Raw genomic sequence first — 72,089 nt, 5'->3', positions numbered from 1 at the left:
TCCAAAGCTGGGAAAAAGAGCAAAATTTGAGTTTTATTTTCTCTCTTTCAATGATGACTGTCCAGTCTATAAGGTAATTGCTAAGAAATGAAATTAATAAAAGGCAAGAAGTATGCCAGATTTTGCATAACTCACTATACTGGATTCTCATATGAATTTGCTCAAGATATAAAGTAAACCATACCAAAATCTGAACTGGTCAGATTAACTCTGTACTATAGTGTCTATGTACTTTTTCTAGTGGGATGTGAAGTTCTAGACCTATGGTTGATTATGGGGGGGAGTTCCCACCCCCCAGATTCAGATCAGCAGTTCCTTTTCTATAATTCATCTTGGAGAGTTACCTGGGTCACTTAGAAATGAAGCAACTTACCTAGGGTTTCATGGTTAATGTTTTTCAGAGGCAAGATTGGATTTCATGTCTTCTTAGCACCAAAATTCTTCTAATGCTCTCTTCTGCTTTTCAGCCATATATGCATAAGAATGTGAAGTATCTCATTCTTGACATGGGAAAAGTGGGAATAAGGAAATAATTTTTCTTTTGCTGAAAGATGACACAATGTAGTTGAAAGCATATGACAGTTTCCTTCAGATCACCTGCATTCAGTTTTCTTCCTAGTTGCATGATCATAAACAAGTCATTTCAGTTATGAGAGCTTCAGTTTCTTCATCTCTAAAATAGGGATGATAAAAATTGCATGGACTCACTAATGGAGATGTGAGGAAAGCTGTTTGCTATAATAATTTTGTCATCAAGGAAAAAGGTATCTAAATGTGAATTATTATTATTTTTTTAAGCAATCGGGGTTAAGTAACTTGCTCAAGGTTACAAGGCCAGTTATTTCTGGGTGTGGTGCTGAGTGTCTGAGCCCAGGATTCGATCTCCAGGTCTATCTCAACACTGGAGCGGGTGCTCTTACTCACTGAGCCACCTGGCCACCCCTAAGCAATTGGCGTTAAGTAACTTGCTCAAGGTTACACGGCCAGGTGTTTCTGGGTGGGTGCTAAGTGTCTGAGCCCGGGATTCGATTTCCGGGTCTTCTCAACACTGGAGCCGGTGCTCTTACTCGCTGTGCTACCTGGCCGCCCCAGTGTGAATTATTATTAAGAGTGAACTTTGAAAGGAGGATAAAGAACTTTAAAAGTCACTAAATTATCTCTCTGATCTTCATTGACAACCTTTGAGATTCCTGATAAATATTTTTGTGAATAAGTATTTAAAAGGCCAATATAGACTTCTAATATGTTTTCTTCTACTTGTAAACTGAAAAATGGAAGTGACAACTCATATTCCAGTAATTCCTCCTGAATATGGCTGTATGCAGAGTATGGGGTTCTGGAATAGTGCAAAAAAGTGGCCTCTTTCAATGGGTCATTTATCAGAGCAAATCAAGATAGTATATCTTTGGACTCTGCTACTTCAACTCTTTTAGTAGGTTCTGGGCTTCAATAATAAGAAAATCTCTGGGCTTATTATTTCTGAAAGCATACTGTACTTTCTGAGTGGTATTCTTTGATAATAGAAATAAGGCTCAAGTCTATATAATTCAGTTAAAATATTTATAGATGGCAACATATAATAATGCAGACCATGCTTTTGAGAAACTAAAATTCTACTGGGGAATCTAGCATTAACACAGATAAGTCAATACAAAATCCTGAAGTCATAGCCTCAAGATAAAAAACTAATTCAAGGATTCAGTTATTGTTAAGGACCACTGCCTCACCCAATCTGCTCAGACCAAAGACCTGTGTCTGGCTATCTACAGGTAGAAAAAACAAGGGAAGCCCCAGAGCATCCCAGAAGCATGAGAATATGAAACATCCCTGGTGCTAATGCTAAAGCCTCTGACCAAGTTATATAAAGGGCAAATTCAGAAAAAGAATGAATGAGAAAGCATTGATTATGTGCCTACTATGTAGCAGCCACTTTGTCATACGACAGGTATAGAAATACAAAAGTACTGGATGTCAGAGTGGCAACTGGGTGGTACAGAGGGTGGAGTGCTGGACCTGGAGTCAGGAAGACCTCAGTGAGTACAAATACTGCCTTAGGAAAACACTTTACTGAAGTGTTTTGACTGAATAAGTCACTTAACTGCTGTTTGTCTCAATTTCTTCATTCGCAAAACAGGGATAATAGTAATAGCATCTGACAGTTAGTGAAAGGATTGACTGAGATTAGTAAAACATTTTGAAAACCTTAAAGCACTCTATAAATGTTAACTTATTGTTATTATTGTCATCATCATCATCATCATCATCATCATCATCATCATCATCATCACCAACAAAACTCAAGGAGAGTGATACCTGGGATGGGAGCTTTGGTCTGGGAAGTTAGGTAGAATGAGTAGAATGATAGGGCAATCGATTGACATGACTTTTACGAAAACAATGATAGTGTTGATTTGATCATGTGTCCCAGAGCAATGAGAGACAGTGCAGTATAATCATTCCAGAGCTCCCTTTGAAGCCAGGCAGTCTTAGGTTCAAATCCCACCCCTGATGAATATTTGCTGAACAACTCTGGATACGTCATTTAATCTCTCAATGTTCTAGGCATCTTACTAATACTTTAAGTGTAAAGATCTCTAATTTATTTTACTTGTTGCCTGTAATTTTGCATTTATCTGGTATAGATATCGAACACTATTATTCTCATTGTTGACTTCTTGGATTTTGTCATCTGTGAATTTTTAGTGCACCTATTGCTATTATTCTCCTTATATTGCCATGATTCTCTATGTATCTGACTGTATACATAGTCATTTATCTGACTTTCCCAACCTTTTTAGTTCTCTTTAGTTTCAAACCTTTTTGAACAGATTTGCAAGAATCCAAGAAAATACAGTCTTTATGGTCCATAGTAGGTGCATGTCATACCAAGCCAATAGCCCGTCACTGATATTTTAAAGTTATGGTCCAGAGGGGCAGCTAAGTGGTACAGTGAATAAAGAATTGGGCCTGGAGTCAGGAAAACTTATCTTTGTGAATTCATATCTGACCTCAGATACTTATTAAATGTGTGACCCTAAGCAAGTCACTTTAGCCCTGTTTGCTTCAGTTTCCTCATCTGTAAAAATTACTATTCCCTTGTCCTTGCCCATCTTAGAATTTATGATAGAGGAAAAAATCTGTAGGCATAATTTGATACAAGTTGGATTTTGGAAAAGAAGATTTTAAAGGTTTCAAAAGTTAGGTAGAACCTAAGGCACTAATATTTGGCAAGTGAAGTCAGTCTAGTAAAAAATGAGGAGTTCTCAAGAGTAAAATTCTGGAGAGAACAAGAGAAACTATTCATAATAGGAGGGAAAAGGAGGATTTTTCAAAGAGATCAACATATATGCATAGAAAATCCTCTTATATAAGCATAAATACAGTTAATATACATGCATATATGCATGTGCATATAACACATGATACATACAGAGATAGATAGGTAGATAGATAGTACAGTCAGGTAATGGAGCATGAATATGTAAACTTATGACACAAGTTCAGCAAAAACAGTATAAGGAGTGTTAAATAATTAGAATTAGCTGAAGTTGGGGAGGAAATCTAAGGATAACAAAACATGTTACATTAGAGGAAAGAAAAGGATGATAGACGAGACTGAATTGTTTCTTAGAGTGGAAGGACAATGAAACCTGATGACTGAAAGAAGAGAAAGCTAATCAACTCTTATTGGACTTTTTTTTTTCTTTGCCAAGGGGGATGATCTTTTATTAGAAAGGACAGGATAGAAATGACTAATAGTGAAAACCCAATATAAGTAAGGAGTCATTTAGTTGCTGTGGTTGGTTATAATCACTTGACCCAGATGACTTACATCTAAGGGTGCTATGAAAACAGACACATGTTCAGCTATTGTCAATGGAAAGACTTGAACTGGAAAGGTACTTCAGGATTGGAATAGGGTTGATTTGTCTTGATATTCAAAACAGGGAAGAGAATTGAGTCTAAAAAAATACAGGGCAAAATGTAAATTATTTACTTTTCTTTTTTATTAGAATGTTAGAAAATATCATTAAAGGAATGATTAATTAACATCTAGAAAAAGAAGCAGTGATTACAAAGAGCCACTTTGGCTATATCAGAAATAGTCAAGGCTAGATTAAAAAAATACATACACATATACTTGTTGAGCATGTCATCTATGCATTTATCCAAGTCATTGACAAAACGTGTTTAATAGCACAGTACACACACACACACACACACACACACACACACACACACACTTTTTATATGGTTACTAGACAGGCAGATCAGGGGAATGTTATTTACCTATTTACCTAAATTTTATCACATAGTTTGACAAAATCTATCATTCTTATGAAAAAGTTGGAGAGATACATGCTAAAATTAGGTAGATTTGGAACTTTTTGAATGACCAGACCCAAAGAATAGTCATTAATGGTTTGATGTCATATTGGAGGGACTTATTATAGGCAACAATTTCAATGTGATTCCTAAAAGGAAAATGATTGATAGTCTCTCATTTCTGATAATTTTCAAACATACTATTTAATTTGGAAGTATTTTATTGTCTTTATACCCTTGATATCAAAGCCACACTTATAAATATGACCAGACTTCTTGTGTAAATTGGCAGGGCACATATCTCTGAGAATTCCTATAGGAATACATCACAGTCAGTTACTGTTGCTTGACTAATGCTGTACTTTCTCTAAAGGATTTGATATCATCTTGGAAAGAGGACCCCATTAGAGTGCTCCAGGGAAACATGCTTGGTTCTGTGGTATTGAACAATTTTATCAATGACTTTGATAAATGGATAGAAGACATGTTCATCAAATTTGTAAATGATACAAAGCTAAGAGAGATGGCTCATATATTGGAGAACAGATTCAAAATCACAAAAGTTCCCAATAGATGAAAGAATTGGGAAAATTGTAATAAAATTTCATGTGAAAAAAAGCAAATTTTGCCTGTGTGTTTATATCAAAATCAATGTTACATGTATGAGATATGGGAGCTGTGGCTAAGTAACAATTTTGAAAAAAAAACAACTAGGTAATTTAGTTTATTGTAGGTTCAAGATCAGCCAAGAGTATTTGATGGCATTCATTAAATGCTACTGTAATCTTATGCTATATCAAGTGAGGAATAGTGTCTGACTAGGAAGTGATAGGGTTCTTTGTTGTTCTGGTCAGATTACATTTGGAGTACTGTATTCAAATCTTAGTGCCATGTTAGGCATTGATAATCTAGACAGCATCCAGAGGAGAGTGACCAAAATGGTGAATGGACTTGAGATATGGCCTTATGAAGAACAGTTGTAGTACTTGGGGACATAAGCCTGGAAAATAGAGCTCTTAGTGGGGACAAGATAGGTAGAAGTTGCAATGAAGTAAATTTAAGGTTTTGATGGAGGTTAAATAAGTTTCCCTGTGTGTCTATTGGTGCAACTTTTACTAGACATCATTAGGCAATGGCAGAATGACTATTGTGGTATATTGTAGGTGTTGTTCAGTTGTGCCTGACTCTTTGAAACCCCATTTAAGGTTTCCTTGGCAAAGATACTAGAGTGATTTGCCATTTCCTTCTCCAGTTCATCTGACAGATGAGGAAACAGAGGCAAACAGGGTTAAGAGTTAAGTGACATAGCTAGTAAGTGTCTGAGGCCAGATTTGAGCTCAGGTCTTCCTTAGTCCAGGTCCAGCACTCTCTTCATTGTTCCACCTAGCTGTCCTTTTATGTTGTAGAGGGAAGTCTTATTTCTATATAGGTTGGGACAGATGGCCACTGAGGTCTTTTCTACTTAGAGATTCTCTGATTCTTTCTCTACTGGTGTGCATTGGTCACGTATTTTTGGTGACTTAAAGTATGTTTTCAGCAACAAAAAAGTCTGACAGGGCAGTAATTGACGAAGCAAGAGACCTTCATGAAAGGTAGCACAAGCAGCTAGGTTGTTTCTGTTGAGAATATAACCAAAGTAGTCACTAGAACTTCAAGTGTAGCAGATTTGAAATTACAGCAGGAAGAGGGATGAGGGGTGGCTACAATACTTCGGAGGGACTATTCTCAGACTTAGCACAGTCATGTTTCCCCAACCCTCTGAATTTCTTCCTCACTGATATGTGAGGGACTTGAATACTTTATCTCCTACACTCAAGGGAAGTTTACTGAGACTTTGAGAATTTTTAGGTTTCATAGCTGGGTGGGTAGGGGGAAGGTTCTTCTTCAGACATGTCTGATTGGTTTTTCGTCTCCAATGTCAAAAGAATGGAGATTCTAAAGATTCACTGACAATTCAAACAGGGAAAACAAGCCTATGAAGTGGACGTTTCAAGGAAGGACAAGAAGAGGGAATCGTGGAAAGGAGGAAGGGGCCAGTCCAGAGCAGAGGCAAGCTGCTAACAGTGAGGTCTAGGTTATGAGTATAATAGAGGCCATGAAAACCAGAGACCTCTCCAGAGTCCATGGTCTTAGATAAAGCATTCTAGTTTTATAATCAGTCACACAGACTTTCTAATTCTGAAAATAATCTTTCCAACAAACTGATGACAAAAGATGGCAGGGGTGGTGGTTCTGACAGAAATCAGATCACCAGCACCAGAACTGTTCCTTTTCCTGGTAAATAACTCTATTTCAATTGCTTCTAGGCAGGATGGTTGCTGATAAGAATGAATTCCTATCTCTCACCTCCACAGATATCTATTCCTTCCCTCCCCCTTGGCCACTCAAATATGCCACAGGGCCCCCTTTGACCATTGTTGATTCATGGGTGTTACTCTAATGAAACAATTGCAGGTCTGTTTATATCCACCTGCACCTGCACTTTTGAAATTTAGGGTGTCTGCAAGGAAATCTCCTTTTGTTCAGTGTACAACCCTGAACTATTGACAGTTTTTCTATTTCTTTCTTTGTTGGACCATGAGAGGGATTACCTACTGTTCTTGGTGATTGTATAAATAGGTAGCTAGAAAGTCACTAATGAAAGAATTTCCTGAGTTATCATGTACCTTGCCTGTATGTTTATGTACTAAAGCAAATTGTAGGGCTAAAATTCAAGCTTCTCTCAAATATAGAGAATATAGAAAGGCTAGTCTGGACCTCATTATTTGCTCTGAACATGTTTCATAAGTTGGGGGAACTTCATACACCTCTTTGGTTATTCCATTAGGAAAAGTAATCTCATTTAACTGGCATTTTTACATCTACATTCATGCTTTTAAAACACTGAAGTGAGCGTTCTACAGCTATGTAAAGAAACACATTATCAAAGCATTAAGATATGATTAAACTGACATTTTCTTAAGAAAACGAAAGGAGCAGGAAAAAGCCATTCTAAAAGGACTGAGTGCTACATACTCCAGATATTATCTTCAGTGCTTACTCAGGGATCTTTAAAGAAGCTTATTACCAAGTACCCTAAGAAGACAAGTGTGGATGTGTACAGATCAGAGGGATGCGAGTTAATGCACCTGCCAGATTTGACTATCGTACAGAGCATGTCAATCAGCACTGAGACCTTGCATTTAAAAATGTGTTCTTGCAGACTTTTTTCAATACTGTGTCGTAAATAACCAGATTCTCCTATTCGGTAGCCATACCATGTTTCTAATGTCACAAATACAGTATATTTTTGTGTTTGGGAGTATATGGACACACATACCTCTATATATTGAAATAAAGGTTGAATTTCAGATTATATAATAGGAAAAATCCCAACTTTTATTAACAGTAACAAAAGTAATGGTTCCAGATGTGTATGGCAAATTATTTTTTCTGCTCTGGTCTACTCAGAAGTAGTGTATAAGAAGTGAAACAGGTGTTAGGAGATGTGTTGCTTAGAATGTTGCCACCCCCAACACAGAGACTTAGAATACTGAACAACAAAAACATTTTTGAGGTAGGATGCAAATTATGCTCCCTAAATAATTCTGACATGATGTTAACTCATAATTAGTGAATATATAAAATTAATCCAAGTGGAAGATGTGGCCTACGGCATAGTGGAAAGAATGGAAGAAGCATATAGGACAGTGGATTTGTAATCATAGGACCTGAGTTCAAATCCTGGATCTATCACTTACTTCACTTTTGACTTTGAGCAAGTTACTTAACCTATCTAAGCCTCAATTTTCATGTATAGAAAATAGAAGAATTAAGCTCAATGATCTTCAAAGTTACTTCCAACTCCAAATCTATGATCTGATGAATACTAGATTTTGAGGTAGGTAGAACTAGGTTTGAGACCTAACTAGAACTTACTCTATGAACTAGGATAAATCTCTTTTCCTCTCTGGGCCTCACTTTCCTGTATAAAATTATGTGGTTGAATGAAAAGATATCTAAGTCTCCTTCCAGCTCTAAATTTGTAGTCCTAGGAACTTACTCTTTGAGCATCAGCTTGCTTATCTTTAAAATGGAGACAATAATAATTTTACGACTTCACTAGGGTGTTGTAAGAAAAGAAATCTTTAGACACTAAAGAAATGGAGAAGTGAGCTCTTATTAATATTACAGAGTTTTATTAATACAGATTATTATTATTGTTATTGACCTGTGATTTCATTGGTTCTTAGCAGGGATTCTTAATCTTTTTTGGTGTCAAAGACTCCTCAGGTGGTCTGGTAAAGCACATAGACCCCTGCTTACTTTCTAAATAATTGAATGAAAAGCAAATTTTCAATAAAACGTTAAGAAAAAGTGATGTATTTTTTTTTCCTTTCAAGTTCATGGAGTGCCAGAAATTTATCCGTGGACCCTGTCAGGGTGGTGGTCCATGGATTCCAGGTTAAGAATGTCTGTGTAAGGAATTCTTGGTGAAGAAATTGTTTCCGTGAATTTAGATACATACTTGATTTTCAACTTAGTCTTAATGAGCTGCCTGGGGCATTGAGAGATTAACTTGCTGAGGGGCACACAGCCAGTACACACTAGAGGCAGGCCTTGAACTTAGGTTTTCTTGGCTCAGAGACCAGTTCTCTATACATGATCTGAATTGCTTCACGTTATTGTTATTATTATTAATTATATGGCATTTTTAATAGGTACTGACCTTTATGGGAGGTACTGTAAATGGTGAGTATGGCCCACAAAGTAATAATGTAAAGGGCATACAGACAACAGAACTGTGTTCCAGAGGTCCTTGTCTTTTGCCCTGCACACTTAAAACTCTAATGGAGAACAAAGCAAAGTACTTGTCTTCCAGGATGCAGTGGAAAAGGTAATTAGGCATGTTAGGTTTTGGATAGGTCTTATTAAGTGCCTCTTTAAGAATATGAGGGGAATCCATTTCCTCCTTGGCAAGCTCTTAAGACCTTGGGGAGGAAGTTATTACACATTTCCTCACTCTTATCCAAAGGACCAGTCTAGGGCAACGAGGCAGAGCCATGCTTCAGAGTGGAAATAGCACTGGTCTGGGAATCATGAATCTAGACTTGGACAGTAATAAGCTGTGAGGTCTTGGACAAATCTTTCTTATATGTAAAATATGAGTGTTATACAAGATTATTCTTAAGGTCCTTTATAACTTTTCAGTCTAAGATAAAGTAGAACAAATCCATCCTTCCTCCAAGGTTTCTCCTTATAGAAGGTGCCCTGAGAGCAGTACTTTTGAGTTACATTCTTGGTCTCTTGAACACTTAAATTTTAGGAATAAAAAACAAACAAACAAATGAACTAAAACTGTAAAGGATATGATGCTCTGTTTGGAGTTTGAATACACTTGTAAGAGTAAACTTTAAAGGAATGGTGGGTTAGTAATAGTAGATAAATTATATTTGAGGTGTATTAAATTTGAAATGTTGATGTGGGGATGTCCAGAAGGAAGTTGAAAATATGGGCCTGAAGTTCAGGAGAGATTGGGTTAGATCAGGGGTGCTATCTTCTGACTAAGTCCAAGTTTTACAGAACAAATCCTTTTACTAAGGGGATTTGGTTAAGCAATGAGTCTATAAAAAGAAGTAAAAGACAGCCCCTACCCTCAAGGAGTTCATAATCCAAGGAGGGTGAAGGGGTGTATTACCAATGCAATATTCACAGCTCCTACAACCATTATAAATATACCTGAATGGTGCTCAATTACAAAATATAACAGACTCTCCATATGGAAGACAGAAGCAAAACATTTATTCAGACACCAGAAAACTGAATCCCCAAACCAGTAAGCTGAATTCAATCATAGTAGCAAAGAAGTTAATAAGCCATAACAGCACAGAGAACGACAGTATCCTTTAGCCTTCCCACAAACCAACAGAAGACCACTATTTACTCATAAGCCTGTCTCTCTTCTGCAGAAGCGTCATCTCCTCTCAACCATCTAGCTTGCTCTGACTCCCAGCTTCCTGTGGGCTCTGCTGCACCCTTCATCAAACTCCTCCCACCACAGGCTCCATGATCACATTCAGCCTATGAGGGGGCAGAGTTTATTTTCAAAGCAAAGAAGGTCTTCAAATTCCCATTACCATTACAGGGGGCAACAAGAAACAAACTTACATGAAGTAAGATATTTACAGGATAAATAGGAAATAATTAAGAAAGGAAAAACACTAGAGTTAAGAAGTTCATGCCATACTATAGATGAATCAATAACAAGTCTTCTAACAGGCAGGTCACTATGAAGGTCTTTATCTTCTTCTCCTCCTCCTTTTTCTTCTTCTTCTCCTTCTCCTTCCACTTCCCCTCTCCTTCCCCCTTCCACACCCTATCCTCCTCCTCCTCCCTCCTTCCTTCTTTCTTCTTAGGTAGGAAGGCAAGACAATTGGGGTTAAGTGACTTGCCCAAGGTCACACAGCTTGTTAAGTGTCAAGTGTCTGAGGCCAGATTTAAACTCAGGTCCTCCTGACTCCAGGGCTGGTGCTTTATTCACTGTACCACCTAGTTGCTCCCAGGTCTTTGTTTTCTGAGGATTAATCAGGCAGTTCCACAGTATTTATCAGTTTGTTTTTAATTTCCAATTGCACTTTCCATTATGCTTCAGTGAGTCTCATCTTGCTTCATTGCAGGCTTGATTGATCATTGAAATACTTGATTTCACCAATAGACACCAAAATATCTCTATCAGTCATGGAAGTATGCTCTTTAAGAACACTTAAAGAGTGATTTTTTTCTTTTTAATAGTAGTTCATTGGAATTACTTGAAAGCACAACAAAAAGAGTATTAATTCACATCTATGTGGCCAAAAAAAATCTAGCTCTCAAGTGACAGAGAACTAACTAAAAGAAGGGAAATATGCTCAATCCTATTTTATCTGGTCACGATAAGATATTCTAAATCAGTGTTGTTTTAGTAGAAATACACACTCATGACCATCATTGTAAGAAAATAAACCTATGAAAGATTACTTGTCTCAAGTAAGAAATACATCATTGTATATATGCTCTCCTTCCTCTAGCTCATAGAGCTTGACATCCCATTTCCTGCCCTCTTTCTTTCAGCAGTCTGAATCTAGGGTCTAGAACAGGAGTAGGGAACCTGCAGCCTTGAGGTCACATGTGTTCTTCTAGGTCCTTGGGCGCAGCCTTTTGAGTGAGTTCAAGTGTTACAGAACAAATCATTTCATTAAGGGGATTTGTCCTGTAAAGTCTGGATTCAGTCAAAGGGCCACATTTGAGGACCTAGAGGGCCACATGTGGCCTCAAGGCTGCAAGTTCCCTACCCCTTGTCTAGAATGTTCTTTCTCTTAATCATTGTGTTTTAGAGTCCTTAGGTATCATGTCATATAGGGAGCCTTTATTTAATTAATAACTCTAGTTATTACTGATCCCTCCCTCCAGAAATTATATCAGTTTGGTTTATCAGTTTACTGTACTTCAGTAGAATGTAGGCTCCTTGAAGGCAGGGACTGCTTCTTCATTTTGTCCTTGTATCCCCAGCACTTACCACAGTACCTTGTATATGGCAGGTACTTCATGAATATGAATATTTGTTAAATTAATACATGCTTATTGCATAGATTTCCTAAGGAACTGTATATATTAAGTCCCATACATCACCACATTTATCCTATGCTATTGTGACATACAAGCCCAAATAAGTTATATTTGCTGGAAATTGTATCATATAGGAGGCTGTCTATGAATAGCATAATGGAGTGTTGTCAGATTCATATAGAAAAAGATTCCGATGAGCATAATATTGACTTAGAAAACTATAAATGAACATTTTTTTATGTTTTATTGTGGTGGGAGTGAGGTAGTACAGTGAATAGAGTTATGTGCTTAAAGTCAGGAAGACCTGAATTCAAATCCAGCCTCAGAAACTTACTAGCTATGTGATCCTGGGCAAGTCACTTAACCCTGTTTACCTCAGTTTACTCATTTGCAAAGTTAGCTACAGGAAGAAAGGACCAACCATTCTAGTATCTTTGCCAAGAAAACCCCAAATGGGGTCATAAAGAGCCTGAAATGACAGAACAATAAATGTTTTATTGTATTTTTACTTATGTTATTAAACATTTCCCAATTACCTTTTATTTTGTTTCCAGCTACAGAAAAGATTGGAACATGCTGCCTAAGAGAGGCTAGCTTGACACCTCTGGTACAGTGGATAGAATGTTGGATTTGGAGGAGGAAGGTCTGGGTTTACATTTCACCTTAGAAACTTACTGAGAAAATTGCTAAACTTCTCAGTGCTTTAATCTTCTCACCTATAAAATGAGGGGCTTGAACTCAATGACCTCTAAGGTCCTTCTAGCTCTAAATTTATGAACATTTCTGTGACTCAACTTGTTCATATGTATAATGGCAACTAGATGAAGTCTAAGCTCCCTTGCAACTTCAAAGAACTATGAACTTTATCTTCACATATAGGTAGGGCCTGTCCTGGATTAGGACACCTCAATGGTCTGTACTTTCAAAGCCAGGAATTCAAACTTTGGCAGAAAATAAATTGCTATTTTTTTAAAGGGTAGTTTGTGGGGGAGGTGATAGCTTAAGTTAAAGCTCATGCAGTTAATCATTCCTTGTTTGGATTTGTTATTTTTTTCCTTCCTTTTTATGTAATTAGCCATTAGGTTCACTAAAGTACATTTTTCATGTCAAGGAAACAATGGTTTTAAAGGAGAGAGAGGGTGGGGCTGACAGGGATCAAGAAAGGAAGGGCAAAGTAATGCACATAGCAGCTAAAGCTTTAGGAAAATATCAACTTTTTGTGTGTGTAGTGATTCACTAGAAATACTCCTGAATACACAATCACCTTTACTAAAAAAGAGCAAATGGAAATTGAAAGACTGCATGTTGTTTTGGATAGAGTGGAGTCAGTTAGATCATGATTCAAATTCTGTCTCAGGTACTTATTATCAGTGAGACCTTGGTCAAGACCTTGCTCTTTCAGAGTATCACATGGTTCATAAAGAATGAGTGGGATGCACCAACATACCTTGGGACAAGCATTACCATGGTCTTTTCTCCTTCATGTTGTGGGGAGCAGGCATGCTCTGTGAACCCCATACTGAGTCTCAAAATCTTTACATAAAATGGCAGTGATAGAAATAACACCTTCCTCACTGGTTAGTATATAATTTATGTATGTCACTTTGCTAATCTTTTTTTTTTAAAGCAATCGGGGTTAAGTAACTTGCTCAAGGTTACACGGCCAGTTATCTCTGAGTGTGGTGCTGAGTATCTGAGCCCGGAATTCGATCCACGTCATCCCGACACTCGAGCTGGTGCTCTTACTCGCTGAGCCACCTGGCTGCCCCTACTTTGCTAATCTTTAAGTAATATGTAAATATTAGCTTTTAAAAAATCTTGCAACGAAGGGATGTAGTATTTGGAATATGAGTAGGAATCCATTCTATCGTATTGCTTGGACTTCTCCTTTGAATTAGTCAATCAAATGCAATAATATTTGTAAAAATCTTAGTGCAATAAAGACAGTTAATAAATTCTTGTTCCCTCTCCTCCTCAATCAAAAATATAAAATAGAAGCAAACAATTAAAAAATACTTCTATTGACTCAGACAATAAATCAAAGGCATAAACTAGGGGCAGAAAATACTTAAACTATTTGGAAAGAAAGAAATGCTTTGAGCCATGGGATGAAATGAGATGATGGTTCATAGTAAGTACATTGGGCAGTGGTGAATGAGATTCAGTCACGTCTTGTGAAGGTTGGAAAAAATAGCAAGTCAACTCAGAATCTGATATTACAATAGTCGATAAGGCTTCTTGCTGCTGTTTAGTTGTTTCAATTGTCTCTTACTCTTCATGTTCCCATCTGTGATTTTCTTGACAAAAATACTGGAGTGGTTTGCCATTTACTTCTCCAGATGAAGATAGTGGTGGCAGAGTTCCAGCCAAACCCTTGAGAGACAGTTGCTTGAAAGTGGGGGAAGAGAGTCTCTATATCCTCCTTAGCTACTTAAGCAGAGGATAATCTTATGAAATTCATTTAGAAGAATTGAATTTCCCATTGACAACAGGCAATGTTTCCAGAAGACAAGTAATTGTCAGCAGCATCTGCATCAGGAGAAAAAGATCAACTAAATGCACAGAGAAAATGAGCCCAGCAAAAATCCAAGGGGGAAATTTCATGAGGATTCCATAAAGGACATCCACAAATCCGGAAGTGTGTTTCCCATTTTTCCTCATGAACTCTCAACTTCTGTTATTATTGTTGTTCAGTCATTCAGTCATGTCTGACTCTTCATAATCTCAACGACCACAGCACACCAGGCCCTTCTATCTCCCACTATCTCCTGAAGCCTTTCCAAGCTCATGTTCATTGCTTCCATGACACTGTCTATCCATCTCATCTTTTGCTATCCCCTTTTCCTTTTGCCTTCAATCTTTCCCAATATCAAAGTCTTTTCCAATGATTACTGTCTTTTCATATGGCCAAAATATTTAAACTTCAGCTTCAGTATCTGACATTCTAGGGAACAGTCTGAATTAATTTCTTTAAGTATTGATTGATTTGATCTTCTTCCTGTCTAAGGAACTCTCAAAAGTCTTCTCTAGCTCCACAAATAAGAAGTGTCCATTTTGTGGTACTCAAGCTTTCACTATAGTTCAACTCTCACAGTCATATATTACTACTGGAAAAAAACATAGGTGTGACTATATATATATATATATAGGTGTTTGTTAGCAAGGTGATGTCTTTATTTTTTAGTATGCTATCCAGATTTGCCATAGCTTTACTTCCAAGGAGCAAGTGTCTTTTAATTTCATGGCTACAGTCACCATGTTCCATGATCTTTGAGCCCAAGAAAAGAAAATCTGGCATTACTTTCATTTCTTCTCCCTCTATTTGCTAGGAAGTGATGGGGCCACTTGCCATGATCTTAGCTCTAATTCTGAGCTTACTCTAATCTTGGACTCTGTGAGTTCTTGTGAAAGGAATTATACCCTTGGTTAGGGAGATATTTTGTATAAACTCTTCCTATTATGAGTTTTCTTCTCAATGAAAACTGAGTCTAGCCAACTGGTAATCAATGGAGACCACATTGGTGGGGACTCATGAACAATATATTAGGTAACCCCCACCCCACCCAACCCTCTAATCACAGTCTGTTGCACTCTTGGAACTCAACCTATTACTGTGAGTGGGAAGGGAGAGTCCAGAACCTGCTCTATCTTTGGTCAAGCATTACTATCTTTGTTTGCTTTATTATTTCAATATAAAAGGCTGAGGTAAAGGCTAAAGGCATATTGGACTTTGTTGAATTTACAAACAAATAAGAATTCCACTTCTATACTTCTATGAACATATGCCCTTGTTGATCTAGGTATTGCCTCATCCTAAGACACTCCTGTCCATGTCCTTCTATAAAGTCACCACTGGGGTCTACCTGACCTGCTGGGGTCTTCCTCAAGATCAGTCATTACCAGACTTTTTGTTCTTAAGATCCTTTACCCTCTTAAAAATTATTGAGGTCCCCTGCTCAAAGAGCTTTTGCTTTAACCCTATATGTGGGTTATATCTATTGATATTTACTGTATCATAAATGAAAAATCTTAGCATTATCATGAAAATAATTTGACCTCACTCCTCAAAAACAGTTTTGGAGACCCACAGGGTAAGAACTAGTGGGAACCTTTGCTCCAGATCTTTTTATTAGATATAATGGAGAAAACACTTATTCTTGCTATGTGAACATTCCCTGTTTTTGTTCCAGGCATATATCTCCTTATTTCTTCTTTTCAGTTCTTATTTATTAATGTGTTGTAGCCTACTACTATCCTTAATGTACCTCCCTATTGTCCTTTGGATGACTCTCAATTTAATTCTTCAGAGATGGTGGTATTCCATGATTGCCGATATTGCATCACTGTAACCATACTGATGCTAAAATTTCAAGCGTTTGTTTCAGGGAGAAGCTTAGGATCCTTAAAACCATCATCTAATTTCCTCAAGGCATCTCATAAAAATCTGCAGCTCAATTTTCATCCAGCTTTTATTCCCTTTGTTGTGACTGTATCTTAGATTCTATCTATGTATCTATGCATCTATCTATGTATCTATGTATGTATCTGTCTGTCTGTCTCTGTCTCTCTCTCTATCTAGTATATATGTCGTATAGTTTATAGCACGTACATGTAGGTATATTTGTATATGTCTGATCTATAGTTGTACATACATACTCATATACTAACTGAAAATAGTTCCAGAAAAGGTTTCTACAATGCATATATCAAAATGATACAAGATTCCTTAAAAGAGGTAGTAACAGACAGCTTTGTTTGATGATCCTTCAATTATTCATGAGGCACAAAATAGAAGAATATATTCTTGCTGAAGGTTTTTGCTACTTTTGTGAACAATGTCAACTGTAAATTCTACATGGAAGATGCTGAGGTCCTCCAGAAACTTCTCTTTATGGAGAGCATTGTGTCATTACATCATGTATCAGGGAATATTTCAGGCCTCTTAAGTGATATCTATAATCACTCAAAAAATTTTCAGTCTAGCTACTCATAATGGGAAAGAAAACAACTAGAGGAAGAATGGTTATTCGTCACCTAGAGTGATCTAGTCTAGTCTAGGGAATGTTGTATCTCCTCCAAATAATTCTCAAATCTTAGTGTTGGAGGATACCTCAGTGGTCAGGGAAACTGGATTTTGAAATTCCAGCTTTCTTACTTGTTGTCTAGAGTGTGCAGAAGCTAGGATTGTTACAGGCTTCAAAACCCCATTGTTAAAATTTATTGTGAACATTTATATCTTAGAAATTGGCAAATATCACAAATTAGGGCTTGATTTATTGTTTTGTTGCTTATCTCGACTTAAAAGAATGATGGAGAAAGTTTAATAATGCAGATTAAACTTCTAAAACGTTTTTAAAATGGAGTACAAACATTAGCACAAAGCTGCCTAAGACTTTAGTAGTCACTTCACCATTCTAGAATTCTAGAAGTTTCCTTATCCATAAAATGAAAGTGATGAACTAGGGGATCTCTAGCTTACCTCATAAGTGAGAGGTCATACATACTACATTTAAATACCTCCATCGATGGGAAAATCATTAGCCATTTTTTGCATAACCCTCTGACCTCCCCAAAGGCAGTCCATTCCTATGAATTGTTCTCTATATGTTAAGATAGTTCTTATTTTGTTTAGCTTTGAAATGGCTGTTTTCAATATTCTAAAATTTCAAATTTATGTTAAATAATAAGGACCCCTGAATTGGGGTAAGGGTCCATTTAGTAACTCTAGGAGTTAGGTATTCTCTTGGTCATACTGTGATACTTCTGGGACTCCTTCCTAGTCAAAAGTCACAGAGACCACTCTTGTTCTGGGGGATCTTTCCTCTGCTGGAATTGAACAAGGGAGTGGTGATAGTCCTTCCCAGTTTAGCATACAGTGTATGTCACACTGATCAGAACACATCTGAAGTATCGTATTCGGTTCAGGCAGCACATTTTAGGAGAACATTTGAAAGTTGACTTGTTCATAGTAGAGTGACCAGGATGGTGAAAGGACTCAAGATCAAGCCATCTGAGCATCAGGTGAAAGAGCTGAAGTGCTTAGCCTAGAGGAGAGAAGACTTGGGCTGGAGAGAGGAATGATCAGTTCTTTCAAGTATTTGAAGGACTGACATGTATAAGTGGGTTTAGATTTGTTCTGTTTAGTCCACGAGGGCAGAAGTAGTGGCAAGGAGTTCAAGCTGCAAAGAAGCAAGCTCAGGAATAATAAAAGGAAAAATTTCCTCTTAATTAGAGCAATAACAAAGTAGAAATGGGATGCCTTGGGCAGGTTCCACTGGACAGCTCCAAGTGAAGACTGAATGACCCGATCACTTGTTGGATAGAGTGTAAGAACAGTGCATGTTTAACTGGGTATTACAGTGGGTGCAGTGCTGGACTTGGAGTTAGAAAGATATGAGTTTGAATTCTGCCTCATATACTGATTGACTGTGCAACCCCAGGCAAGTCACTGAAGCTCTCTCAGTCTTAGTTTTCTCATCTGTAAAACAGGGATATAATACAACCTACTTTTAAGTGTTTCTCTAAGGATCAGATGAGGTTACATAGTTAAAACACTTTGCAAACCTTAAAGCAGACCATTGTTGTTTTCAGATTCTCTGTGACCCCATTTGGGGTTTTCTGGGCAAACATACTGGTTTGCCATTTCTTTTGCCAGTTCATTTCATAGATGAGGAAGCTGAGGCAAACAGGGTTACATGACTTGCCCAGGGTCACACAGTTAGTAACTGTCTGAGGCCAGATTTGAACTCCGGAAGATGAGTCTTTCTGATTCCAGGCCCAGCATTCTATACACTGTATCACCTAGCTGCCCTTAAAAAACTATATGCATGATAGCTACATTTGGCTATTTAGTTATGGGTCAGACTAGACATAAAGAGTCAGTGTGGTTCAATGGAAAGAAAGCTGGCTCTGCAGAGAACCTGGTTTCAAATCTCACCTCTGATCTGTGTGACCTTGGGTGAGTCACTTTTCCTTCTCAGGCCCCATTTTCTTCATGTGTAAAAAGAGGGAGCTGGACTAGATGGTTCCTGAGGTTCCTTCCAGTTCTAGATTGATGATCCTATACATCTCCTCTGCCTCTGAGATTCTGTAATCATGCTTATTCTGAAATATTAGGGAGCTCATTCTCCAGCTAGAAGAGATTGGGCAGGATTTGTTTGAAATGCAGTGAGAACTCTGGTATGGCATGTCTTATTATCAGATTTGAATTAGTATGGGTCAATTAATACTACCTAACCCCCCTACAGGAGGCCCTTAGTATCCTTGGATTCAGGGCTATGGCTTGGGACATCCACTGAGCATTTAGAAACCCATCATGGGTTCAAATGCCCCTTGATGCCCATCAACCTCTGTTCTCTGTCCTGCTGCAGTTGCCTAGAGACAGCCTTGAACTGAATTGGATGACAAGCCCACCTGGTTAAAAGAGGAGTTAGCACAGTTTAAACAGAGGTGTTAAAGGCAGATTAGCATCTAATTGAGGCTTTCTTCCTCATGGCATCAGGAGAATTGAAAGACTATTGGAAAGAGAGGGAGGGGGAGAGGTCTGAAGAGAAAGGTAGATAGAAGCATTTTGTGCCAGGAACAAATACTTCTAGATTTCTCTCTTCTACCACCTGTCCCTAGGAAAGGGGATGGTGCTCCATTTTCACAATAAGAGCTGGTGAAAATCCTTTCCATGTGCCTTCCACTCTAATTTAAATAGCGCAGAATAAATTCAGACTTGGTCCCAGATACACCGAGCTTGAACTTTTATAAAATTCCTTCTTTCCAGCATCCCTGTGAGGTAGGTCATATTTTTCAGATTTAGAACTAGAAAGGATCTTTGATGTTACCTACTTCCACCCCATCACTCTTATTTTGTTTTTTGTTTTTTGCTTTTTGGAGGGGGGAGGCTAAGGAAATTGGGGTTAAGTGACTTGCCCAAGGTCACACGGCTAGTTTTTGTGTTAAGTGTCTGAGGCCGGATTTGAAGTTAGGTCCTCCTGACTCCAGGGCTGGTGCTCTATTCACTGTGCCACCTAGCTGTACCCCCTCACTTTTATAGATGAGAAAACTGAGGCCTATAGAGATTAAGTGACTTGCCTGCCCAAGGTCTCACAAATAATATCAAGTGGCAGAGCTGGGATTCGAATCTGTGCCCTCTGACTCTACATCCAGGGCTCTCTAAACAGTAAGGTGCTGCACTTAAGTGTGGTTATCCCTACTTTTTGTTGTTGTTGAGTGGTTCAGTCCTGTTCAACTCTGCATTACCTCATTTGGAGTTTTCTTAGCAAATATAATGAATGGTTTGCCATTTCCTTTTCTAGCTCATTTTACAGATGAGGAAACCGAGGCAAACAGGGTTGTGACTTGCTCAGAGCCACACAATTAGTAAGTGTCTGAGGTCACATTTGAACTCATATAGATGAGTCTTCCAACCTAAGGCCCAGCTTTCTATCCACAAGGCCTCAATGTCTCCATTTTAAAGGTAAGAAAACTGAGGTTTAAAGAGATAAGTTACTTGTCCTTGCTTACTCAGCAAGCTTAAGTTGGAATTGGTATTTGAACCTGTATCTCCTGACCTCAGGGCCTCCCTTTACTGTCTTTCATTGAAATGCTAGTGGTGCTGTCATTTACACTAAGCCCTGTTTTCAGCACTTGAATTTCTATTCTTTTTGAATAAAGATTTGAAATTCCAGGGGTGACCTTCACCCTGTCATGAGGCCTTTTAGTCTAAAAGTCAGAGTTTAGTAGAGACCAGGGTTTTTTTTTTTGGGTGGGGAGGGAGAGTAGACAGGTGAGGGATGAGGAAGAGAGGTCAGTGTCCCATTCAGATGCTTAGACCTGAAGCAGAGAAAATGCTGCAGATGTCACTGGGTGAGAGGTTCCTATAACCAGTTCTCATAAAACACATGTCCATTATGCAGTGTGGTTTCTAATCCCCAAATAAAGTGCAGATCCTACCAGGATCATCAGCATGGTCTAATGTCCGACAGGCAGATATTTTATTCAAATAATCTCATGCAGCTCTGTGGGAAATACCATTTTCATTATGTTTGCAAACATGTTAGCATTCATTAAAATGTGCACTGCCTGAAAGAAAGATTCATGTCGAGCTCTTTCTTTAAAAGGACATATTTGAGAACAGCTTTCCCAAGACAGAAGTCTAGGGCACTGATGTTCTGAAGTGTGAATTATTCTGTGGTGTGACTCATTAGAAAGCAATAGCATGCAGGTGTCCACTGCCATTTTTATCCCTTTAGCCATCTGACACTGTCTGGGCCTGAATATTCTTTGAAGTTTGTCAGTTTATATATTTCAATAGGTCAGTTGGCAATACTGTGCCTATCAACTTGTCAAAAAAGAAACAAGGATGATAGATGGGAGCCAAGGCAGGTAGAATCCAGAAAGGAGATTTTTCCTTTTCTAGATAAACACTAGGAAAATGTTGTATTAACATATTTTCCCCTTGGAAAATGTGTCCTGGGTTAAGATTCTTTATTAGACAAGCCTATCTTTATTGTATTTATTCATTCATTCATCTATCTATTTATTTATTCATTCATTTATCCATCCATCTATCTATCTATCTATCTATCTATCTATCTATCTATCTATCTATCTATCTGTCTATCTATTTATCTATCTATCTATTTATTTATTTTTGCTTTTTAGAGGGCAATTGGGGTTAAATGACTTGCCCAAGGTCACCAGCTAGTTTTTGTGTTATGTGTCTGAGGCCGGATTTGAACTCAGGTCCTCCTGACTCCAGGGCTGGTGCTCTATTCACTGCATCACCTAGCTGCCCCTCAAGCCTATCTTTAAATCAGAGACTCAGTATTGACACAGATTACAAACTTACAGATTGTCTCTTTTTTTCTGTCTCTCCAACTTAAGTTTTTTTTTCCTCTTCTGTAGCTCCACTCAGTTTCTTCAAAGCTTTCTAGGTCTGTTTGAAAACCACTTCTTGTTATACTTTAACGTTTTGGTCATCTTTCTATGTTTTTCCCCATTTTTATTTAGTTATTCTCTGTTATCTTATTGACTATTTTCTCTTTGTGCTATTCCCCTCAATTTCTTATTCTCTCTATTAAAAAAAAATTAGAGGGGGGAAGGCAAAGCAGTTTGGGTTAAGTGACTTGTCCAAGGTCACTCAGCTAGTTAAATGGCAAGTGTCTGAGGCTAGAGTTTAACTCAGGTCCTCCTGACTCCAGGGCTAGTGCTCTATCCACTACACCACCTAATTGCCCCTTTCTCTATTCTTTTAAACCACCATTTAAACAGAGGTGTCGCAAATCACTCCAGTATCTTTCCCAAGAAAATCATATAGACAGTATTGACCTACCATGGTCCATGGGGTCATGAAGAATTGGGCAAAACTAAGCAACAACATAGCCATTCCTATTGTAATGGCCAAAAGCAGTGTAGACAATTCAACAAAGGCCACAACTTATACTTAAGAGCAATGACTTTGACTTGTCCCTATGGCATGGACTTGGGATCTGGTTCTCTTTCTTTTACAATCCTATAATTGGCAGAGACCTATGACTATTCCCTCATGGCTAGCTCAGTCTCATGGAACAGACCCATAGTAAGGACAAGGCTGACATAGAGACAAACTCTGTTTGCCCTGATCACTAACATGCCTCCTCTGTCCCTATTCCACACCTGATCTTGAACCCTGGAATTCAAGTTTCCAGGTAAAAGAAGTGCATCATATTTCTTCTCGCTCATATTAGCAACCAAACTTAGTTGCTATCTCCTCTTCCCCCTCCCCAATGATTGCAGGAAGTGTGGCATGAGATAGTTTCATGCATCTTATATTTACTTAGAATGTAAGTTTCTTTAGCACAAGGGCTGTTGGAATTATTCTGTGAGTGTCTCCAGAGCCTAGCACGTGCTTGGCATATAGTAGGTGCTCAATAAATGCTTACAAAATTGAATTGACTAAACTGAATTTCTTGCTTGGCCATGTCTATACATTTCATACAAACATTTTGTGACCTTACCTATCTTATCCTGTGTAAGGGCAAACTCCCTGTACTTTTAATTCAGTAATCCCATTCCATTCTTATTTATTCAGCTCTATTCTAATCTCATGTCTAACAGAACTATAATTGAATTTGATAATATAATCAGGGATCATGCTGTCCCTTTATATATAATATATTTATATTTTACAAGGTCTTTTGGAGATAAGAAAGTTATGCTCCAAGAATAAAACATGCAAGCAGAATAGTGCAAAATAATCTAACAACTATTCCATCACTGATAAGTACTCTAAGAAGGGGACATCTAATTGGTTACAGGTATTATCAACCCCATTTCCCAGATGAAAAAATGGAAACTATATCACCTTCTGGTGTGTTTCAGCTACTTCAGGGAGTAACTTGATTTGGCTCACTAACATACCACTCAATTTTTTGGTCACTTCTCAATCTTCTTATTGGGAATTCACTCATTTCTACCTAACACAAACATATGATCATAAATTTCCTCTTTTTTTTTTTTACCAAGTTTCATGTTTTTCTTTCTTTTGCACAATAATCAAAGTAATTAATGATTTAGAAACAGAGAACACTAGTATGTGATGAGGGTTGGTTGACTTGTATAAATTACAGTGGGAAAATATCTACAATGCCAGGTCACTTCAATCAGCTAGAAGGATCAGGAAATCCTCATGTAGAAGATGGCATTTGAGCTGAGGCCTGAAGGAAAGCAGAGATTCTAAGAGGCAGAAATGAAGAGGGAGTATATTCTGGTCATAAGAGATAAGGATATGTAGATAGGAGATAAGTATGAGAACAGTTAAGTAGGTCAGTTTGGCCAGACTGAAATATATATGAAAAGTTTGGGGCTGGGTTATAAAAGGCTTTAAATGCCAAACAGGAGTTTATATTTGATTCTTCAAGTAATAGGGAGCCACTGGAATTTATTGAGTAGAGGAGTGACAGGTTCAGATATATACTTTAGGAAAAGCACTTCTGAAATGATATGGAGAATAGACTGGAGTAGGGATGTATTTGAGGCAGAGAAATCAGTTGGTAGGCTATTGCAACAGTCCAGGCAAGAAGTGATGAGGTCTTGAGCTAGGGTGGTTGCTATATGAGCAGAGAGAAGGGGGTGGATGCAAGAGATATTGTGTAGGTAGGAAGGGCAAGATTTAGCTACTGATTATGTATGTGGCATGAGTTGGAGGGAGGGGTCAAGCATGATGATGAGGTTGAAAAACTGGATGATTGAAAGGATAGATGGAGATAGGAAAATTTGGAATAGGGATGGATTTGGGGAGAAGAGAGAATGAGTTTTATTTTAGACATGTTAAGTTAGAGATTCCTGTGTGACATCAAGTTGAAAATATATAATAAGTATTTGGTGATATGGAATGGAAACACAGAAGAATGACTAAATCTGGGATTCATTCAGAGCAGAGATAAAAACACGACTCCTTGGAGCTCATGAGGTCAAGAGACAGGTTACAGAGAAAAAAGGGAGGTGGGGAGAGCATCCAGGACAGAGAATTAGGGTAATTCCACAGTAAGAGATTGGAAGATAAAGCAGTGTCATGAGGAAACTGAGGCATAGAGAGGTAAAGTGACTTGCCCAGGGTCACACAGCTAAAAACAATGCAGAGAGAAGAGAATATTCAAAAGACATGTCAATAAAGTTCTTTAGGGCATAAAGTCCCTTGATTTCTTCTTAAATTCATAGCATGAAATTGACATTACTGTGAATCATTGCTGTGATTAATAGTAATCTAATGTTCTTTGAAAGATCTAAAATTAAAATTACATTGTAAAAATTCATAAGGATTATAAACTCAGAGTTAGGGGACACCTAAAAGACGATTTAGCAGATCCCTATAATTTTACAGATAAGGAAAATGAAGCCCAGACATGTAAAATGATTTACCCGATGTCATCTGAACATTAAATGACAGTCAGAGTTTGAACCCATGCCCACTAACTATAAGATGCTATCCACTGAGCCACAGTGCTTAGCATAATGGATGGTGTATTAAAATGTCTCCCCCCCAATGGTGCCTCATCTCTTTTTGTTCTTGCTCTTTGGGGATTAGTTTAACTGGACACAATTTTGAGAAGTGATAGCAATCTGGCTATCTGGGGATAGCAGGATTATCAGTGATTCCAAACAGCTTTCCAAACCCTAGATATGTAGCCAGAAGAAGGGGAAAATCCTGGTGGCAATTAGGGTGGAGAGGTGAGGTTATAGGTCATCTTTTCTGTCTATCACCCCTCTGGGAGAGCCTGCACCTTGGGCTAAAAGGGGAGAATAGAGCTGACTTTGAAACATTAGAACTGACTCAGGACCACCAAAATTCCTATATTCTGGTCCTGAAGGTATTATGGAAATTGAGTCACATTTCAAAGGGAATAAGACTTCTTTTTATGAAGGACTGACATTCCAGTTAGCAAAACAGGCCATTTTACTATGTCTCCAGGCTCCTCATTTAAACATTCCAGAGAGTTTAAAGAGTCCACTCTTTCCAAAATTTTAGAGAACGTTTTCCTCATGTGTCCTTATGGCCTTGACACAGTATGCTCAAAGTCTATTGACAGATCTGGTTGGAGGCGCAGGAGATTACTGGAGATTATTCAGTTCCTTCTACTTTAATAACCACTCAGATTTCTCATGCCCTGGTTTTTTGTTTTTGTTTTTTCTGTTTTTGTTCTCTGAGTACTGACTGTTTTGCTCTTTTAATCTAACACTATCTACAACAGCTGCAACTTTGTCATCTCCATGGTTTGTTACCATTCTGGTTTCATGACATTAACATTTCCTGAGCAGCATAGATTGAAAACAAGGTTTTAAAGAAAATTTAGCAGAAATACTGGGATGAAAAAAATGCTAATATTGCCTAAAAACTGGTGGAAAGGGTATAATGGAATAGCAATCCTACTAATATTCAGAGGGTATTAATGGGTCTATGTGAGGGACATACTCCCATTCTCAATATAATACAGCAACATAAAGAAAAATCCATAGCAATGTACATAGAGTATTTTTCTAGTTTTTCCCTCTTGCTGGAGGGGGACGTATTAAAATTCTGAAGACAATGGTCAATACTGAGTTGGAGATTCCAACTCTTATATAATAAGTATTTGGTGATGTGGAACTGAAACTCAGATCTTTTACATATAATCCCCACTATACTTTAATCAGGAAGATCATATTTCTGAACCTAAGTATAGAACTGTCTGTTCATTTATTCATTTTATTTCAGTAACATTCCTGAACACAGCTACTAAGTGTCTGAGGCCAGATTTGAACTCAGAAGATGAATCTTCCTGACTCCAGGTCTGGCACTCTTATCTACTCTACCACCCAGCTGCATTTTAATATAATTAGTTTCCTTTGTGTTGCTGCATATTTTTCTTTATTCATTTATATTTCTGAGAAAGGGTCCATAGGCTTTACTAGCCTGCCAAAAGGGTCCATGAAACAAAAAAAGGAACCTCTACTTAAGATCACACTAATCCATTAGTCCAGACTTGTTGGGTCCAATTATTTAGTTTGTCAGAGGATGACACATTTTTCAGGTGTGATGAATGGATTAAATTTGTGATTTGGGTAGGAGTTAATGTAGATGATCTTTTGAGTCCCCTTCATAGTCTTAAGATTCTGTGATTCTATAATCACCCATCCCTCATCTTTCTTCTTGTCCATGATGATATTGGGCCATACTTTGTCAAATGCATTATAGGGTCACTAAAATTTTATCTCCTTCTGACAGTATAAATTCTAGAGGACTAGAAATGGAACTTCTCATTGGATTATTGAACTAGATCTCCTATTTGGTCTTTCTAGTTAAATAGAGTGATTTCCTAAAATACAAGGTGGATCATGTCACCCCTCATACAATAAATTTTGGTGACTTCCTATTACTTATAAAACAGGAGTCCTTAACATGAGTTCTAAGACCGGTACAGGATAGATTACAGGGGTCTATGAACTTGGACAGGGAAAAATTATTAACTAAAAATTATAACATAATTGTTTCCTGGGTAATCCTATGTACTTTATTTTATGCATTTAAAAATATTATTGATAGAAACAATTTGGCTTCTCCAAACTACCAAAAGAGTCCATGATACAAAACTAAAACAACAATAAAAATCTTTTAAAAATCCCTTTAAGAGGGCAGTCAGCTGGCACAGTGAATAGAGCACTGGCTCTAGAGTCAGGAAGACCTGAGTTCAAATCTGGCCTCAGACACTTAACACAAAACTAGCCATGTGACCTAGGGCAAGTCACTTAACCCCAATTGCCCTACCTTCCCCTCTCCAAAAAAGCCCCAAAAAAATCCATTTAAGAACTGTTCTAGCATCAAATATACATTCTTCCCTTTTACATTTAAATCTCTTCATAATGTGGCAATTTCCTTCGTTTCCTGTTGTTTCCTGTTCTGGCCAAAAACTCTGTGGGTCTTCTTCCAGACTGATATCTTTGTGATGGTGAATTGCACCCCTTTTTGTCTCAGTTCTTACCTAGCCCTTAGTCATTGAATGGGCGTGGCCCCAGACAAACTGAGACCTGGGAAAGACTTTAATTTAGAAAAGCCACTGCATCCTGGACCATCATTAGTTGTCTTGACATTTGTCTTTGCCACTGGAGTCAGATGACTCAGGAGAAGGGAGTAAGGCTGAGGACTTTGCTCAGGTCTGCCTCACTCAAATCCAATTCATAGGTGAGTCAAGACATCACTATTGTAATGTCATTGATCTTGAAGAATGAAGTCTGAACAACATTGCTTACTGTGATCCAGTCGTCCTGATCCATTCACTTTTAAATACACACATACAATGCTCCATCTCCTGTTATCTTGCCTTTTCACTGACTCTCTCATGTCTACATTGAAGTCTCTCTTCACCTTTGCCTTTTAGAATCTCTAGTTTCCTTGAAGATTCAGCTTAACCACTGGCTTCCATATTAAGCAGTCCCAGTTTTAAAGGAGTAACTCAACCCACATAAGGATTGGAGAAAATGAAAGGAAGCCTTGTTTCCATGCACAGTCCAGTATTACCCTACTCGAGCTAGATACATATTGACTTCATTATAGTTTAAGTTTCTTGAAGTCAAGGACTGTCAGTTTTGTCTTTGTATTCCAATCACTTAGTATAGTCTTTGGCATAGAAGCTAGAGCTCTGAACCTGAAATCACTAAGTTCTGAGTTCAAATCCAGCCTCAGATTCTTCTTGCTTGTGTCATACTGGGCAAATCACTTAACTGCTGTCTGCCTCAGATTCCTCATCTGCAAAATGGAGGTAATAATAGCACTTCTTTCCCAGGTTGTTGTGAGAATTAAATAATATTTAGAAAGTGCTTCACAAACCATAAAGCCCTATGTAAATATTATTGTTATTAATACTATTATTAATTAATAATATTATTTAAAACAATTTATTGGTTAATTCATCCATTCCTTTCTAGAATAGCTCCAATTCACAGGATAATAGGGTCATAGAGTTAGATTTGGAAAGAGTTGTAGGTAACATCTAGCGTAACCTCCTTATTGTACAGATGGAAAAACTGAGGTCCAGTGAAATGTCATGATTTGTCCAGTGACCATTAGGAATTTTTTTTCCTTCTTGTATCAAGTTGAAATCTACCTCTTTGTTTCTCCTATGTATTACCCCTACTTCATCCTTTTGGGGCAGACAAGAACAAATCACATATCTCCTCCATAGTAGCCCCTCACCGTCTTAAAGGCATTTATCACCTGCCTCCTACCTTGTCTTTTGTTCTTCAGGCTGAACTGTCCTAGTTCTTTCAACCAATTTTCACAAACCCCAGACTGATTTGCATTGAAGCCTTAAACTGCTCCATTTTTCTGACCTGGGTTGGTTGGGCCATCCTTAGATAGCCTGACTGCCCTGTGCTTCTGGGGTCGTCATATTGCTGCAAACCGCAGTGTAGGCACCTGGTTGACTTTTTAGCCCTACTGTTGCTCGAAAATCCCAAACTCAAGTGATCCTCCAGCCTCAGTCTCCCCCAGAAGCAGGGATCACTGATTAGCTCTATGACACTTAGCTCACTGTAGTTTCATGAAGAGGAAATGTGGGGGATTGGGATTCACATTGTGGATCTCCTTGTGTGATATCAGGCATTTCCTTTCCCTGAACCTCAGTTCTTTCTCTGTAAGATGAAGGTGTTGGATTTCTATCTCTGCATCAATGACCCTGTCTTCCTAAGGTCTCTTCCAGTCCTATATCCTATGAAAATTCTCTTTCTTTTTAACTTTATTTCTCATCCATGATAGAGTCAAACAAATGTAATAGACTTTTCACTTGCTGGCGGTAATACTTCCATGTTTCTTTTTCTATCCTGTCTCGTGACTGCAGCAGGGAGCACAGCACCACATGGTGAAGCTGAAAGTATAATTAGGGGATAGTATACAAAGGAACCTGATTAAGAAATAATATCCTCACATAGACTTAAAATGTAGGGGGAAAATCAGGAATTGTAATAAGCTCTCAAAGTCTACCTCTGCTTAAACAACACTCATATGGAACTCTGGTAGACATCTGCAGAACCCCAGGGTTCCACAGAGTAGAGTTTGGATAACCCTGCCCAGTGGCTTAACTAATAATCACTGTTCATATCTCAGGGCAAATGTGCAAGGTGGAGTCTATGAAATTAGGTCCCAGGAGTTGGGAGAAAGACACAATTAACTTCCTAGAACAGCCAGGAGGTACGTTTATCCTTGAATCTGAAAGAGCCTCCATTTCTGCCAAGTCAGAAAGTGTGAACATTTATATTGTGCTAATTCACTTTTTCCTTCATCTCTGGTTCCTGTCTAGTTTTTTAATTGTTTTCACACCCATCATTTCTTCCTTGTGGTGCATTGCACTTGTGTGGGTATACAATATGAGGATGGCTTTATATGAGCAATTGCTAGGTGCTGGAGAGTGGTACATTAGTTCAGAACTTGCCATTCCATGGAACTGAGATTTAAATTCCAGCAATCCTCACCTCCCCCTTCCCAATTTCAAAATTTAGTTTTCCTGCTATTTCTTTGACCTGTCTTCACTCTGTTTCAGGTTTGTGTACTCATGTTCCATGTATTAGCGATGATTCCAATTACACGCTAGGTAACAAGAGTTTAATAAAATGTGGCAATAAATTGTGGAAAGACCTCATGCATGTGAGAAAAAAAAATGTATTAAGAAATGTGTTCCAGGTAGGGCTTCCAGTATTAAATGACTAATCACTTCTGCAACCATACACAAAGTGAAGGTTTGATTTAATGGAACTTGGCCTTTCAAAATGAGAAGACCTAGCAGTGTTTTGAAATGGGTTCTCTAGCCTGTTAGGATTGTGTAGTAAAAGTTCTCATTCAGAGGTTCGCTTTTCAGTTTGCCTAATGAGACTATTTTGCATAGAAGAGACATATTGGTTTAGGCAAGTCCAGCTTTGGTCTTACTTTAATGGACTTGAGCTAAGGCATTAACAAATGAGTGCAGTAAAATTAATAAAAAAAATAGCTCTAGTCAGAGCTATGACTATGGTAAGGCAGCTGAGTCTTTGCTCTAAAGTGATGGAATTTAGAAGGTGCCAACATTTGTATTGCTTCAGTAAATACAAACAAGGGAGTTTAGTTTCTTGTTAGCAAAAATAATTAGTGAAAACAGGAATCAGCTTCTCCATGAATGGCCTCAGTAACTCAGTGTTTCTGGCTACTATACATTAGACAGAGTCTCATTTAATGCAAACTGTTGCCTCAAGTTTTGAAGTTTCTCCCTGTGCCTCCCACAAACTGAATTTCTTAAAACTTTGATATGAGGATACCTTTTGTGCTATTTGCTATGGGGTGTGTTTATGGTGTTTGCCTAGGTGCTAAAATGGCTAGTTATGGCTCTTGCACAGACTAGTATTGTATTTTCCAAATGCAAACACCTAGAAAATACCTATTCAATGCCTTCCAAATGCAAAATGGAGGTACTGGGGGAAGCAAAATATATTTAAGACATAGTTGACATGGTCTCTGACCTCCAGGGGCTTATAGCCTAGTGTTGGATGAGATACAAAGAAAATAATACTTGCTATATTATGCAATAAATACAACAGTATATTATAGAGATACAAAACTAAGTACTAGAAGAGATTAAAGAATTCTTTCTGGAAGAGGAAACAGTTTAGTTGGCATTTTAAGGGTGGGTAGGAATTATAAAGGTGCAAAAGGGGAGAAGAGAGAATTCTAGGCATGGGGAAGAGTGGGAACAAATGCACTGAGTTAAGTAAGAACAGTATTTGTTCAACGTGGTCCAGTTTGGTTAGAGTGTGAAAAGGTAGGTTGATACAGGGTTGTGGAGGGCCTTGAATGTCAAGTACAGGAGGCTAGGCGCATATTATAAAGTTCTTTTTTCACAAATATGCTGAGGTGGGTAGTATAGGCTTCCACTTACCCAAGTTTTCAATGTAGGAGTCATCCCTGATTCTTCATTGTTATCTATCCCTTCCATTTATTTATTTATTTTTTCCTTAGGACAAGTTTAATAGAGCTACAAAACGAGATGGGCTTGAGCCCAAAGAGGTGACTATGGTACAAACACTGTTAACACAGCACTTGGTCATTAAGAGTGAGAAAGAGAGCTGGCAGGCTCAATGGGCTGGCTGCTGCCCTGAGGGAGGGAGGAATGATCTGGATGAATCAGGCCCCACGAGCAGAGGGCATGCCCAGCTACCCCACACTGCCTGGGCTCCTACAAAGACCTTCCAGTTGAAAGGTTGGGGAAGATCAAGCACATTTGTCCTGCAGACAGTAGCTAGTGAATCTGCAGGCCCATGGGTGGGGAGGAAGGGGAGAGGAGGAAGAGGACCATCCATAGCTGCGGAGAGCAGCTCACTGCTGCTTGGAGAAGTATTCGTCACTCCCCCGAACATCAGGCTTGATGGTGTCACTCTCTGGTTTCCAGCCAGCAGGGCACATGCTTATCTGTGAAGTGGAAGGCCTAGACAAGCCGAAGTGTTTCATCTGCAGAGCGGCCCACCCGGAGGTCATTGATGGTGATCTGGTGAAGGATCCCCTTCTCATCAATGATGAAGAGACCCCTGAATGAAATTCCCTCATCTGCCTTTAAGACCCCATAATCTTGAGCAATGGTGCGTTTGGGCTCAGACAACAATGGGATATTCACAGCTCCCAGTCCACCATTCTTCTTGACCATATTGACCCAGGCAAGGTGACAGAAGTGCTAATTCACTGACGCACCAATCACTTGGCAGTTGATTTTCTTAAATTCTTCAGCTGGATCACTGAAAGCAATAATCTCCATAGGGCACAAGAAGGTGAAGTCCAAGGGGTAGAAGAACAACACAATGTATTTCCCTTTGTAGTCAGAAAGGCTGATGTCTTTGAACTGCGATCAGGCATAACAGTGGTAACTTTGAAATTGGGGGCTGGGTACCCAATCTTGGCATTTCCAGCAGACAAGCTGACAGCAACATCAAGGCTCCATAGACAAGCTCTGAGGAAGGAGGAACACGTGAAGAGGGTCTGGAGAATGCCTATCCCTTCCATTTAAATGGTTGCTAATAATAAAAATAATGTGTCACTTATTTGCCAGGCACTGTGCTGAACCCTTTATGATTACTTTCTTATTTAATCCTTGCAACTACCCTGGGAGGTCGGTGCTATTATTCTTATTTTATAGATGACGAAGCTAAGGCAAACAATGGTTAAGTGACTTGCCCAACTGCAAAGTCTTACTGATCCTACCTCCACCAAATCTTTTACATCTATTCTTTACTTCTTTTACCTTACACAACCACCAGCCTGGTTCAGTCCCTTATTACTGATCTCCTTGCCTCCCATCTCTTCCCTCTCAACCATGCCACTCCCCTACTGAAGAACCTTCAATGTCTCTCTACTGCTTATAGGACAAATGCAAACTCTTCCTTTTAGCATGTATTACTCTTCACAGTATTGGTCCAAGATACTTTTCCAGGATAATTATATATTAATCCCTATCATATACTCTCTTCTGGTCAGAAGACTTTCATGTCTTTGCCAAGGCTGTTGGCCATTCCTGGAACATTCCCCCTCTTCACCTGTGCCTCTTGGGTCCCCAGATTCTTTCAAGGCTCAGTTCAGGTTCCATTTCCCTACAAGATATCTTTCTTAATCCCTTCCAGTTGTTGGTATTAGTATTTCCCTTTCCCCTCCCCACCAAAAATAATCTTATTCCTTATTTATTTTGAATATATTTTGTATTTACCGTGTTTCCCCAATAATAAGACCTATCCCGAAAATAAGCCCTCCCCTTACTGTGTAAGATTCCTGTAAAATAAGCCATCCCCCCAAAATAAGCCCTATTGAGATTGCTACTGCAGTGAAGGTGATGCCCTGCGCTGCACGCTACATTACAGTACCCTCTGTATGCACCGTTCCCCCCCTGTGAAACACACGCCGCGCTCCGAGCTGCATCCAATCAGAGCTGCAGCAGTGAGCGTGTCATCCTGTCCTTCCCCAGTGATTTGCTTATTGAATAAAGGTACATTTTTTGTTCACATTTACCTGTTTATTAAAATTGCTGTCAATGTTCATTAAAATAAGCCCTCCCCTGAAAATAAGCCCTCTGGTGTTTTTCTGTCCAAAAAAAATAATAAGACAGTGTCTTATTATCAGGGAAACACGGTACTTAGTTATGTCCATGTCATTCCACCCCCTCCCCACCCTCCTTATAGAGCACTATCTCCTTACAATTGTTGAATGAAAGGGTCTATAATTTGTCAATACAAGGAGTATTAATATTGGCTTCTTAACTTCTGGCTGTCTGCTAATTCTTACATGCTCAAGGTGCATTCATTCTTCTTACCTGTTCTGTTAAAAATGCAAATATGTTTGCCTTCATCCATGACCCCAGTTGTAAGGTTGCCATAAAGAGCCCTTGTAATGCAATAAGTCTTATTGGGGAAGAACACATGTAGCTCATCAGGCTTGTCTATTTGCACGCTGTTGTGCAAGCTGAAAATGGGAATCTGTGGATCAGTATCATTGACAAACTGACTGATCTTCTTGCAGGTACCTATTTAAACCCCACACTAGAATGAACTGCACTATATCATCTGTTCTCTCAGATTGTCTATGAGAATGGAATGTCATGACAGACAATAGTACCAGACAATCAAGTCAAGCAGAATGGTATCAAGGTAATTTCCACTAATTTCCCCTTCCCTTCAGGATAGTCTGATATAAAATGACTGTGGGAGGGCAAGGCAAGAAAAGGATGCTCTCAGTGACTTGTTTTTCTTGTTCATTTCTAAATAATAAAGAGAGGCATTCCATCTTCTCCTTTGGTATGTTTTTATTTTTTTGGGAAATTGTACTTATACTCTTAAATAGGATTGCTTTTAGTTCCCATGTCTGTCTATTTTCAACCATTATTTAGATCTGGAAGGGATCTTAGAGATCATCTAATTCAACTTTTTTTCAACAGATAAGGACATAGAAATCTAGAAAAACGATGTCTTACTCATACTCATTGAATACCAGATATATTATTCTAGTTTTCCTGCCCTAAAATTTAGTCCCTTTCCACTATACCACATTACCTCCCAATGTGTGGGATCTGTTAGCTGAAGCATTTTTGTGGCCCTTTCAGCCTCCTTGTTATGGCAACTGTTTTGCATCCATGAAGCTTTTTTTAGGAAATGGGGTTAATCAGTTTCTTTAATTTTATTCATTTACATTTTTGAGTCATAGGAAAGCACCTTAATCATCATCTAGTTTAATCACTTTCCAGATGGAGAAAATAGCATTCAAAAAAAGTAGAGCGTTCTATCTGAGGTCATACAGTTCTCAAGTGGTAGAAATGAGGTTTGAACCTAGTTTTTCTGACTTTAGATACACAACACTTTATACCATGCAAGATTGCTAGTGATTGAGCTACGGTAAACATGTACATACATACATACATATGCTCACACACATATATACATATATATATATTAATTACTCATCTTTATCTTTAATTTTTAAATTTAAAATAGAATTTAACTTAAAATTTAAAACTTTAACATTTTCAGCTTTCTCTAGCCACTTAGTGATATGATATACAAAGACAGTTCTAAAATGATTGCTGTATCTGTAACCATCCCCTTCCTTTAAAGATATAATCAATTTTGTTGAATATTCCAGGAAAATCCTTACAAAATACCCTCCAGACTGTCTGGAAGCAATCCTCAGTCCTTTGCAGTTCTTGCTCTTGATCCTGCAGAATTGCTTGAGCAAACTTCTCATGGGAGCTTCCAACCTCAGAGTTGACCCTTTTCTCACCTACTTAGCACCTCATTGTTTACTTTGAAAACAATGTTTAACTTCTTTTTTTTCCTCATTCTTCCCTTACTTAGTCTTATCAACTTTATCATTACCAACCACCAGTTTCTTAGGTCCCTTTGCTTAAGTTCTGATCCTTCCCTTTAAATCCTTTCCTACTTTCAGCTTAGATCTTCTCTCTCCAGTCTAGAATTTCTCCCTTATTTTTAGCAGTAATCATTTAACTCAAGTCCTCTTTTTATTTCTTCTTCAAATTCTTGAGTGTTTTAAAATTTCCTCTCTCTCTCTCCCTGTCGCTGTCTCTCTCTGTCTCTCTCTCTCTCAACTCCAAACTTATTATGCTTTCTATTATACAACCACTGTTCTACATTTCCTGGAATAGTCCAAAGGAATGGAAGAGAGCACAGTTGGTACTTTTACTATAACAACCGCCACATAGTCCTGATGTAGCAGTTAGGAACATTCTCACCCATAGGCCTCCAGTCAGTTACCCTAGGCTCTGCCTTCTCTGTAGCTCTGAATCCTCTAAAAACAAAACAAAAACCATCTCTTGAGCCTGTACTAATGGGTTTACCTTTATAAGTAGCTTAGCATGTACTTTAGCTTATATTTAGTTCAAAGATGAAGCATTTAATTAAATAATAAATAAAAAGAACCTCATAAACCTTGAGCTTACGCTCCCATAAAGATATGTTTCAATGGAAAGAAAAGACCTTGTTAGGAATCATGCGTATGGTATCCATACTTGGGGAACACACGTGGCCAGGGCTCTTTTGTGAAGGATCACACATACAGGGAATGCCTATGACCTCAGTACATTCATGGAGAGGGAATCTCTTGCTTCTTACCTTGCAAAGTTATAGCTGTTTTCTGCTACAGCTGTGAGCAGGGTCATTGTGCTCGTTTTTCCTAGAGCTATTCATCAGTAGGTAATACCCAGGTTTCATCTCACTTATTCCCTGTTGCCTCCTCCACTACTCCCTACCAAGCATCATCTTCCAGCTCCAGCTGGTTTTCAGCTATACAGTTTTTTTTTTCAGAATCACTTGATACAACATCTTTAAGAATGCTATAGTTTATAAGCTTTGTTCCTGCTAGGAGGGCTTCAAGATTTTTCACCCTCTTACTGTGCTTCAGTTATATCTTCAGTTGAGGTGCTATCTTCAGTCACTGCTGCTCTATCCTTTATGTACTGCAAGTGTTGTTAATAGTAAGCCTCACTACTGGAGAGATAACTGTAGGCCTCCCAGTCTTCTCAGTCAATAGCTATGACACTCTCCGTAATTCTTTTTAGTTAGAATACTTAGGCAACACCTTAGAAATTCTTTGTCAGTGGTTAAGAAGGTCTTCCTCACATCTGGATTGTAGCAGAAGTCAAGCTAAGATCACATTTGACCTTTCTCTTTACTTAAAAAGTATCCTATTTGACTCTTTTTTACACTGCCTTCATGGTCTCTCTTGATTCTCAGGCCAACTGTTATCTAGCTATGTTATCTGATTAAGGATGGTTTCAGTTCTTACTCTTTATCATCCTCTCCTGGCTAAGTAAATCTCTCCAATCATCTACTTCCTTAAAAGGAAAGGAAGCTGAATTTGAAACTGATAGGAAAATGGTTTATTAATTTCTCCATGAAGCTTCTCTACTCTCTGCACATAGCAGTGATTCTGCTCATTAGAGAATACTTAAATGCTATTTATTTTTGTCTCACATCTCTGAAGCAAGACATCAAAGCCAGGTGTTCCTTAGTTCTCTCTATATCAGCAAATACTTACCCTTATGGTAGAAGATTTCTCAATTCTCCTTCCTGCCTTTCTCCCACAACCAAACACAAAGGACCCACCCTATCCTCCTGCCCCTTCTCTAGCACATGCAGGTTTTGGGAACCAGAATGATATAGCTGATAAATTCACATAAACAGGGATAGTCTGGGTCTGCTATGACTCCTCCATTGCCTGCACAAGGGCTGATACTTGCTGAGCACATAGGGGCTCATGAGATAACTAAACACCAACATAAAGAACATTGGTCATTCATTATAACAGTCAATTAAGGGAGAAGAACCAAGGCCAAGACACTAAAGTCCTATAGCCTCAGACTTCCAAATCTTTTCCATTCTTCCCCCACCAAGCATTTTTTTTATTCCTCCCCTCCCCAGTTAAACTACTGACCATGTATTTGCTCTTAAACTATGGTATAAAATTTTGTAACACATACCATTCACTGCACCCAGGATGATCTCTTTTATTCATGGTTATTCACGATAAACTAACAATCTGCTGACTTCCAAATATTGCTTACTAACCCATTCTCTTTTGTAGCTACCCTAGAAATAATGAAATATGTGTTGAAGAAGCCCCATACCACCATCTATATATGCCTTCACTTTCTAATCCCCGGGTATATAATTGTATCCCAGTTTCCAATTTTATAAAGGAGAAATTCTATTGCATTTCTATATAATCTTGTTTGTTTTTGAGGCTTATTATCCCTATCTTAACCAGAGTTCAAAGGTCAATCATGGATCTGATCCCACTGTGGACCTAGGAAGGTTGATATGCTCTGTATCTGACCTTGGCCATTTTGCCCCACTTTAGGCAGGATTTGTGACTCCAGGCTCCCAGAAGCTCACCATATTAGTATAAGCCAGTTCATAGACTCAATCATCCTAGCCCACTTCAGTTCAGAACTCTTGAGCTCAAGAAATCCATTGCCTCTCAAACTTCTGAATAGCCGGAGTTATAGGCTTGTGCCACCAGACTCAGATCATTTCTATGAATTCTTACTGATATTGATCTTTGGACATTCTGAGACCTACTTGGATGAAAATGAGATGAGGGAGCATGAAGACTCTCATAGGGAGTTTTCTTTAGCAGACTATGTCTTTATGGTCCCACCTATTGAGAGGTATAGAAATTATAAAATCCTGCTGTGTTTGTTGTGTATATTTTAAGAAAATTTTTGATATTTTGGAGCAAAATATAGCCTTTAAAGTTCTCAGAAAAGTTGCTTTTCATACCCACATCAAAATTGTAGGAGAATCTTTGATAGATGAAAATAAACAAAACTTTGTTCAATGACCTGCTGTATATTTACATCAAGTAGAGTCTAAATGGGGAGATATGTTATCCAAAGTTTCTTGTCTTGGAAGATGCCTTGTGTAAAGTCCAAAGGATAGATTCCCTATTGTTGACAATGTTCTGTATTCACAGATGAGCAACTATCCCAGAAACACTAGGAAAGTCCTTAGCTGAAATCCATAGCAAAGACTTCAATCATGTATAACAACAACAACAAAGAAAACCAAAGTGAACAAAATAGTATATTGGTTGCAGGCAACTCATTAACTTCATCCATAAATGTACATATCTTAGGTTTGCAGATAGACAATGATCTGGGCCTGGAATTTAGTAGAAGGAATTAGCCTTAACTAGCATTGGAAAAATTGAGAAAAATGATATTAAATGTCTCAATGCCACAAAACCCGTTTCTTTAATGCCAGAGAGACAGACAGAGACAGAGAGAGACAGAGAGACAGAGAGAGAGACAGAGAGAGACAGAGAGAGTCAGAGAGAGTCAGGCAAGGCAGCCCCACTTTCCTGAGCTCCCTAATAGGGGGCAGCTGTGGGAGATTCTAATTCCTCTCCAAGTTCTTCTGAATGGAAGGCAGCTTTATTAGAATCAATCACAGATAATTTATAACTTTAGGAAACACATTCTTATTGCTAAACTGAGTCAGACCTGAACAACATTTTAAAAGTCCTTGTTCAGTAATCATTCACTGGTATTAAAAAAAATACCTGCTACCCAACTGCATGATCCAAGTAAGCAGATATCACAGTACTTTCTAGTTTTTTTAGAAACCTTGTTTTGCAGCCGGTTAATCCTTAGATTGAATATAGTTCTATATATCTATTTATTACATATGCATATATAATAAATATGCACAAATACATATGTATATACATAATATATACAACTATATTTCAATATAATTGTTTCTTTTTTAACTATATATTTCATGTATTTAAAAACATAATTCTGAGAAGAGGCTTCTCAAGATTGCTAAAGGTGTCCATGACACAAAAAAAGTTGAACCCATCTTCTAGAAGAGTTTGATCTTGTGACATGTGCATGCTCTAAAGTAGACCAAAAGTTGCCCACCTATTCTGGTCTTAGCCATAACCCCTGCTGAATCCTGAAGCCCTGATATAGATCCATAAAGAACATGAAATTAAGTTTGTCTTCTTATGTCACATTATATTTTCCCTTTTGATATTCTCTCTATGAATGTAGAAAAGTGGTTTTCAATAGAGGAAAAAAACAAATGTTGTAAAAATCAGAGCTAAGTAGGTTGGTAAAATAAATAGTCCCAGAAAAGTGAATAAATGTCAATGAAGGAAAAAGAAGGATCAAAAGAAATAAAAACATGACAGGGAAGTGAAGGCACATTCAATAAAAAGATCAGTCCACCAGGATGTCAACAAAGCAGACAAAAGAAGCAATTATACTTAATTTTGTTTTCTAGGGTTTATTTAATGGACAATAAGAACATTCTGGCAAATCAAATGATTCTTCTTTTTGAAGGGTTCCTTTTTGCAAAATGAGCCTATTCCAAGAATGCAAGAGGCCAGAGCTTGCATTTTTATTCTGATTACCACACACACACACACACACACACACACACACACACACACCCCACTATGCTAGGATCCTTTCTGGAGGTTTCTAAATTCAATTAGCCTTCACAGCCACTTAGGGTACTGCCATTCTATTAATTCCACACACAATCCAGTTGTTCACTTGTTGACTTTTGTCCAGATGCACTCAATCAAATAAACTATCAAAGAAAGATACCTATTAGTTGTTAATTTCATATGCTAGATAGGAATCCTGAAGCTCCTGTTTATATCTGCTTGATAACCTCCTAATCTTTGGCACAGTCTTCCTAACAGTGGCATTAACTAGTCTGCCATCTATCTTGATTCTCAGCATTGAAACTCAGAAAGATACATAACTTCTGATAAGCCTGGGCACAACCCCAAACTTCAAGCTAAATGCCTGTGATACTGTGTATGGGAAAAAAAAACCGTGTTTTCAATTTCTGCTCACACAGGCCTGGTAAGTTCTTTTGAACCAAATTGCCAACTGAATTTTCGAAAATGTTCTTTTGAACTGTCTAGATGATCTCATCATATTAAAAAAAGGGGCAGGACAGGACACTGGTCTGTAACTTTCTTCCTATCCTTTTACACTTCCTTGTCAAGGAGAAAGATCTTCAAATTAAAGAGGATTAAAAGAAATGGCTAAGAAGGTTGAGGAATAGTATGGTATAGTGGGTAGAGAGCTGTCTAGAAGTCCTGAAGTAGTCTAGAAGTCCTGAAGACCTTGAGGGAGAGTGACTATGCAACTCTAGTTAAATCACTAAACCTCACTGTTCTGAGCAGCTCTCAACCTGAGAAGGTGCCAACCTCCATTGATAGAGGGAGTTTCTTCATCCAGGAGTTTTCTATTCTAAGGAAATCACAGTTGAAGTACACATAGCTATCCCCAAAAGAGTTGTAAGAGGTATGTAAGGAAGCACTTAGTTATCTCAAAGGAATTCAAGTATCTTGAACCAGGTGACTTGCTTCAGAGGGTAATAAAATAACTTGCTGACATAATTGCTAAACATAGTCAAGGTCCTTTGAGAAATCTGATTTTGTACCTCTATGGCTCAAAACTGTTTTGAATCAATCTTACATAATTAATGTCAGCATGCCAAGTCAGCAAACATTTTAAAACATATTAAATACTTACTATGTGTCAGGTACTGTGCTAACTTATGATACAAAGAAAAGAAAAAAAAATCTTCCCTCCCTCAAGAATCTCATTATCTAAGGGAGGGGAATCATATAAACAACCGTGTACAAAAAAATGTGTTTAGTTAGAAGTATGCTGGAGCCAACTCATATTCAGCTCTGGAGAGCTGATTGTTAAATCTGCAGTGTGATCATTTACATCTCAAAAATGCCAGGGGTCAATCTATTGTTTTAATAGTTATCTTAAGAAAGTGTTGGTGCAAATATTAAAAACATAGATTACATTTTAAAAGTATGTGGTACCTGCTTTTTTTTGGTAAGAAAATTAAACATTTATGAGTATACCATGTATATTGTACATAATCACAGAAATAAGCCACTAGCATTATAAGAGATTGAGGAAGAGCCAGATTATCAAGGCTTGATGGAAGCAGGGAAACCAGGAGGAGAAGATGAGAAGGGAGAGCATTTCAGGTATGCAGGACAGCCAGTGAAAAAACACGAAGGCAGGAGATGGAATATTGTGTGTGAGAAACAGCAGAGAGCACAGTCTTAGTGTATCATGGAGAAAAAGAAAAATCCTAAAAAAGACTAGTGGTGGTTAAATGTTTCCCCAGTTTTATTAAATGGGAAAAAGGCTGGACTCCATAAACCATTGCTTCAGATCTTGATATCAATTCCTGGCAAAAATTGTAGACTAGAGTATCAAAGAGATCATTGATGAGTCCTTAGGAAAAAAAAAAAAAACAAACTGCATGGAGTTAATACTATTTTGCTAAGAATAAGTGGGAATAAAGGGCAGCCAGGTGGCTCAGTAAGAGCACCAGCCCCAGTGTTGGGATGACCTGGGGATCGAATCCAGGCTCAGATACTTAGCACCACACCCAGAAATAACTGGCCATGTAACCTTGAGCAAGTTACTTAACCCCGATTGCTTTAAAAAATAAAAAGGAATAAGTGGAACAATGTGGCAAAATTTAAAGAGTACTGGAATGAGCATCTTTGGTTCTAGTCCCAGGTCTGTGACTGACAGCTCTGTAACTGTACATACAAGTAGACCTATCAGACATTTATAAATCACCTACTGTATATAGCACATTGGGCTGGGTACTGGGAGAAATAAAAATAAAATAAGTAAGCTCTATGCCTTCATTTAGCTTATAGCATGATGACAATATGTACAGACAGTATTAATGTGATATAGTATATAAAAAATAAATTGGTAAAAGATAGACAGATAATGTATTAGGTGATATCTGAGGATAAAGGTCATTACCACCTAGAACAATACAAAATAATACAACAACAATTTGCTAAATGTATAATAATAAAGCTTATCTCATTTTTTTCTCTCAGGATAGGTGTTATTATTCTCACTTTACAGATGAGGAAATTGAGAATTGGGTGGGTAATATGGTTCAATGGAAATTATATCAACTCTAGAAAAAGTCCTGGGTTTGAATCTCACTCTGGCACTGTAAAGCCAGGCACAAGCAGCTTTCCATAGGACTACTGCTGTGGATAGCTCTAAGGTTCTGATCACATGGTATAGTGAACTCTCTATTTATTCAGCAGGAAATAAAGTAAAACATACACAGAAACCAAAGTACAGCATTCACAATGTTATAACTTAACAACTTATCATTCAAGTGACCATGTAGTTTTCACCAAAGTAGCCACATAGTTTTAAATAAAATATATTCAGTAAGATTCAGTAAGTCCTTTACTCAATCATCTTTATGGAGCAAGTTTCCTTAAGGGATAAAAAGTACAAAGGTCAACGTTCTCCACCCCTAGGTCACATTGTCTTAATTTCTCAGTCAAAAAGTCTTCTTTCTTCTTAATTGGAGATTAGTTTACAATCATCCTTAACTCAATCATCCTTAAGAGGTACAAAGTACAGAGTACAAAGTTCTCCCACGCCTAGATCACAGTAAATCATGAATTTGTCAATGCAGCACTAAGTACCCAAGGACAGGCCTTTTCATCTTGACTTGAAGCTGGCTCTCAGATTCCATGGTTCCTCTTCCATGGTCCCAGCTCTTGTCTGAATCTACCCAACTGTCACCTGGATTCAAAGGTAGGCAGCTCTCAGCTCCTCACTCAGTTCCTCATCCAGTTCCCATTCCATATTGAAGCTCACAGTATCCAGTCCACCTCAAGTCCTTCACAGTTCCTGTTTCTGGGAAGATAAAACTTAACAGAGCCCAAACAACATTCAAACACATTGCTGGCATTATCATTAATTCACTATCTGCCTGTGAAATCAACACAGACCCACATACAAGGTTTGAGAACTCAACACAAATTATCAGTACAGTCCCAGGACCTCTGAAACCCTCCTCCAGGACTTTTGTAAACAGACAGCAAGAAAATCGTCTCTTAGGGCTTCCAGTAAGGCCCCAGGGCTTCTGTACAAATTATCACAAACAAACATCAACACAAACAGAACAGACAAACAGAGTGTCTGGCCACCACAAAGTTCCCCTTCTCAATTCTACTCTTTCCCATTTTGGGCTTCTCCTTATATATGGTCATTAGCTCCTCCCTGTTCCACCCACTGTGGGATTCAGAAGTTTTTTTTTCCTAACAAAGACTTGATATAATCAGGTCAAGGTTCAACTTGAACTTAAACAAGGTGCTAAATACTTAAGTAGCTGAAATGAGGTTCTAAGTACTTCTTTGCTTGCCATTACAGGCATTTATTCTGTGATTTTTGGTAAAAGTCCTTTAACATCCTTGGGTTTTAGTATCATCATCTACAAAATGTCCCTTCCAACTACAGATCTATGAGCATATGATTTACCCAGGGTCACATAGCTAACAAGAGTCTGATGTAGGATTTGAATTGATATCATCCTGACTGAGTCAAATGCTCTACCTGCTATTCGACCTTGCCCCTAAGTCTTATGTAATCTGACTTATTTACTTCTTATACACCTCCATGTATGAGGTAGGTCTAATGGAAGAATAATTTATTGGAGGGGGTAGCATTTTAGTTGACATGTAAAAGATGCAGGTGATGAAGACAGAGAACATTCCAGAGAAAAATCTGAGGGTAGAGATTGGTGGAGGAGATTAGGGAGGGATATGCAGACCACTTTGGGGGAATGTTAAGTAATGCAACTTTACTGGAGTACATGGAATGGAACAATGCCAGAGAAACATAGAAGAGTAAGATGGCATTAGATTGTGGAGGATTTTACAATCCAGAGCAAGGATTTGAAGTTTACTCACTGGATTGATTGGATTATTTTGAGCAGAAGAGTAAGTGGATATATCTATATAAGAAGATTATTCTATAAGTGATAGACTGAAAGGAAGGGAGTAAAGTTGGAAACATCTATCAGGATGCTATTGCAATTAGTGATATCAGAATGATAGAATAGGACAGGAGAAAGGGTAATAGATTTGAGAAATATTGCCAAGGCAGAATCTATAGGACTTGGCACTTGAATATAAAAGAGGGAGAGGGAAAAACCAATGATTTTTCAGACAAATGAAACTAGATGAATGGTGGTATTGATGGCAGTAACAATTATCAGAAGAAAAAAACAAGCTTTAGGAAAACATAATAAGATCATTTTGGAACATAGGTAGTCCGAAACATGGGTCTGGAGAAAAAGAAAAGAGGAAGAGGATGTCTATATAGCTTTGGGATTCATCTGCATACAGGTGTGACAGTTGAAGTCATAGGAATGGATGGAATTTCCAAGAGAGAAGGGATTGAGGAGAGAGGAGAAAAGAAGACCAAGGATAGAAATTCAGGGAGCATATACTTTATAGGGGTGTAGGAGAGCAAAAGAAAGTAGTTAAAGAAGTAGGAGTGGTTAATTAAATACTTTAGCCACTATGGATCTATTTCCTCATCTGTACAATGGGAATAATGATATTTGCACTATTCACCTTATAGTGTTGTTATGAGGAAAGAGTCTTGGAATTTGCAAAATGTTACATAATTTTGAGCAATTATTTGTAAAATAAGTGGGTTGGATTAGGTGATCTCTAAGCTTCTTACCAGTTCTGAAATTCTATTTTTGTGAGTTAGGTCAGACCAATTTCATTTTATTTTTAGGCAGGTTTACTAGACTAGGTGATGTTAATTTTTTTAAAGGCATATTGGGTTTTGAGTTTGCTATGGATAGAAGTCAAGAGTGATGTTAATATGGATTTCAGCATAGAATCTGACACAGTCTTTGTTATAGTCAATGAATTATTAAGGTCTTCAATACAATGCTTATCAAATTTGTGAATATTGCAAAATTAGAAGAGATGTCTAGTATGTTTAATGAGAGAGGAGAATCCAAAAGGATCTCAACAGTTGGAATATTAGAAGCTGGAGAAATTTAACACTGACAAATATAAGGCCCTGTACTTAAGTTCAAAAAATCAACTGACCAAGAAGATTATTTGAGGTTAGGGAGACAAGGCTTAATAGGAACTTGTATTAAAAAAACTGATTTGATTTTAGGCAGAATTAATAGAAGAGTGGTGTTTAGATCAATGGAGTTGATAGTCCCTCTGTACTGTGGGTCAAATTATACCTAGCATCCTGTGCTCAGTTTTGAATGCTTGGGTTTAAGAGGGACAGAGATAATCTGTCAAAGGACTAATGAAGAAAGACTATCATTGTGAGAGGATTCAAATGATTATTTGAAGTAACTGTGGACATTTGGGAGTTAGGGTTAACTGGAAGGACATGACAGCTATCTTCACATTTAGAATAGCTATCATGTGGAAGAGGTATTAGACTGATTTTGTGTGATTCTAGACAGCAGAACTGTGAAAGTTACTAGACCTAATGGAAGGACAATTTAATGGAAGGAGTCAATTAGACCTGGATGAGGTGGAGCAATTGAAGTATCTGAAATTAATTGGTTTAACTAGTGATGAAGTGTTCAATTGAATTCCACCTATATTGAGTAAACTCTACTATGTGCCAGACACTGTGCTATGCTCTGGGGATACAAAGAAAACAGTCCCTGCCTTCAAGGAGGTAGTATTCTACTGGAATGACAAGTGGAGGTGTTCAGTCAGGGCTGAATTTCAACACTAGTGTGGTTGAGAAGGATAAGTTCTTGATGAAAGTTGGATTTGATGACATCTAAGGACTCTTTGCAATTTTGAGTTTATAAATCTTTGATACTACATCTTACGTTATGTTATGTATACCACTGTATACATACTTAGTTATCTAAAAAATTCAATGAACCTCAATACCTGTATTCCCTTTTTAGCATTTTATAAAGCACTTCAAGATTTTTTTTTAAAGCAATTGGGGTTAAGTAACTTGCTCAAGGTTACACGGCCAGGTGTTTCTGGGTGGATGCTAAGTGTCTGAGCCTGGATTCAATCCCCAGGTCATCCCAACACTGGAGCCAGTGCTCTTACTCACTGTGCTACCTGGCCACCCCGCACTTCAAGATTTTTTAAAGTGCTTTTACAAATATTATCTCATTTTATCATCATGACAATTCTGGCAGTAGGTGATTAAATGACTTGCCCAAGGTCACTCTGAAGCAAGATTTGAACTTACACCTTCGTGACTTCTGGCCCAGTGCTCTCCCACTGTACTGCCTAGCTACCTGAATAGGAATTAATTTTAATACTTTCTAGTATAATATTTTAATTTTTATACTTGAGATGAGGTTAGGAATGGACCAGATCAGCATGGGAAAACTAAATACAGCTCATTTCATATAAAATTAAATGGTCTAACATACTTCTCTAAGTTTTATTTTCCCTGAATGGAGGCTTCTTGAATATGATCTAGGAAGAAAATAAAACTTGTCCTGAGGGACCTATTTTGGTAAACATTTACATTCTGTTATTGCCATACGACCATTGTCAAATGTCCTTTAAGAGCACAGGGGAACATACATTTTTGTACCATTTTAATAGGACTTATCGTGCAGCTATTTTTCATGGTGACAAATCAACATTCTAGGAAGTTACCAACTGTTGCATCTCTGTGACCATTAGTTTATGAGTGTGGATTTTCCCTTTCAATGCAGTTCTTCTAAACCTTATTCTATTGATGGGTACCTCGCAAAAGCAAAGAAAGCTTTTTTATTGCTGAAATTGAGCCATGTCCTGTCAGATACATCTCTCTCCTACCCCACTTGCCTTACACCCCTTTAAAAACTCCATGTCGACAGAAATAGTAGCGGAACAATGTTTGGAGTCATAGCAGCTAATTAGACTTTAATGCAACTATTAAATATTCTTAAAATGTGGAAACACTGTGTCTCCCCCTGATAATCTGAAAGATTGCATCTACCTGGATTATTGACTGAGAAGATTAGCAAGTATCAGAATTGTGTGGGATGGGAAGTTTAGAGATTATAATAAATCACAACTTGAAGAATGACCACAGACTTTCTTCTAAAATGTGTCAACTCTAATATTTTATAACCATGAAATAATTGTGATACAGAATTTCCTAATGTACCATGCAAAAGTTCCACAGTATTCCCTCAATTTATTAGGAACTTCATTTTCCAACTCTAGGGATTGTGGTTTTATTTGTCATTGATAGAATTAGACATATTTTACATGGTTACGTTCAGTCTACAATAATTCCTTACACATAGTAAACATTTAATAAATATACGTTCAATTGAATTTGTTGCTCAAGTGAACATGAAAAATGTCTTGTTATATGGCTTCTAAGCTTGTGCAATGATGAAAAGAGAACTGGCTCTGGAGACAGGACCTGGGTTCAAATGCTGCCTCTGATCCTATGTGTGATGATGGCAGATTGCTTAACCTCCCATGGTTAGTTTTTTCATTTGTAAAATGGAGAGTATTGAACTCGATGGTCCTTGAAGCCCCTTCCAGCTCTGAATTCTATGATACCATGGCATTTCTCTACTTCTCTGTATTATCTTTCATGTATGTAATCTGTTATACATAGAGCTTCCTGCTGGATCTTATAGCATCCCAGAAATGTATAGTACTTTATCATTTTAACATCTTTAGAGGGTTATTTCTAACATTCATACCTCCTGATGGTGCCTACAAAAAACACAGGGACACAGGCAAGCTGTTGAAGATAGTTTTCTATCACAGACTATATTTTTGTAGTCACACAAAAGTCAGAGAAGCATAGAAAATATTACATCCCAGTGTGTCTACTATTGGCCAATTTTGAAAAAAAAAAGTCTTTGAATTGGCAGAACAAAAATGCTTTTTTCAAGACTGACTTCAAACAAGGTATCTCTTGTGTATGTTAAAATAATACATGATTCCATGACAGATGCAACCAGATAGGTGAGACCCTTGAATATCAATGTTAAGTGGGATATAAAAGTAGGTTCTAGTCACTTAAAAGTACTTGTCAGTTACATGGTGGACATCCTCTACATTGTTCAGCCTTGAGAGGAATCTTTTTACAAATGCTTCTGTTGGCAAGTAACATTGAGTTGATTATATCAAGCCTCAGATACCCCAGAATACCTCATTAGGATCTGTGGTCATTGGAAAGAGAAAGGCCTAATCAGCCACACTGGATAAAGACAAAGCTAAAAAAAAATGAATCTACCCCAATTGCCCTCCAAAAGGCAAAAAACAAAAAACAAAAAATGAATCTTAGTCATATTAGAACAAATAGTTGATTGGGCAACTCATTGAGAAGGTTTATCAGTGTATGCAAATTTTAAATTTGCATGGTTTATGTCAATAAAATGTCCTCCCTGAGGGCATAGGCTGATTGGTGTCTCCAGAGTCCAGCACAGTGACTTACCCATAGTAGATATTTAATAACTATTTGCTCGTGGGATAATGGGATTTTACACACACACACACACATATATACATACTCACTTATATGCATGTATATGTATATCTCTACATCTGAATTCAAATGGATATGTACATATGTGTATGTGTATATATAGTGTATATACATACATAAACAATATATGTATATGTTCACTTGAATGCAAATATATAAATACATATACGTGCATATATGTGCATACATGCACATATACACATACAATGCATATATGTGCATACACACATACATACACACATACATGTCTATTTGAATATAGAGGTATATGTTTAAAATACACATGCATATACACTTGCATATACATAACATACGTGTGTGTGTATTTTTTTTAAAGGACCTTAATGGCCATTTAGTCTGACCTCATTTTAACAATGAGGAAACTAAGACCTAAATAATTAAAACGACTTGAACAAATCCAGATAGGTATTGTACAGCAGAGGCAGTTGTTAAATCTTGGTTCTCTGATTCCAGATACACGACGTTATCTACTGTATCTTATTGTATTGTGTAGCATCAAAATGTGTTATTTTGTATTGAAAAGAATTCACTAAGTACTGGGGCCAGAACTGAATAGGAAGAGGGGATTGAGTTGAACCACATTTGGCTAATGATGCATTGCTTTTAATGACTGTAAGCTTTTCATTGTTGCAACAGCCCAGTTTTAAAAATACCAATATTCTATTGTTGATGCCACATAACTACAAATCATGGAATGTCATAGTCTTAGATGATTTAGAATTATAGATTACCAAAAGGGCAATAGTATGACACAGGGTGGGAACAAGCCGATTGAAGAATGTTGTGAACCATCACCTGAATGTGACAAGTAACCTAAGATATATCATTAAATACATATATAACCAGAAAAGAAGGTAAGCCAGTCATGTAGTGAGGAAAGATAACAGATAAACAACCTAAATGCAGCCCTGGTAGCCACTAAATCTTAAAAGGACCAGAGGAAGACCTCCTAGGCAGGGGATAGATCCTGTATTGGGAATGTACAGAAAAACATTGTAGTGAATGAATGGTGCTGGGTGAAAAGGTGTGCGATCTGTACTAGCAAGACCACTCACAATGGTGATCTCATAGATCCACTGAGGCACTGAGATCTAATTTCTGACATTGGAAGTGAGACAAGTATGTGGGGAATAGGTATAGATTTTCATTGTTTAGAAGCTTTGAATATTTTTTATGTAATAATTTAATAGCCAATTATTGGACACTCTACAAGGCGTATTGATTACAAGGTGCTATCAAGGATAGGAAATGGTGCCCTTCAATTCCACAAGTAAGTATTCAGTCACTGCTACAAGGTGTGCAAGACACTGCGATAACTACAGAGGGACAAATAAGAGATAACATTTGCTTTTTAAGAATTCAAAATTTTAGGAGACAAGACAAGTATGCAAGTGGCTTTGTAATATTGTAGAACCTAATTACATGGGGAGATATACTATGTATAGTTAAGGAAATCAGGGAAGATTTTACTGGAAGAAGTATCATTCAAACTGGTATTAGGTATATAATATAGGAGCTCAATGCATATCCATGGGTACATAGGAAGCATCCCAGGTGAGGGCTGCAGTTGCATGAATAATTGCATAAAGAAGGGCATGGTGATACTATAGTAGTATGTAGTTCTACATGATCATGCATGCACGGCAACAATGTGAGATAAGAGTGGAAGCAAAAGTTGGAATCAGATGATGGAGGGTCTTACATGTTGGACTATAGAATCTGAAGTTATTTGATGGGTAATAAAGGTAAGCAATGTCCCATAGGAGCTTATAAGCAATTAGGTACAAAAGGGAAGTGAAATAATAAGAGATTCTGCAAATCATTAATTTGTTATCAAACATGCAGTAGACAGACCCTAAGAACTATTGACTAGATATAGAATGCCAAGGACTATTATATTTGATAGGAACGTCAGGCACCTACCAGCTGATTGAATAGATATCTTATGGAGGATTTCTGGAGACTATGGAAAAGAATAAAACAGATTGTGAAACTATGATTGCAGATGGAGGGTAGCAGCAAGAGGTGAGGCTGGAGACCAAAGTTGGTACCAGATTGTTGAGTGTGTTGAATGCCTAGCTAAGTAATTGTATGGCATTTAGTAGGCAATGTTGAAGATGCACAGTTGAAGAGAGTACCCACAGTGATGACATCACAGATTCACTACAAAGAGATAAAATATTAGACCATATTAATGACAAATCTTGGCAACTTCAGAGCATTTTAGGTGTGCTGATCCCTTTATGATTTTCTGATTTTTTTATGTTAATCTCTTATGGAGAGAGGGAAAAACTCATCCAAAAACCAAGAGAGCCATATGACCCGTGAACACTGATGTTCAGAAATACAGGACCTAAATAGGAAATGTTAAAGCAAGCTATCATTTAGGAAAGACCAGAAAAGTGGATCTCTAATCTTCAGGGCTTTGTCCAAATCTATTTTGATAAAAAATTCCCTTGATGTCTTATGATTATATAGGTATCCCCCATCCATGTTAAATGCCTGTGAAATAGAGCTCTTGCAGGTGCCTGGTCCATTTGTTAAGACTTGGATTATAACTTGTGAAAATTTAAGAGAGAAGGAGAGTTTTATCAATGAAGTTGGACAAAATGCATTATATCATATCTGGACCATCAGAGTTCTATTTTTCTGGAGTCATTCAGGTGTGGCCACAAAGCCCTGGCCTGGATATTGCTGTCTTGTTTTCAACTAAAATGCAAGCAGTGATGGAAAGCAAAAAAAAAGTTATTATATTTTTGACTCTGATGATTTTTGGACCAAGTCCACAATCTGAAATCTGAATCCAGGAACAACTTGGAAAGTTTATTCCATTCTAATGAAGCCCTCTTACTAAGTTCCATCTTTTTAGGATTAAAAAAGCTACATTATTTTCAGTTGAAACTCAACATTTTAGTTTCCCTGTTTCCTTTTCCTGATTTAAAAAATTGTTTTCCTTGCTTCCATAGACTATGTGAGAACGTTCATGACTCTGTAACCTGCAGCTGTGGGAATAGTGCTGGGTTACTTTTCTTCCCTGCCAGGTCCCTCCTGGAAAACAATATTAAATGGCTCTTTGTGCCTTCCCTTTTCCTCTGGTTTAATTACTTAATTTGGTGAGTACTTTTTAATCTGTTCTCTTCTGTATGGAGGGACTTCTAAGGGAAAGGTGAAAACTGTATGCAATTATAGAAGCTTTGTTATATCCTTTATTCATTTCTCTTTCCTTTTCCCCTTACATCAGTATGAGTCAGGCACCTTACTGGGAACACTCCACTGGATCAAAGAAGCTGGAACATTCAACTGCCATCAGAAATGGTGTGAGGCTGGATAGCCAGCCCCAACAAGATGGAGATAGGATTTTCAGAGGTTTCCCCACTCTTCCCACCTCCTCATCCTCACAAACACATCTATGACAGGTTTAAAAAGTAAGACTTTTAAAACCAAATTAAACCAAACACCTGATTCTAGCTTTGGTTTTGTAACGGGTTAGTAATAGTAGTAATAATGAGTCACATATCTATAGTTCTTTATAGTTTCTTACATCAACTTTGTGAAGTAGATAGGGTATTATCATTCCCATTTTCCAGATGATGAAATGGAGGCTTAGAGAGGTTAATGGATAATAGCTAGCAAATGGCAAAGCCAATTCTTGAAGTTAGGTAAACGAATTCAATTCAATTCATAAACATAGCTAAGGTAGTGATTTAGGTTCTGAGCATACAAAGAAAGCTCTTGACTAGAGGAAGCTCATATTTTACTGGGACTAAGCTACAAATATAATAAGTAAAGAAATATAAAAATATTTTAAAGTATACATTTATGTGTGTATACATACATTATCTATCTATCTGTCTATCTATCTATTTATCATCTATCTATCTATCATCTATCTATCTATCTATCTATCTATCTATCTATCTATCTATCTATCTATCTATCTATCTATCTCTTTACATCCTTCTTCAATCTTCCAATGCTCCACTTTTCCTCATTCTTTCGACTGAGAGACTTACCTCATATATTACAGAAAAATCATGGCCATTTGCTGTGAGCTCCCTCTTTTCTCCTCTTCTACTTTTCCCTATCACTCAGATACCTTCTGCCCCATCTCCTCCTTCATCCTGTCTCACATGGCAAAGTGACCTTACTCCTTAACAAGCTAACCCCTCTACCTGCTCAAGCAATCTCATTCCATCCATACCATTTCCTCTAACAGGAGGAGGATGACTCCTCTGTCATCCCCACTCAATTACTTATTTTCATCTTTTTCTCTATATATTGACTTTTTTTCTTACTGTCTAGGACACACCCTTTCTACCTATTAATCTAACATTATAAAAAACAAAACAGAACAAAATCCTCTCACTTGATGCTTTCATCCCTACTAACAATCATCCTATATCTCTTCTGTCCTTTGTGGCTAAATTCCTTAAAAAGGCCATTTGCAATAGGTGTCTCCATGTCCTCTCCTCTCATTCTCATCTTAACTTCTTACAATCTGGTTTTATTGTTCCATTGAAACTTTTCTCTACGAAGTTCTCTCCAATCATTTCTTAGTTGCTGAACCCATTGACCTTTTCTTAATCCACATTCTTCTCAACCTCTCTTTGAGAATTTTGATCACCTTCTCTTCCTTGTTACTCTCTTTTCCCTATATTTTCAAGACACAACTCTCTTTTTTCCCTCCCTATCTATCTGCCTGCTCCTCAGTCTCCTTTGCTGGATCCTCATACAGATTATGCCCTCTAACCATAACTGTCCCAAAAGATTCTTGCATAGACCCTCTCCTCTTCTCCCTTTCTACTACTTCAGTGGGTGATCACATCAACTTCCATGGATTCATATGCCATCTCTATCTTGATGCTCTCAAATCTCCCTTTTCTACGTTAACTGATATGCTGACTTCCAATCTGGCATCTCCAACTGTCTTCTGAACCTCTTAAACTGAAGGTCTATTAGACATATTAAACTCCACATGTTCAAACCTAGACTCATTATTCACCCACATTCCCCCAAATCCCTTTATCTTCCCTATTACTATAGGGAGCAACATCACCCACCTAGAATCTCAGGCTCACAATCTAGGCATCATTCTTGATTCCTCGTTATCTTTCACCTCCTACATCCAATCTGTTTTCAAGGTCTGTCAATTTTATCTTTGCAACATTTTAAAAATCTTTTCCTTTCTCTCCTTGGACATGGCCACCACTCTGGTACAGACCTTCATCACCTCATGCCTGTACTATTCCAATAGCCTGTGATATTCAAAACCCTTCATAACAAACTCCACTTCTACCATCCCAGCCTTCTTTTACCTTATGCCCTGCCATATATACTTGTGATTCAGTGATACTGGGCTAAAGAAAACCTTCAAGGTTGCATTTTTTTATATGCTGAGTCTAATGCTTTCTCAAAATTCATAAATTATAAACAGAGTGGAACCAAATCATTTACATTTGTTTATCAGTAATGATGACTTTGTTTACTTTAGAAAATCTTGCTTTTTCTCTTCTTAGGGTTTTGTCAAGGAAACATATGATGCATACCTAGACCATTTTCAAAGATTTTATATCAATGAAAAAATAAACAGGTACATTGGTCAGTAAATTACCTTCTCAGTCACTACTTGAGGCAAAGGAGTCAAGGTGAGAATGAAAGATGGCAGATGACAACTGGTACATTGATTTGCCAGAGATTCTAAATTAACAAGAGGAAAATCTCTAGTACATATTTTAATAGAGAATTTCTGGGAAAACATGGAAAAGGATCACATAGTATCAGAATGCATGTAGGGTACAATGCAGATGTGGTACAAGGAAGTATCCAGAGTAGTAAAACAATATACACACAAAAATGCCAAAATGCTAAGGAGAGGAAATGTGGGTTCCTTCTCCCACTCCAAACTCTCAAGGAAAAGAAAGGGACATAGTTATAGAATGGTAATGTTTGAGGATCATGGCTATGTGATTAAGTTCCATTTTGCTGATATTGACATGATCCTGTCAGGAGCCTGACTGGAAATCAACTTTTGTGAAGTTAGCAACTTTTATCACATACTACCTCTCTTCATGACAAGAAACCCTCTCTCTCAAATCAACCTTCATTGCAAGGCAATAATTCTGTGTTTGGAAGATCAGCTGAACTATTTTAACTGACTTTTCTTTTGGAGAGAGAAACATACACATGTATGTGTGTGCATATGTATGTGTGTGTATGTATATATATATGTGTACACACATACACATATATTTCCCCCTCTGCCTCATTTGGCTACAGGTGAAGAACTGATTTTGTATAATTTTTGTAACAATCGGCATTGTTTTGATACAATCAAATTTGGGGTGTCTGTTATAAAATGGACAGCTACCTGTGATTATTAAAATGCTTGCAGCATAGATGCCATTATCTGACATAAATACCCTATGTTTTGATCATAATCTTCCACATTTGAAATGTTTTTATGCAAATATAAATTATGATTCTATAAGGTAAAGAGGAAGAAGTGAAAAAATGATGCTGATAACTGGTCAAATAATCAAGTTGCTTCTATTTATGTGTGTGTATGTGTTTGTGTGTGTGTGAGAGGGAGAGACAGAGAGACACACAGAGAGAGACAGAGACAGAGAGACAGAGAGACACAGAGAGAGACAGAGAGAGAGATAGACAGAGACAGAGAGAGAGAGACAGAGAGAGACAGAGACAGAGACAGAGAGACAGAGAGAGACAGAGACAGAGAGAGAGATACAAAGAGAGAGGAGAGGAGAGGAGAGGAGAGAGAGGGGTAGGGTGGGGTAAGTTTCATTAAGAAATATTCCCTCTCCCAGGCACTTAAGTTAACTCTAATATACATTCCAAAATCTCTCCCTGACCTTGGATGGTTGTTAATAAAGGCAGCTTGGTGTCAAGTAGGAGGGTCTAAGTCAATTAAAAATGAGTGCCACTAAGGTATGGAGAGGGATCCCTGTGGCTTTATATTGGTTTAAAAAACCACATATTAACATTATCTATGGTCTGTTGTATTTTTATTTACATGGTTAAATATTTTCCAGTTACATTTTAATCTGGTTCTTGTAGCATTTGAGATTGTTGCTGCCTGGAATTTGGCCAGCCAGGGGTGTGTGACATTTCTGTTGTAGAAGGTATTGGACTTAGAGCAAGGAGACAGATTCAAATCCTACCTCTAACACTAGCTAGGGAAACATGGACAAGTCATTTTACCTCTCTAAATTTCAGTTTCTTCATATTTAAATGAGAAGGATACTAGCAGTAATTTCCTGTCAGAGCCATTGTACAGCTAAAATGAGAAAATGTATATAAAACACTTGGCAAACTTAAAAGGATTCTGTGTAAATGTATATTAGCATAACATGATCTCATGACAGATTATCATATAAATTCTTTAATAAGTTAATCACCAGTATGCTTAGATTCACAATGATACTGCCCTCTTCTTTCTTATATAATTTAGAGGAAAGACTATTCACCCTTTTCAACCCGGGGAATCTTTCATTAGAATTAGCTAATTATCTTATCTATGGCAAAATGCTTTTCATAGAAATCCTTTACACAGATACTCGATCAAATAACACTGGCTACATTTGTTTATATTGTTCTGTGTATTTGAAATTGTTGAGGTAGGGAAGTGACCTGAATTCTATTGTTGCCTCAAACATTTCCTAGTTATTTTGCCCTGGGCAAGGCACTTAATTGCTATCAGCCTCAATTTCCTCAGCTGTAAAATGGGGATAACAATAATTTCCTTATTCTTGTGAGAATGAGATATTTGCAAAGTCCTTTGAAAACATCAAAGTGTTATATAAACGCTATTATTATTATTATTATTACTATTATTATTATTATTGAATTGTCAGCATGATTATCTGTTATAGAATGATTTTGGTGATGCTATTCTATTATTTTCATCATACTTTCATCATTGACGATTTCTTGAAGATCCTAGGCGATAACCAAGGACGTGGTTGGGTGGGGTTGCTCTCAGCCTGAAGGTCCTAATAACCCTATGACAGGCAGTTAGTTCTTTCTTCTGGGTTCTGAGTGATCTTCTGAAAAGGAAGGTTTGGTGGAAACTATTGATCCAATAACCCAAAAAGCAAAATGAGAATGCCAAAGATTCTCTTCCTCCTTCAGAACCCTGACAGAGACTATTGAATACAATAGTTGAAAGACATAGGAACGTTAATTTTAGTTCTTTCTAGGGATCTCATATTAGAATGGCTCTGATTGGACACCTAAAATTAATTTATGCTTGTAGCCCCCTTGGTCACCCACGTAGCTCAAAGAAGTGCATTAAGGATTTCAAATAAGTGAATGTTTCATCAGGTCAGTGGAATCATCTTACTTTGCTGGAGATCTGGGGGAAACAGAGGAACAAAACCTAAGCTAACACACATAGATGAGGAGTAGTTTACCCACAGTAATCACACTTAATTGCCATATAGTCAGAACATGTGTTTTATAGGCACAAATACAGATAGCTATGCAATTGCATGGCGGAAGAATGGTGGGCACTTTGCCTTTCTGTCTATAGTGTAACTCTTCATATGCCTCTTAATTTAAAGATTCTATTTTGAGATATCACTTTAGATTGCTCTGCTGTGTTTTACTCAGTTTACATTCCATTCCAAGAGATTTGCATTCTATAAATTGTATTTTGAGACTCCCTAAAAAAGAGAAAATAGACTCACTTTAAGCAGTTTACAAGATACAGATCTTTATCTCCTACAAAGGAGAGGAAACAGGAATGCTGTAAATAATAAGTTCTGAATAGGAATGACATAAACTGCCTAATCAATGTCTTCCAGAACTGGCAAGTGACACCTCTTTGTTTTTTGCAAATAAAAACCTTCTTAACATCACAATATAAACCATTATCTCTGCAGGCAAAAGGTATATTTAGAAATGTACAAAATGAACATTTCCTGCCAGCCTCTAGATCAGTAGGTGGAGATCTAAAGTCATGCAAATATTACAGTAAATGCAGGCAACCAATTTCTAATTATTCTATATCAGCAGATTTGTGAGGAATATAATTTATTAAAAAAGAACAGTTTATGATCAGCAGACCTTGGTTATGACTGTTTAGGAATTCAGTGCATTTTGATCTAATCACAAAATCAAAATATTCATGAAACACAATGATATCTCCCCAAAGCAGCCGGGCAGCCATTAATTTTGAAATTCGGGTAATTTATTAACACTTATCTGGAGCTGTAAAAGCTTACCTCTGTGTTTGTAATACGGGGGAAAAGTGAAAGCAGTTTTAAAACTGATTCCTAATGATTTATAATGGTTTGCTGTAATTTGAGCCAGAAATTCAATTAAAATGTATGTCTAGTTTTGTTTCAAGATCTTTAGTTAAAAATTCTATTAAAATTCTATTTCCTTCTTGCATTAAATGTATCTGTTATCTGCATATACAAGAAATATAAGAAAATTCTATCATTTATTCCCCCGTCTCCATAAATGCTTTTAAAAGCATTCATTTTTATTTTATAATTCTGCTATGGTAGCATTTGGAATTTATATACAGTAGAGGAAGAATTACAGTAAGGGCTATTTTCTCTATAAGGGAAAGAAATGAATGATGAATACTTTAGCTAACCAGTCAAGTGATATTTGCCACTTTATCCAAACAGGAGAAAACAAATAATATGGGACCATTAGGTGTTTTCTATCTTATACTTTTCAACCTTAGAGTACTCCTCTGAGACAGGGTTTCTTTTATACGCTACTAGGGAGGGGAATGTACACCTTCCCTGAAAGATGTGTGAATAGACCAGAAGTTCAGGTCATGTTATTGTAGAATTTATAGTTATAAGAAACCCTAAGGATCATTTAGTCTAACTTTCTAATTAAGGATGAGGAACTTAGTTTTGAGAATTGGGTCTATGCAGGTGAATTTTTGGAGATTAAAAAAAAATTAAAGTTGGTTTATTATTGGGTTATTTGGTGGAAAGTGACAATAATTTCTTCTTTTGGTAGCTGCTTTATTCATGAAGGACTAGGTTCCAAAAGACAGAAATTAAGAGATGGCTCCATATCTTTGTTTCATTTTGTATGAATTTTGCAACTAGTGCCCGATCCTCTATGAATAGCATATCTTACCCTGACTTTGTCCAATGGGCAAGAAAATCTAGGCCTTGAAACTTAGAATGAAGATTTTTCTATGGAGCTCAGAAATACTAACTTTTGAAAAGTATCTTAAATAACCCTAGTGAACTAATGACATTATAAGAATCATAGATCATTTAGCATTGAAGTATTGAGGGTTAAAATATCAGATGACAAAAACGGCAGGTCTTGAGGTTTCCATATGTATTGAAACTAATGTAGCAAGAGATTTGAGAAGAAGCATAGTGTAATTGATGTAAAGCTGGCCACAGAGACAGAAACACCAGGATTCAAACTCAATATAGTGCTAGAAGTGGTAGTTATAACTATCACAAGAAAAAGAAAATGAAGGAATAGACACAGGCAAAAACCAAACAAAATTATCACTTTTTTTCAGATGATGATTGACTTAGAGAGTCCCAGAGAGGTTACTAAAAACTAATTGAAATAATTAACAACTTCAACAAAGTTGAAGGATGTAAAATAAACCCACTTAAAGCATAAGTATTTCTGCATATTGCATATAAAATCCAGCAGAAAGAGATAGAAAGAGAATTTCCATTTAAAGTTATTATAGAAAGTGTTAAAATACATGGGAGTCTACTCACCAAGACACATAGGAACTATATGAACACATACACTCTATTCAAACAAATTTAGAAGTAAACAAAAGAGGGAGAAATATTAATTGCTCATGGATAAGGTGAGCCAATATAAAAATATTACTATGTAAATTTATTTACTTTTTCAGTGCCATGCCAAATTAAACTACAAAAGAATTTCTTATAGAGCTTTATAGAAAAATTATCACAAATTTCATTTAGAAGAACAAAAAGTCAAGAAAAAATGAGAAAGGAGTCTATCAGTACCAGTCCTCAATATATACTGCAAAGCAGGAATCATTAAAATGATTTGTTAATGGTCAAGAAATACAGAGGTTGAAGTGGAACAGTTTAGGTACACAATATTGCAGAAGCAAACATGCATAGTACTCTAGTGTTTGAATAACCAAAAGAATCCCATGACTAGGGCAAGAATTCCCTCTTTGACAAAATTCATTGGCAAAATTGGAAAGCAATCTGGAAAGAAATATGTAAAGACCAACATGTCATATCATATTTCAAGACAGAATTCAAATGCATATATGATTTAGATATAAGGGGTGAAAAAATAGGGTAAGAGAAACAAGGAGGAAATTACCTCTTAGATCTATGGATGGTCAAGAGTTCATGACTAAAAATGATATATGATCACAGAAAGTAAAATGGACAGTTCTGTTTACATGAAATTAAAAAGGGTTTGCAAAAACAAAGTCAATACAGCTATAATTAGAACAGAAGCAGATAAGTGGGGAAAAATCTTTTCAGCAAGTTTTTCCAACAAAGGTCTTATTTGCAAGATATATAGGAAACCGATTCAAATTTGTAAGAATAAGAGCTATTCCCCAATTGATAAAGTCACAGGATGTGCATAGTTAATTTTCAGAGGAAGAAATCCAAATTATCAATAACCATAGAGAAACATGGTCTAAATCACTAACACTTAGGGAAATGTCAATTAAAACAATTCTGAGTTTCTACCTTACATCCATAAGATTGGCAAAGTTGCAAAAAAAAAGGAAAATAAATGCTGTAGAGGCTGTGGGAAATTAGGTACATTAATCTGGAATGAATTAGCTCAATCATTCTGTAAAACAATTTGGAGCTATGTAAAAAAAAAAAACCTATTAGATTATTTTTACCCTCTGACCCAGCAATATCCCTACCTAGGTTATAGCCCAAAAAGATCAAAGAAAGAGGAAAAGAAGCCACATATAAAAATACTTATAATAGCTCTTTTTGTCGTATCAAAGAATTAGGAACTCAGGGGATAATCCATCCATTAGGGAAAGACTAAACAAGCTATGCTATATGGATATGATGGAATAATATTGCACGATGAGAAATGATGAAGGGGATGTTTTCAGATAAACCTGGAAAGACCTGTATGAACTGATGCAAAGCAAAGTTACTGAACTAGGAGAACATCTTTTATAATAATGGTAATATTGTAAAGAAAACTTTGAAAAATTTAGGAACTTCAATCAGCACAATGACCAACCACAATTCCAGAGGATTCATTAAAACATGAAAACTACCTCCTGATAGAGAACTGATGGACTTAAAGTATAGATCAAGACATAATTTTTTTCTTGGTCTTCAATGAGGGGATTTGTTTTGCTTGAATATAACATATTTGTATCAGGCATTTTATTTCTCTTCTATTTTCAGTGGGAGTGGTGGTGGTGGTGGGAGAAAAATATGAGGATCCAAAAATAAAATAAAGATTAACATATATATATATATATAAACATACATATAAATAACTATATATATAAATAAATAACTATATATATATATATTAAGGAAAGTTAACTAGAGAGGACTGGAAGGATTGCTGTGCAGAAGTGAAGGCCCAGTTGAAATTAAATAACACCTATTTGTAGCAGTCAACATAGTTGTGTGACTTCCTTCAGTGACAGTCAGAAATCTCTAGTTTTAGGACTATTTATATCTTAGCAAAATAAGGTAATTGCAAAATATGATATGTCCACTGATAAAATATACAAGATGCTACAATCTCCAGGGTCACAGTCAGCTATTTCTCAAGTCACTGTTTTCAAATCACCATAGTTCATTTGTAACTCATTTTAACCATTTTTGAGATAATGTGTAGTTATATAAGAATAAATACTGAATCTGTGATTTAATTGGCATGGGAAACACTTAAAGGAGGAAATTTTCCTCAAAAGAGGAAAAATTTCTTTTACAAATTCTGATACAGGCATTGTTTTCAACTTCTAGTCCTAAAGAATTGCCTATAAGGCACTGAGGTGTTAAGAGACTTAAGAGTCCCACAGTCAATATGTGTCAAAGGTGGGATTCTGAATGGGATGCTTCTAGTATACTACTTAGTGACAATCACTGTAACATGAACTTCTATGACAAAACCTTCCATCTCACTAAACAACTTGTCTTGTGACAGGTCATCAGCAAGACATATCCATTTAAGCTATATAATTCTCATTAAATCATTGGAGTCAGTGACCAAGAAATTGTCTGGTATCCCTTGATGTTGCTATGGACAATTTGTAGATTTAACTCTGAGATGTAAAACTGTGATCATGTTCTCTGAATAGTTAATATATGAATAATACATGAATGAATGAGTAAATACACAAATGGATGGATGAAAAAGCATTTATTAAGCGTTCACTATATTCTAAGCATTGTTTTAAGTAATAGGATACAAAAACAAAATCAAGAAAATCCTTGTCTTCAGGATCTTACATCCTGATGGGGAAAACAACATAAACAAGGGAGTTGAGTCCAGGAAAGGTGTCATGGTCTGGGATGTCACAGGAATTGTGAATGGATCTATAGAAGAGAGCTGATGCCAGTAGTTGTACCCACTTCTTCAATGATAGAGAGAAATTGCAATAAAGGATCTGTTCTTCCTTAAAAGTTGTTCTACAGTAGTCTTTCCAATAGTCAGAATTGATAAAATTATTATTTTAGAGATGGAAGGCATGGATGGAGAGGAGGGTGAACTCAGAACAGGGTAGAAGGCAAGAAGATGGATGAAATGAAGAAAGATGTTTCATTCATTCGTTCAGTATTAAGCCCTATTGTGTTAGGTGAAGAGGAGATGTGCTGAATGTACCAATTATATAGACTAAGCTTCAAAAGTTTGCAATTCATTTGGAGAGCACATTCACGAACAGCAAGAAACAGAAAACAAATCCCTTGGTTCACATTTCACATCTGTGTCAGTTTGCAAATTAATAAAATGTTTTCTGTGTAACAGCCTTGTGAGTAGTTGTATAACTGTAACATTGGTAGATATGGTTATTGCTATGAAGGGTGTCTCTTTTTACCTAATTATTTTTTTCCTAGAGATTTAATCAGCCACACCTTATTACAACAATTAACGCATTATGGTTTTATTTTTTAGCCTAGAGCCAAAATAATGGCCCTTCTGGTCTATGTGTTTTCTTCCTCTGCTGCATTACTGAGTTTATATTAGACAAAAAAAATTAGGAGCACAATCACAATCATCACAATTTCTTAGAGCCTCCAGTTAGGAAAAGACCTAATGTTCCAGCAAAGCTTTGGCTCTCTGCCTTAATTTAAATTTATATTTATCTCTAGCTAGCCCCTGGCCTTTTTATGGTTGAGCAAAAATTCATGTTACTGGAAATGTTTGGATAAAGAAAGGGGGATAATGTGTCAAATTATCTGTTAATAGACAGGTACAGGTTGGGGGGAGTATTTGAAGAAAGAGAAGATCATTTCTTTAAATTTCCTTCAGTTGGAGAGATGGGCAGAGCTGGAGGTTTCAGGCTAAGCCTTTAGCTTCAAGATGTCTATGGAATCAATGGTCCCCCCTCAGTCTCTCCCATATCTGCCATAGCTCAGTTATACTTGTCATTTCTCCTTTCTCCTATGCCCCTGTGTTGTTAATTCTTTCCTCTTCAACTCTTCTGGTGTTCACTCATTCCTCTCAATCTGTTTCTTGAGCTCCAACTTTTTATTTCTCTTCAACTCTCTCCTCCATATCCCCTCTCAGGGCCTTATCCATATCCCTATCCTGGCTTGCCACCAGGTTTTGTCCAGGTTCTGAGTCACCTGCTACCTTATACAAAATCCATAAAGCATGACTATGCCTACATTAATATAATGCCATTGATTGCTGGATTCATTCAACAGAGGCATTCTCTTCTGTTAGAAGTCTCTAGCCCTGATACGTCTATAAGGTAAGAATAAATAAGTAGGGAGAGGTTATTGATAGGTTCAATTACACCCCTCCTGCCCCACCCCTTGCATAACTTTCATTGAATTCATTTTACTATGTGGAAGCTGAGGGTCATTTTAAGGGGTTGCTTGTCCAATATCATGATGTTAGTAAGTCCCAGGGCTGGGTTCTAACCCTAGGTCTTCTGATCCTAAGTAGAAGACCCTTTCCACTACAACACATCCATAGTGGAAGAACAATAGAAATTGCCACATTGTATATTTTCCACTAATTCCTTTTGCCTGGTGGAAATTCCTTCAATAACAAGAATGATGTATGTGCTATTTGGTCATTAACATTCTGATGTTATTTCCACAGATTTTATCAGACCAATTTTAATACCAATTGTAAAGGACCTGTCCCGTTATGCTTGTTTTAAAATATTGTTATGTTTTGTTGGATTCAATGCATTAAAAAATGTTTAACATCACGCAAAAGAGAAATCTCCCTGAAGAAACATGCTGAGGTACCAAATAAAGCTGTCAGTGAAGTTTATTGGTAGGAACATTAGGCTATCTGTCAGAAAACCTGGATTCTAAGCTCCAGTCTTCCACTGAGTAACATGTTGTTTGACTTCAGGCAAGTCACTTAACATTGTTAGGCCTCAGTTTCTCCACCTGTAAAATGAGGTGGTTGCCTAGGTGACCTCTAAGATCCCTTCTATTTCTAATGATCTCATTGGGATCCCATTAACTTCCTTTACCTTTTGGAGTACAGATTTATAGGGAAGAAAAGAAAGAAAGAAACATTTATATAGAAACTATGTGACAGCAATGTGCTAAGTACTTTTTAAAACAAATATTATCTCATTTGGTCCTCACAAAAACCCTGTGAGGTAGATACTATTATTAACCCAAATTTTCAGTGGAGGGAACTGAGGCAAACAGAAGCTAAATGATTTGCCCAGAATCACAAAGCTAGAAAGTATCTGAGGCCAGATTTTAACACAGACCTTCCTGACTTCAAATCCAGCACTCTATCTATTGTGTTATGTATGAGTTTTGAATGGGAACTGATGCTGAATCACAGAGCAAATGCTAGAGAAAGATGCAGCAAAGACGAGGGGATTTTACACTTTTATTCAAGAGATATTAGCTGGGTTTTCTCCAGTTGATCAAATGCTAGCTGCCATCTTTTGAGTGATTAGAAAAGCCTCCTAACAGAGCTGACTATAGAAGACTTTTTCTTAAAAGGTAGTGAGCTTCCCATAACTGGAGGTGGTAAAGAGGAGGTTGAATGGCCTCTTGTTGGGGATATTATATACATTATTGATTGGAGTAGGTGGCTTTTGAGATCCCTTCCAACCCTGAGATTTTATAGTTCAATGATTCTAACATCTTTCTGTCCATAGGTATAGCTTAGTTGGGAATAAAGTAAGGAGTCAGCTAAGGGGGAAAAATCCTGCTTCATCAGAGCCTGTTCAGTGAAAGCAGCAGACATTTCCAAAGATAAGGTAAATACACCAGCTTGACTTTTGGAAGTTTTCCTTACCTAATGGCTAGTGTCACAGCAAACACTGTTGTTAAGCAGCTGAACCAAGGACACAGTGACTGGGCAGAGTAAATGCTCTTTGATGACTGCTGACCAGAAGGGATGACCCAGGATAAGCTGTACTATTTAACTCTGAGTGAACATTAGAAATTTATTCAGACCAAATGGAATTGAATGAGTTGAGATTCACCTACTTCTTTATTTGTTACATACTTTTATGCAACTCTGATCTACCCTTCCATCCGTGAAGATAACAACCCATTCCTACCTATGATTCCTGTGTGACCCTTGCTCTTCATAAATCCTGTACTAGGATGTATCCCAATGCCCTGGAGGCCTTCCTTTAGACCTACGGAGATTGTCTGCATATAGGAGCAAAGAGAATGGATCACAGGGTCATAGAGCTAGAGCTAGAAGTGACCTCAGTAGTCCTTCTACACAAACCCTTTAGTTTATAGATGAATTAAAGTGAGTATAAAGGAGGATAAATTATTTGCCCAAGATCACATGGATAGTGAGAGTTCTAGGGAAACATATGGGCCACCCACTGACCATCCCTCACTTCCACTATATGACTGAACCAACCTATTAATTACAGAATCATGTTTATATAAAGACCAGTTTTCTAGAAATTATCTTGAGAACTATTAAAAGCAACCTTTAAAAATCTGAATATATATGTGTATATACATATACATATATATGATTTTTGAAGGGGAGAAGGCAGGGCAATTGGGGTTAAGTGACTTGCCCAAGGTCACATGGCTAATGTTAAGTGTCTGAGGCTGGATTTGAACTCAAGTCCTCCTGACTCTAGGGCTGGTGCTCTGTTCACTGCACCACCTAGTCCCTCCCACTAAAAAACTGAATATATTAATAACATAAAATATTATAGTATAAGGGAAGCTGGACTTAGAAGCCATGTGATCAATGATCAGTTTCACCCTTAGTTATTTGTATGACCTTGGACAAGTCATTTAAACTCACTGAATTTCAGTTTCCTCATCTATAATATAAGGTAACTGTGTAACTATACTCTCAAGACTGTAGAGTATCAGGTAAGATATTACTCATAAACTATTTGGGGACAGTAATGCACTATATAAGTGTAAGGCATTATTAGTAAACACAGTGAAAGACATCGATATCAAATATTAAACTGGCTTTTCAGTCAGGAAGAATTAATTCAGGTCCTGCTTCTAGGCTCTTGTTTATCCTTCAAAAGAGCTTCAGTAAAATCACTAGTGACATCTCAACTTTTGAGTGAATTGGATTTAAGTGAGGCAGAGCTTCTCAAAGTCATCAACCTCACTTTCTCTTCCTGAGTTATCAATGACTAGTGATGGCACAAGAAATAGTGAATGATCTTGGCATCTTGGATACTTGACCAAGCTCTAAGCACTTGTTTCAGCTGCCTTGATGGCCAATAGAAAAAATTGCTTTCATCTATCCATTTCATAGTGAAAAAACTTCACATGCTTAGAGTAGACATTCTGCTAATTCACCTACAGGTTTGAGAATTTTCATTTGCCATTGGCTGTATAACCCTTGAAAAGTCACAACTTCTCAGTACCTCCCAGGAAACTCTTTAAGATAGCATGTACATATACACAATAGATAGAAAATAAATACAAAGTGGATTTTGAGCTGAGGGCATTACCCAGTGGCAGGGAGGAGAATAAGGAACGATTTCAATGTAAAGGTAGTATTTGAGCTGAACCCTGAATGAATTAAGGGATTTTATTAGTTGGAGGGGAGAAGGGAATACAGGCCAGAAATGGGTAAGAACCAAGACAAAGTAACAGACACAGGTGATGGAATATTTTTTGTGAAGAATAGCTGATGTCCTTTGACAGAATGTAAGTTTCTTGAGGTCAAGTGCTAATTTGTCTTTGATTTCCAAAAACCTAGCACAGTGCCTGACACAATAATAGAATCTTAAATGTTTGTTGACTGATTTATTAATAATAATGGACATTAAACCTGACCAATTATTTGCTACCTTTATCTTATTGGCTTGTAATGGCAAGCAAACAAGTACTTAATGCCTTGTTTCAGTTGAGCCTTGCCCATGATTATATCAAGTCTTTGTTAAGAAACAGAACTTGTGAAACCCACAGTGGGAGGAACTTGCTGATGCAACAAGAAGGGGTGGAACAGGGAGGAACTAATGACCAGATAAAAAGCTGAGCAAAAGCTGGGAGAGAGCAGAGGAGAAGGGGAATGGTTGTGGAGGCCAGGCACTCTATTTGTTTGTTCTATTGTGTTTATGATACTTTGTACAGAAGCCCTGGGAACTTACTGGAAGTCCTGAAAGAGGATTTTCTTGTTGTCTGTTTACAGAAGTACCGGAGGAGGGTTTCAGAGGTCCTGGGACTATACTGATTATTTGTGTTGAGTTCTCCAACCTCATTTGTGGGTCTATGTTGATTTCATAGGCAGATAGTGAATTGATGATTGGTTCTGGCAATGTGTATGGATGTTGTTTTCTCTCTGTTAAGCTTTGTCTTCCCAGAGAAAGAAACTGTGAAGGACTTGAGGTGGACTGGACACTGTGAGCTTAAATATGGAACTGGATGAGGAGATGGATCAGGAGCTGACAGCTACCTACCTGTGAATCCAGGTGACAGTTGGGTAGATTCAGGCAGGAGCTGGGGCCATGGAAGAGGATCCATGGAATTTGGGAGCCACCCTCAAGTCAAGATGAAAAGATTTCTCCTTGGGTACTTAATGCTGACTGAGAAGATCAGGATTTACTATGGCCTAGGGGTGGGAGAACTTTGTAATCTGTACCTTGTACCTCTTACAGATGATTGAATTAAGGAAGATTGGAAACTATCTCCAACCAGAAGAAAGAAGACTTTTTCACTGAGAGATTAAGACAATGTGACCTAGGGTGGAGAACTTTGACCTTTGTACTTTGTGTCTCTTAAGGAGGTTTGCTCCTTAAGGATGATTGAGTTAAGGATTTACTGAATGATATCTTTTGTTTAAAACTATGTGGCCACTTTGGTGAAAACTATGTGGCCACTTTAGTGATAAGTTGTTATGTTATAACATTGTGAATACTGTACTTTGGTTTCTGTGACTATTTTGCTTTAGTTTACTGCTGAATAAATAAAGAGTTCACTATACTATGTGATTAGAACCTTAGAGCTATTCATAGCAGCAGTCCTCTGGAGAGCTGTTCATGCTTGGCTTTCTTTACATGGCTCTCTTGGTAAAATAAAAAAGCACATTTTTAGTAGTCAGAGTACTTGGGTTGAAGCCTGACACCACCTCTAACTAACTGTGTGACTTGGACAGTTAATTTCCTCTCTTTGGGTTTCAGTATTTCTCACTTAAAATCTGGTTGAATTTGCCTTCTAAGCAATCCCAACTGAAGTCTTAAATTCTGCAAAAATTGTGTCTTGATTTCTCATAGAGTCATTAGCTTCCATTTGCTCCATTCTAATTTTTAAGGAATTATTCTCTTCAGTGAGCTTTTGGATCTCCCTTTCCATTTGGCCAATTCTATATTTTAGTCATTCTTTTCTTCTTGACTTTTTGGACCTCTTTTGACATTTGGGTTAGTCTATTTTTAAGGTATTATTTTATTCAGTGTTTTTTTGGGTCTCCTTTAGCAAGCTATTGACTTTTTAAAAAATTTTCTTGCATCACTCTAATTTCTCTTCCCAATTTTTCCTCTACTTCACTTACTTGATTTTCAAAATTCTTCTTGAACTCCCCCATGGCCTGAGACCAATTCACATTTTCCTTGGAGAATTTTGATGTAGAAGATTTGACTTTGTTGTCTTATTCTGGTTGTATGTTTTGATCTTGTCTCCAAAGTTAGATTCTATAATCTGATTTTTTTCCTACTGTTTGCTCATTTTTCCCATACAGTTACTTGACTTTTGAACTCCTTGTTAAGGTAGGACTCAGCTTTCAGTATGGAGGGTATACTCTCCCAAGCTTTAGGGGTTTTATGTAGCTGTTTTCACAGATACTTTTAAGGCCCTGTAAATTTTTAGTTCTTCCAAGGTGCTATGATCAAAGGAGAGTTGTTTACTCCTTTCCTGGCCTGTATTCTGGTCTGTGAGAGACCACAAGCACTATTTTCTACCTTGGGGGCTGTGAGGAGGATTCCCTCTCCACTGCACTCACAAGTTCCACCACCCAGGACTGCAACCCAGATCCAAACAAGAGAATCCTGTCTCAGCACCAGCAAAGAGATACCTGCAATCCCCATGAGCTTAGCCACTCAATCGCCCCTCCATTTGTAGGCCAAGGGCACCGTGAACAGCCAGTTTCTGCTGCTGTCACTGCCTCTGCCAACCCTGGGACTGGGACCACACTCCTCTTTCGTCCAGGTTCTGACAGACCTCCTAAGTTGTCTTTGGTGCTTGTGGGTTGAGAAGTCTGGAAAGTGCCACAGCTGCCAATGGTCCAGTCCTGCTCCAGATTTGCTGGGGGACCCAGTCTGTTCTGGCACAGCCAGTGTTGGTCTGTGTTCCTTTCCCAGTCCAATGAAATAGACCTTTCCTGTCGACTTTCCATGTTGTCTTGGGCTGGAAATTTCTTTCAGTCTGTCATTTTGTGGGTTCTGCTGCTCTCGAATTTGTTTAGAGTCATTTTTACAGGTATTTGGAGGGGTTTGGGGAAGATCTCAAGCAAGTCCCTGCTTTTACTCCACCATCTTGGCTCCACCCCAAATTCTGTAAGAATAACATAATATTACTTCCATGTACCTTATTGTACTGTCCTTGTCACAGAGGCAGAGCAGTCTGCTAGGAAGTGGTACCCTTCACTTTTTAGATGGGGAACAAAAGTTCAGGATATAAGAATTCTTTATCCTTCAATCAGGGAAGAAGAGTCATTATCTCAAAGACTGAGTTATTTCCATGCAGAATGCTATCAAAGTTAGCTGAGAAATGTTGGTAACCTTCTTGCACTGCTAGATGTGGGCTTTATAATTACTTATGAATTTGCTTTTTTCTTTGTCTCTTTTTAAAGCCTTAGCATTCCTTTAATGTTCATCTCGTGTGCAAATTAGAGAAGCAAGAGTTAAGAAGTAAGACTTTGGTGCCTGGCCACAGCTGTTCAGAGCAATTCAGCATGTCAAGCTGGGGTCAAATGGATAGGGAATGTCATTACTAAATGGTAACATTTCTGAGGGCTTTAAAGAAATTCAAGTCCTTTTTAATCTGCATTTATTTTATCTTTTTTTCCCCCAGGGTGATAGGTTGCACTTCCAGTTCTTGTCAGGCATTTGTACATTAAAATGATTTTAAATACGACTGTGCTAGAAATCAACTTTCAAAATAGTTGTTGATAGAGCCTCCTGGAATGTATATCCTGTGTTTCTTGGGACACAGATTTGTTTTTCCCATTGTTTCTTATATGTTCTTTTAATGGGTTAGATTTGTTTGCTTGTAATGTTGGCTTATGCCTTCATACCCCTCTATGGGACAATAACTCGGCCTCTCTACATAAAGAGGTGTTTCTAGATTCCATGAACACATGGGATTATAGCTATCAACTCAATCCTCTCATGAAAAATGCTGTAATGCATGGGGAGTTAGTCCTCAATTCTACTAAGTGTGTACGACATGGAAGCCTGTGAAAAAAGAGTTACATTTGTGTCCTGTTTTGTGCAAGGTAAATACACATTTGGAGAAGATAAAGTACATTTCTCTATTAAGGAAATTGTAATTGTATGAACAAATTGTAATTGTATGAACAAATTGTATAACAGTAAGTCTAGTTCAGTGACACTGCTGAATGTAGGGTAAAGAGATTAGGAAGGAGAGCACCTGGATTTTAGTCTGACATCTGTGGCTTGCTAACAATGCAGCCCTTAAATATGCTATTTAACTTCACCAAGTCTCAGTTTTCTCATCTATCAATTGGAGTTGGTCTTGATAGCCTATGAGAAGTTTTCTAGATTTATAGACTTGTGACAAGATGATTTCTTATGATCCTTTTTCAGCATAAAATTTCTGATTCCAGTTTATCTATGGTTAATATAAAACCATTATCCTCTGCCACAAGAGTATTCTGCATAATAATGATAATAAAGATAACATTTACATAGTGCCTACTATGGGCCAGGCACTGTGCTCTCCTTTTTAAAAAATATCTCATTTGATCCAACAACCCCATGAGGTAGTGCTATTATTATCCCATTTTACAATTGAGTAAACTGAGGCACAGTGACTTGCCCAATGCCACATAGCTAGTAAATGTCTCAGGTAAGATTTGCATAGTTCTTCTTTACTTCAGGCAGCTAGGTGGCACAATGGACAGAGTGCCAGACCTGGATTCAGGAAGACTCATCTTCCTTAGTTGAAATCTGGCCTCAGGCACTCACTAGTTGTGTGACTCTGAGGGTCACATAACCCTGTTAGCCTCAGTTTCCTAATCTGTAAGATGAGCTGGAAAAGGAAAAGGCAAACCACTCCAGCATCTTTCCTAAGAAAACCACAGATGGGATCAAAAAGAATTAGATAGAATTGAATAACAACTTCTTTTTTGTGAGGATAGAAGGTAAGGCAATTGGTGTTAAGTGACTTGCCCAAGGTCACAGAGCTAGTTAAGTGTCAAGTGTCTGAGGCCGGATTTGAACTCAGGTCCTCCTGACTCCAGGGATGATGCTCTATTCACTACAGGGGTGATGCTCTGTTCACTGGATCACCTAGTTTCCCCTGAACAACAACTTCTTGACTTCAGGCTCAGTATTCTATCATTGTGACACCTAGCTGCATATAGAAGTCATTTAACAAATGCAAAATATATAATTATATAAATAAAGAGACTTCCCACCCCCTTTATATAGCAAGAAATTCACAT

General features: G+C 37.5%; 1 pseudogene; it reads right to left on the bottom strand.

Annotated features, from left to right (window-relative positions):
* Nucleotides 1-31,753: 31,753 nt before the first annotated feature.
* LOC138155760 (uncharacterized) lies at nt 31,754-69,797 on the bottom strand (annotated as a pseudogene).
* Between the last annotated feature and the right edge of the window lie 2,292 nt (nt 69,798-72,089).

The sequence above is a fragment of the Petaurus breviceps genome, unplaced genomic scaffold (assembly GCF_028583685.1).
Source record: "Petaurus breviceps papuanus isolate PSGF00001 unplaced genomic scaffold, PetGlider_PUasm1.0 98, whole genome shotgun sequence".
NCBI classification, from domain to species: Eukaryota; Metazoa; Chordata; class Mammalia; order Diprotodontia; family Petauridae; genus Petaurus; species Petaurus breviceps.
Note: the sequence above shows the minus strand (reverse complement) of the source record. Positions and strands in the feature narration are given on the sequence as shown.